This window comes from Pezoporus flaviventris, unplaced genomic scaffold, assembly GCF_033815535.1.
Source record: "Pezoporus flaviventris isolate CSIRO_AGI_PZ_B2104156 unplaced genomic scaffold, CSIRO_AGI_Pfla_v1 ptg000002l, whole genome shotgun sequence".
NCBI lineage: Eukaryota > Metazoa > Chordata > Aves > Psittaciformes > Psittacidae > Pezoporus > Pezoporus flaviventris.
The window spans coordinates 85,734,111-85,806,199 of record NW_026892550.1 but is presented as its reverse complement, the minus strand read 5'-3'; the positions used below and the strand labels follow the sequence as shown (position 1 = coordinate 85,806,199).

General features: G+C 38.6%; 1 protein-coding gene across 1 annotated transcript; it reads left to right on the top strand.

Moving 5' to 3' along the window:
* Window positions 1–27,533: 27,533 nt before the first annotated feature.
* MTPN (myotrophin) lies at window positions 27,534–63,150 on the top strand. The gene is made up of 4 exons (XM_061444887.1): window positions 27,534–27,735; window positions 50,791–50,904; window positions 52,971–53,054; window positions 61,025–63,150. Exons 1-4 carry the CDS (start codon window positions 27,664–27,666, stop codon window positions 61,109–61,111), a joined length of 357 nt encoding a protein of 118 aa, XP_061300871.1. The 5' UTR covers window positions 27,534–27,663; the 3' UTR covers window positions 61,112–63,150.
* The last annotated feature ends 8,939 nt before the right edge of the window (window positions 63,151–72,089 follow it).

Sequence of the window (72,089 nt, the reverse complement as noted above, 5' to 3'; positions counted from 1 at the left end):
TTGCATTTAAAGTAAACCATATTTTTGTTTTCTCCAAATGTACTGTTTAAGAAAGAATAATAATTCCTAGGAAAATGGAAGGACTTTTATTCCTTCAAGAGAAATAATGTACATTAAGACACTGGAGACCAGATCCACAGAGGTGCCTATGCACCAAAAGAACAGAATAGTTGGGCACCTATAACTTTTCATGAGTCTAGGCCTTTAGAGTCTGAGTTAGTATCTGCCCCCAAAAGAAATTCACCAAACTGAGTATCTTAAACCACTGTTAAATCAGTATTTTGGGGATAATTGTTGGGCATCTTAAGATTACATGCAGCTAAACCAAAGCTGATAAGGCTGAATGCTAAACTCGTTTGTTTGTTTGTTTTCTTCTAAACACAACAGAAAAGTACGTTTAACAAAGCAGACACATCCATCTTCCATTATTATATATAAAGCTTTTTCTTTCAGCTATAGAATAAAGAGTTAAAATGAGTTTCTGTCTGCCCTTTGTCATTACATTCTTATAAGAACTTACCACTGTGTGCACTATTATTTATACATGAAAGTAAAAAAAGAAAAAGTCAGCAGATTAATACAAGGCAGCATTTCTGATACTGAAGCTAAAAGGATGCTCTTCAGTTGATTAGGTCCCAAAATTGATTTACCTTTAAAGATGTTTCATGTTATAGCTCTTTACTTCCAGACTCCCAAACGTGGTTCTTTTGAAAATCAGTCTTCATTGACAAATGTCTATGACAAAGCAATAACAAATGGGGCAGGGAACTGTTCCAAGGGGTATGCTTATTGCTGTCTTCTCAGAACACCCAAAGGCACTCTTAACACCTGCTTCCTTGTCTTTGCTGACAGCGAACTCACAAGCTAAAATCCCTACTGCAGTTTGAAAAGCACCTTCTGGAGCACTCGGGACCTATATTTAAAACCATAATAGCTGGTTTAGTGCAGCTTCTGGAAACATAAAATCCTGCCAAGCATTCCCTGTCAGGCCATCCGTGAGGTAACCATTTGCGTGGGAAGTTACTGGAGGCTCCTGGAACCTCTTTTTAACAATATGGTGGATTTAACCGATTTATGAGGACCTGTAAGAGCATGAAAGATATTCAAAGGCATGAATAACAACTGTATATCATTTCCCTCCTGTTTACTTTCTATAGAGATTAAGCATGTAAATGACATCTGAGGCTTTGAAAAGCTTCACCTGCTAATTTTAAAGCATGGGATGGCAGTATGTCGTAATAAATTGGAAAGTGTCTCATTCTGAACAAAAGACACCTTGAACTACTAATCTGCTGCAGGCTTATCAAATTAAAGTGTCACTGGAAATGCATTCATTAAGTTAGTGAATATATTTAATTCCATTTTGGTGTAAAAGCTGTGGGTTTTGCTGATTGTTAAAAAAAGAAGAAATAGATCCCCTAAAACTATAGAAAAAAAAATTAGGCATAACATTTTATGTGCATAAAGGCATAATTTACAGCTGCAGTGTGAGACATCTGGGCATTTTAGAGTTTCTACAACAGGCTATTGCATTTTATGACACAGCAAAGATTTTCCCCATGATCACAGGCTTGCTTACTTCACTCTTCATCCCCATAAAGCAGGGGTGACTTGTGCTAACCATTGTAAAGCCACCTGTGAGGGTTAGCATATTACATCAGAAAGTGTTCTCTCTGCATAATCTGATGTGTGCTGGGAGAATTACAAGACAGCATGATGAATTAAGACCACGTATACTAAGAACTAGAATATATGTACGCATGGAAACCTTCAAATGAAGCTAAAATGGTAGCTGGGATCCTGCTCATCTTGACACTTACAAACCCATACTTCACCCATTTTCGAAAGGAAGGCAGCTCTAAAAGCTGAAGCTGTATACACAGTAAATTTTGAAGGCAAAATTTAAGCTCCAAAGGATAACAAAGCCGAGAGTATAGTCTGGCACATGGCTCTTAACTCAAAGATGTTATGCTTAGTTTTCAAGGTATTATATGTCGGGGCAATTAGCGTGACATTACACAGACATGATTTGATTTTCTTTGGCTGCATGGAAAGAAGCGAGAATAAGTGTAGTTGTTGTTGTGCTGAGTTTTCTAGCAATTATGTTAAATCTGAGGCCATGTTTTTGAGGCCCTGCACAAAACCACAGTCTTGAAAAGACATGACGTATGTGTCTTCCCACCTGCTCTTGCATTTCTGTGGCCAGTAAGAAAATGCAGGGTTTATGTGAAACCTGGGAACACACTTGTTTCTGGTGGAGTCCTGCATGCTGTTTTCAGAGATTTACAAGTGGTCAAATGACATGTCAATAGTGCAGAACACCTAAAGGACTTCGCAAAATAGTGACGGTGTAGAAGAATATTCTGCAGGAGTGCAGATACGTGTTTTGTAACAAAAATAAGGCAATGAACCTAGGAAAAGAATAATTTGAATCATGGTTACAAGTTTCCAAATTCAGAACTGCCAGACACAGTCCATAAAAAAGACCTCAGAGACAGCTGAGACCACTGTCATCAAATTTAAAAAAAAAAAATGTTTGACATCATTTAGAAAGGTACTGAGAACAAGACAGGGGTTTGTTTTATTGCTGTTTAAAGCCTTTGCCCACATCTTGAATGCTGCCTGAGGTTCCGGTCCCTGCAACTCAAGAAGGATGTAGTAGAGTTAGAGAAGGTACAGTGAAGTGAAGCTGAAATGATTAGGGTGATGAAGCAGCTATTTTATGAGAAGACACTAAAAAGTCTGAAAGTCTTCAAAGAACGGATGATAGAAAGTAAGATACAGATTTATGAAATAATTGAAGCAGTGCATAAAGCAAACGAAGAACTGTTATTTACTATGCCACAATACGGGAGCTAGAGGATACCCATCAAAGCTATTCAGAAATCAATTTAAAATGGATAAAAGAAAGGAATTCTTAACACAAAGGGTAATGAATGTCTGGAATTTATCTTCAAAGGAAGTTGTGGATGTAGATAGTGTATCAGCAGCTTAAAAAATGGTTAGAAAAAGTCATGGACAATAGGTCTCAAAACAGATACCTCTGACAACCCTATAACTAGAATCCTGGATGAGTGGAGTATAAGGGGAATGTACAGAAGAAAGCATCAAGACTGACATACACTGTCTAAACAACTTCTCCTAGTGCCACTGTGTGGAACACAACACTGGGCTTTATGGACTATCAGTCTGAGTTAGTAGGGCATTTCTCACATCCTTATAGTCTCATATATGGAACTTCTGGGTGATAATGTGAACCTGCTTCTCTACAGACACGGCATAAGTATTGCAGGTTACAGTAGGAATATTGTCCAGGTGGTTAATCACTATACACTTACAGTGAGGTTTCACTGCACCTTACAGGAATTTATTGATTTGGGGTTTGGGGAATGCATGCAGAAAAGCTACATAATGTATCTAGAGGAGCCCAAGGGACACACAGGACACTCTCTAGTGAGAATGTGGTGTGCAGGCTCTTAGCTTCAAGCAACCTAGCTCTGGCAGATAGCTATCACTCTCCTAACAAAGCCAGCAGGCTGCAGATCAGAAGAACTGTAACATCTTTTAAAGCACTTCTGAAAAAGCAAAGGAAGGTCATTTACCAGAACTGCCACCAGGCTGACAGGCAGAGTCTGTGGAGGGAGCATATGGATATTCAGTCTTCTTGGATCCAGGAAACAGTAAGGAAAAGAGCAAGTATACACATATATTTGGGGTTACTGGTTTTGTGATACATTTTTCTTGAAAACATTTAAGTAAATATTACGTGGCTTTTAGAAGATAGAGTGATCACTGTACGAGTTATTGCCCCAGATGTGTGATAAGTGCAAGGATCTCTGCTTGATGAGAAACAGTGTGTAAGGGGGAGGGAAGGCTAGGTCTGATTTGAGGGTTGGAGATAAACATGATCCCATGCAGAACCAGATGATGATGATAAGCCAGAGGCAGTAGGGTTGGGAAGCTTGTGCCGTTCCTGAATTGAAGGTGGCTAAGGGTGGTTTTCAGCTGGCACTGTTGACAGCCAGGCTTTGAATATAAAGCCTAATGTTTGCTACTAAGTTGTTGACTTTACCCACAACTCTGACTGTTAAAACCATCAGCTTATGCTAGACATAGTTTCTACCCATGAGGAATGCAGACAAAATAGGCATGACATGATGTAAGAAAGAGATAGACAACACCTACACAGAAGACAAAGAGAAGACAAACATGGGATGATAAAATACTAGCACAGGTGTCTCGGCCAGAACTAGGGACTTAGGCCTAGATTTCTGAATCCTTATTTGAACCTTCAAGCCCAGGACCTCTTTCCTGTTAACAGTAATAGTGTCATATTAGGCAGGCACATACCCAGCTGGACAAGTTAATACATTTCATTGGAATGACTCTATATAATCAATCAGCTGCGAGTGAGCATCTGGCATAATAATCTTCTTGCTTTCCTATCCTTCTGCTCCTTTTCTTGTTTTTCTAGCGAGTGATTTCTTCTTTTTGTAGAAAAGCTTCATCATTCTATCTCCAAGGATTAGCTGACACAGAAAACTACAACAGGAGCTTGCTAGCACTGTGATGGAATATCGTTTTACAGAGAATGCTTTTAATAAGCTAGCATCTTTCTGTGCCTTCCTCAGCTGATGCATTTATGCAGCTTTTTTATGTTACCACAAGAACCAAACAAATGAGTGAAGGAAAAATATACACTAATGTTCATTCACAATTTTGATGAAATTCAGTTCAGTAGTTTTTCTGCCTTTTCTTGTTTTTGTGTTACAGAAGGACTTTAGCCAGCCAGCCTCCTGGCATTGATGATGTGGGAGAGAGCGAATGAGAAAAAAAAAGGGAGAAAATGAGAGAGGCTGACAAACAGAAAAGATATCTTCAAAGCAGGACAATTAAATATAATTTTATATTTAAAATATAGGTAGGTGGATGGGATACCCTGAAGCTCAAATCACTTCTCTCAACAATTATCTCACCCATCCCTCTGGTAATTTTCCTGCCCACAATATTTCTCTTCATGCTTTTTCCAGGGTTTTGGAGTTTTTGTTTTGTTTTGGTTTTTTTTTGACAATCAAGCAGCAGTACTCACATTTAGTTTATTTAGTTTAAAAAGGCAGAGGATGGAAGAGGAATTGTGGGGGAGAAATCCCAAAGCTCTAGGCCCAGTGACTCCCCATCACGTTTAGAATGAGACAATGGGGGCAAAAGAGCATCCCAAAGAGTCAGAAAACACAACATCTGACTTATATGACCAATTACAACAAGTCTGTATTTAAAGCACTTCTGTCAATCACAAACTGGAAAGAGAAAAATTGAAAAATGCACTTGTCAAAAAAAATGGGCACATGTAAGGAAGCTACAATTTGCTCATGGATATTTCATGATCTAAGAAAAATGCCAAACTCATCAGATAAATTGTTTGCTGTGAATTATGCACTTGAGTCTAAATTGCTGCTCTTTCAGGCAAATACAATGGAAACCTGTGACTCCTTGTCATCAGTTTTTCTCTTCTGGAGCTGCATCACATTCACTTTTCTCACCAAAAAAAAAAAAGGCTTTGTATGACAGTTATCAATATAATAGTAACAAAAGGATTTCATTACCTTTTCCTCCTGTTTTTATATTACCTTCCTCCATATTCTTCTTAGAACGTTACCTTTCACAGACAGACCCCGATTTCGCATGATTTCAACTTTCTTGCCTGTAGTTAAACAAGGCTGAGGAAAGAACTTAACAGAAGAAAGAATTCATGGTGAAGGACGTGCTTATTTCTCCTGCTAAACTGACATACTGGCATATTTTTTTAGCTGGTCTGAACTTTACATCCCAAAGGCAAATATTCTTCTCAGTTAATCTAAGCACAGCCAGACTCTGACATAGTCCCCGTTATTGCTGCCCTTTAAACTGCAGTAACTTATCAGCCCACTAGAGTGCAGTCCTTTCTCCTTTCATATAAGTAAATATTGCTTATTACATAAAGAAATTATTAAGAAGCCTCAAAGGAATATTGCAGGCAAGCAAAACAAAAGACTAAAGAAAATAACCTTATTGCTGGAAAGAAATGTAGAGAAGCAGTAAAAAAAAAATACATTAAATGCCCACAATACATTCACTCAAAAAACTTAGATCTGAAATTTGAGCCTTCTTCTTCGCTTGACCCATCCAGAAACAAATGGCATACTGTTTTCAGTTTAACAAGTCTGACTTCCTCTCCTGCCTGTTACATCTCCATACACTCACACAAGACAGATTTTTTCCCTTCCCAGCTTACTCTATTATGGTGAATAATGAACTTATATTTCATTGCCATATCCTTGCCAATATCCTTCAGCATTTTTGAAAAGGGGTTATTTAAGTTGCAGAGTACTTAGAATAGTACTTGTATTTTTATTTTGTCCTGCTTCCATCCTTTGGCTTCAGATGGATGACTTAAACATAAATAAGTACCATAAAACAGTGTACAGATGATGGGCTATAAATCTGCACATCTAGCTGTGATTAATAAAGATAGGTGTTTTAGCCAGTGATTGTATGAGAGCTGTTGATGAAAAGGAAAGAAGAAAAAGAGATCCAAGAAACCACAGTGAAAAATAAATTCTGCTGACAAAAGTTGCAACATACATATATAAATTTTAATTATCTGCATAAGATAAATGGCAGGTGGAGGTTAAAAAATGCCATTTGTAATAGTGAAAAACAGGACAATCTTTTCTTACCAGGTAGCAAAAGCACAGTGTGTCTGGCTGAAACAGAAGTACAGAAAGTTCCTGAAAGCAGAACTTTTTTGTACTGCTTCTCCTGATAAGTACCTTACTTTTCCCAGCCCTCTGTCTCGTGACAGGCAGTAGGGTGAAGGACTAAAAGCACTTAAGGAGCAAAAGTGTTCTCGTATAAATAAATTGACAGATGTAAGTCTCTGGATACACCAAGATGTAGCTAGGGTCATATTCTGCACATGGGATCTACTCAGATTGTTACCTCCCAGGTTGTATGGAAGACTACCACTGATATATGGGCCTTTGGCTCTGGTCATACAGCATGAGTCTGCAGCTACTGGAGTCAACAGGAAAGTCCTCACTGGGTACAGTGAGGAAGAATCCCATGGAGGGACTGTCCTTTAGCTGACTTCCCCTTCCTAGCTCAGCACTGGCCCTGCAACATCTTGTCATGTCTGCTGTAAGGTCTCTGTGGTAGCTGGTTCTCTAATAAATATACATAAGGAGACTGAAAAACCTTCACTGAATTACTCTATAATATCAGATTCAACAAATTCTGCTTCTGAGCTAGTGATCCAGTATAAAGGAACATTTCTTATCGAATTTAAGAAGATTATTATTTTCAAAAACCCTGAAGTACATCATGTGATAAGCAAAGCAGCAAGCATGCAAGTTTATCTCTTTTTTTTTGACAAATTCAGCTCAAGACAAAAATCAAATGGCATGGATCACCTCAAATTTAAGAAAAAAAAATAATTAGGGTGGTTTTTAGACGTCTGGAGAGGGGATTTATATGAGTGACCTCCACATGCCAGTGAAGAGAGTACTAGACTATTTCAATGATTATTGACACAAAGTGAAACAGTTGCTGCCTCTCACATGTCCTCTCAACTGTATCCATACAGTGAAAAAGAGAAAGCTATCACTACCCCAGAGCGCCAAAGTATTCCTTCAGAAAGTTACAAAATAACATTTTTGCAAAGCATGCAATGGTAACTTAAAGAAGCTACCATAAAATTAGATAATGTTTCAAATCCATTTATCAAAAGTGGTTATATTTCTCATTTCAAGGCAAGTGACAGATAATAAACATAGATCAAAGGAAGCTAGTCAGTATATAAAAAGTATAAATTGAAAAAACTGGTTCACAAAATAGCATTAAATATCTTATAGCCTCTTCACAGCTCTTCTTATTTATAAACTGAGCTTTGTTTTCTATGTTGAACTTCAACAGCTATCATGTCATATAGCTATAACCCCTGGGGAAATAATCCCTACAGATTAAAGATCTATAGAGACTAGAGATGGTTCCAACCACAGTCCAGAAGTGAGATGTGAATCCTTTCAGGTTCTGAGGACATTGAAATGAGATCCCAGCTTGGAAGCACAAACCAATGCTTTTTAAAAGCAAATTCAGATAGAAACCAGGCTCATCAAAAGCCTTCAGCCATTCTGCTGCTGAGCTCACAAAGACCTCTCAGATTTACATTTCCGAGGCACAAGAGAGAGCGCTTCCTCTTTGCATTAGGCAAATGATTTTTCTGCTGCTTCAGGTCATGTGGCTGGGAAAAGCCACAGGTCTGGGCTGCGGCTGCAGACTGTGCCACTCTGCAGGACAGTGTTACGTGTCACATCTGACATCACTGGCCCTTGGGACAGGATAAACAGTGATGTCTATACCCTTTATACCCACCCTGCATGTCAACCCTTTGCAATCCACAAGAAGTGACAGTAGCAACACAAAGTCTTATTTTCATCGTCCCAAGCTAGTTTTAGCTAATCTAAAATCTGGTCCCATCATGCACAAAAGTCCTTTTGAACCTGACAGCAGATATGCATTTTTCTAGAGTAGAAGCCTGCATTTTAACAAAAATTTGCCCATTACTGTGGACTTCATAACGTCTCTTGTCATTGCTGGCTATTTGATCTCTTTCCATTCCTACAGTGAGAATTGAAATGTTACCTTGAAATTGTGGCAACTGTAGGAGGGATGTTGCACCCCGTAACATCTTGGGGTTGTTCGACTGTCAAATTTGCACACAGTGTATTTTTATAAGCTAGCATTTTTTAATAGACTTTTTAAAATATCAGATGTCACTTTTTCACTTAATTTTTCAAGTTAACTAACTCCTTGGGCATATGTATATTACAGAGAAAATTTTGAATATTCTCTCTTTTCAAAAGCTTATGCCTGAAGTTTTGTTAGAGTTTATTTATAATGCATGGAGTGAAATTCTAGCTTCTGATCGGGACATGAAAAATATCAAAACTGTATACAAAACTGCATACAAAACTGCATACAAAACTGCATGACAACCCTATAGCTTGTCAGATCTAAAGGGCTGAATGCAAATGCATCATTTCTACAGATTCTGACACTGTCTCCTGAAAAATAACAGAGTTTACATAGAAAATACTAATAAAGTAAAGCTGGGCAACAGGCGAAAACATACTTTTATTTACATGTGAAGTAAATGGAAATCTGCTTACTGGAATGCCTGGAGAAAAACAGGCAAAAAGAAAGAGAATCCTTTGGGAGAACTCAGTCTTTGTTCTAGCAAAACTCTTCATAAAGCCATGTTAATTTGTCTGTTGTCCTTGCAGAGGGGTGCAAGTTATCAGGTATGGCGCCTAGTTATTCAACCTACTTTTTTTGCCTATTTCTGTAGTGATCCTGACCGAGAAACCACTGCATGTTTAGGAGTCAGTGATCCACATGACAGCTAACCTGCACAAGCTCAAGCCTGTGCTGTGCTTCAAGTCCAGCATGTCACTCAGGCCTGCGTTGTGCTGCACAGCGTCCTTGGCTGCAGGATAATCTCAGCCAGATCATAGCAACTGAGGGGCCTGCAGGCAGATCCTTCTTGGTACCAGTCCTGGCACCATCTGCCTGGCCTTGCCTTTATCTAAAAGTGCAGCTAGAAGTTCTCATGAGAACACCCTGCAGGAACAGAGTCGTTTTCTTGTAAGGAAATTATATGTTAGCTTGAATGACCAAAAGGGAGAGCTTTTCTCTACAGGTAGGATTTACTCTGCCTTGTGCAGTGCACTGTGGGAAAATCCATCCAGGCTCCATCCAATGCTCTGTGAACATAGTGTGCCTAGCATCTGAAGGGGTGTAAGGTTTACTCACTATCTATATTCTTATTACTATTCTGTCTTCTTAAAGCAGTCCTCTTAATAAGCACTTTGCTGTTATGCTTTTCTCATTGTGTTTCAGACAGGAGCCTGCACTGTCCCTCTCTTCCCTCACCTTCCCACCCTCATGCAGAACAGCTTCCAGCTAAACTCAGTCTAACATCATCTTATTTAGAAAGGTACTAAATCACTATGCCAATCCCCCAAAAGATCTCCAAGCATTTCTCCTAGTGATGGCTCATCCAAAATTAACACTCCAATCTTGCATTAAGCTTGGGAGTATGAGCTAACCACTGCCTCCAACCACTCTGACAGGAAGGCAATACTGACTCTACCTATTTGAAGAAGGGGTACCAGCACAAAAACTACCATCTGCATTCCATTACAGGTTCTATGCTGACATCTGTAAATTAATTTTGTTTCCTTCAATTGGAATCAGTCTCTTAAGGACAGCAGTGGAAAACATAACTCTCAAATAAAATGACCTGCATCTTTTAGATACATAATGAATCATGGGCAGGGAATAAAATGTTTTATTTGAAATTCACTAATAAGATAAGTAATAATTCCAAAACATCAGTGGAGATTAAATCCAGTTCTTAAGATTCTTAGAAAGTGAATGTATAGCACCATTCAACTGAACTATATGGATACTTATCTCACTAGCAAGACTAAAACTAAGTTTACCTTTTTCCTGCATCTTTTTCTCAGATGAGCTGTGAATGGTGATTTTAATTAAGGCTGCCTGCTTATCATCCCAATTCCTCTTAGTTTTGCTAAATTTTAGCCACCGGTTAATAATGGTAAAGTGGACAATAAGCAGTCTGATACATCCTAATTTAGAAGTGCTTGACCTTGCAATCTTAATCTACTTTCATTAATAATGACCTTGAGCAGGTAAAGCCTACTTATCATGGCCAAAACTCTGCACAGATATTATATACTTAAATTACATAATTCCCTGATTCAGAAAATCTTGACAGAATGTGTTTAAAATTACTAGCTCAAGGCTATGAAAGTAGGTAATATCAAAACTGCCAATGGATTAAAGAAGTTTCTTTCTTCCCATCTCATGATTAATCCACTAATAATGTTTATTAAATAGTTTAAATTCAGATTCTTTTTTGTTGATATTCTATAATACTGACTTGAAATACTAATTATTGCTCTTTTCTTATGTCAGATGATCACAGAGTAAAATTCCCCTAACCATAAGCAAATGGAATAGCTACTCACTGATGGTAGTGTAGAATATGACACAGGATTTTCAGTTCAGATCCAAAACTGCAGTTTATGAAGTTACTGCTTAAAATACCATGTCTGGTTCATTGCACACAAGGTGCAATAACAGCAAATTTAATTTAAAATTTCATCTATTAAAGCAGTAATTAGGTACAACAGTGGCAGGCTCCAGAAGGAAAGAATAAATATGTTTAACTTACTCAGACAACATTCCCATACTTTCTCCTATTTGCTCTTGCCACTTGCGTGGAAAACCTTACTTCCTTTTCAGGTGTTCAGATATCAGTGCACTGAGATCTTAGAGCATTACCCTGTCTAGTGGGTCTTTTAGCCACAAACCCCTTCCCAATTACAGGAAGGCTTCTCCTACTAACAAGAGGAATTGGAGATGTGTGCACATCTACAAACAAGAGGAATTAGAGATGTGTTCACATATACGGGGGTATGATATAATAGCTATCACAGAAACATGGTGGGATGGCTCCTATGACTGGAGTGTTGGAATGGAAGGTTACAGGCTCTTTAGGAAAGACAGGCCTGGCAGGCAGAGAGGGGCAGTTGCCCTTTATGTTAGGGATAGGCTGGAGAGTATGGAACCCTGTCTGGGGACAGGTGAGCAGTCCACAGAGAGTTTGTGGGTGAGGGTTAAAGGGAATATAGCTATGGGAGACATTACTGTGGGCATCTGTTACAGACCGCCTGATCAAGGAGAACCTGCGGATGAAGCACTCCATAGACAGATAGGAAAAGCCTCACGCTCGCAGGCCCTTGTTCTCATGGGTGACCTCAACCACCCTGACATCTGTTGGAAGGACGGTACGGCCTGGCACAAGCAATCCAGGAGGTTCCTCGATTGTGTAGAAGACAACTTCCTTCTGCAAGTAACAGAGAAGCCGACAAGGAGAGGTGCCATGCTTGACCTCATGCTCACCAACAGGGAAGGGCTCGTCAGAAATGTGACGCTCCAGGGCAGCCTTGGATGCTCGAATTTGAGATCCTGAGGACAGTGAGAAGAGCATGGAGCAAGCTCACTGCCCTGGACTTCAAAAGAGCAGAGTTTGGCCTCTTCAGGAACCTGCTTAGTAAGGTCCCATGGGATACAGCCCTAGAGGGCAGGGGGGCCCAAGACTGTTGGTTGATATTCAGGGATCACCTGCTACAAGCTCAGGAGTGTTGCATCCCAACCAGAAGGAAGTGCAGCAGGAGGGCCAGAAGACCTCCTTGGATGGATAAGGAGCTGCTGAGGAAAATTCAAAGGAAAAAAAGAGGCTTATAGGAAGTGGAAACAAGGACAGGCGGCCTGGGAAGAATACAGGGATGTTGTCCAGGAAGCTAGGGACCAGGTTAGGAAAGCTAAGGCTCAGTTAGAATTAAACTTGGCTAGGGTTGTTAAAGATAACAGGAAGGGATTCTACAGGTACATAGCAAAAACAGACTAGGGAGAATGTAGGCCCCCGCAGGAAGCACTTAGGAGAACTGGCTACACAGGATTTGGAGAAGGCTGAGGTTCTGAATGACTTCTTTGCCTTGGTCTTCACTGGCAAAGGCTCTGACCAAACCACCCAAGTCTTGGAAGGCAGATGCAGGGACTGTGAGAATGAAGACCTTGGGCCCACTGTAGGAGCGGAACTGCTTCGAGACCATCTTAAAAATCTGAACGTGCACAAGTCCATGGGTCCTGATGAGATCCATCTGCGGGTCCTGAAGGATCTGGGAAATGAAGTTGCGAAGCCACTGGCCATCATATTTGAGAAATCATGGCAGTCAGGTGAAGTTCCTGATGACTGGAAAAAGGGAAATATAACCCCCATTTTCAAGAAGGGGAAAATGGATGACCCGGGGAATTACAGACCAGTCAGTCTCACCTCTGTGCCTGGCAAAATCTTGGAGCAGATTCTCCTGGAAGGCATGCTAAGGCACATGAAAAACAACAAGGTGCTTGGTGACAGCCAGCATGGCTTCACTAAGGGGAAATCCTGCCTGACCGATTTGGTGGCCTTCTACGATGGGTCTACAGAACTGATGGACAGGGGTATAGCAGTTGATGTCATCTACCTGGACTTGTGCAAAGCGCTCGACACTGTCCCACATGATATCCTTGTCTCTAAATTGGAGCAACATCAATTTGATGGATGGACCACTCGGTGGATAAAGAACTGGCTGGATGGCTGCACGCAGAGTTGTATTCAATGGCTCAATGTCCAGCTGGAGACCAGTAACGAGTGGCTTCCCTCAAGGATCGGTGTTGGGACCGGTCTTGTTCAACATCTTTGCCGGTGACATGGACAGTGGGATTAAGTGCGCCTTCAGCAAGTTTGCCGATGACACCAAGCTGTGTGGTTTGGTTGATACGTTGGAGGGAAGGAATGCCATCCAGAGGGACCTTGACACGCTTGTGAGGTGGGCTGATGCCAACTGCATGAAGTTTAACCATGCCAAGTGCAAGGTCCTACACCTGGGTCAGAGCATTCCCAGGACAGCTACAGGTTGGGCAGGGAAGAGATTCAGAGCAGCCCTGCAGAGAAGGACTTGGGGGTGTTGGTCAATGAGAAAATGAACTTGAGCTGGCTTCAGTGTGTGCTCGCAGCCCAGAAAGCCAACCATATCCTGGGCTGCATCAAAAGGAGCGTGACCAGCAGGTCAAAGGAGGTGATCCTGCCCCTCTACTCTGCTCTTGTGAGACCTCACCTGGAGTATTGTGTGCAGTTCTAGTGTCCTCAACATAAAAAGGACATGGAACTGTTGGAACAAGTCCAGAGGAGGGCCACGAGGATGATCAGGGGACTGCAGCACCTCCCGTATGAAGACAGGCTGAGGAAGTTGGGGCTGTTCAGCCTGGAGAAGAGAAGGCTGCATGGAGACCTCATAGCAGCCTTCCAGTATCTGAAGGGGGGCTATAGGGATGCTGGGGAGAGGGACTCTTCATTAGGGACTGTAGTGACAGGACAAGGAGTAATGGGTTAAAACTTAAACAGGGGAAGTTTAGATTGGATATAAGGAGGAAATTCTTTCCTGTGAGGGTGTTGAGGCACTGGAATGGGTTGCCCAGGGAGGTTGTGAATGCTCCATCCCTGGCAGTGTTCAAGACCAGGTTGGACGAAGCCTTGGGTGATATGATTTAGCGTGAGGTGTCCCTGCCCATGGCAGGGGGGTTGGAACTTGATGATCTTAAGGTCATTTCCAACCCTAACTATTCTATGATTCTACTGATTTTAGTATCTGTAATGCAGACAGGAAATATTATTATCAGGCTAAAAAAAAAATCTATAATGTCAACATTTTGCAGCAGAACTGCTTATGTTAAAATCATTAACAAGAGAAACTGGTGTATGAACTGACATTAAACATTCTAAAGACACATTCATTCCTCTAGGAGAAAAACTGTACATAATGGATCATTTTTTTAGAAATAGTTACACATTTAACAGCAAGATTGTTTTTCTATTAGCATAGTAAATGTAGCCACAAAGATTCTGGATGGAAAACTGCAGCAGAATCTGGGAATTCGTTGGAGCTGATCTGCTGAGATACAAGTCACTGTAACAGCAGTTAGTAGCCAACAGGTAACTGTTGGTTACTTCCATGTCTGTTCTGGTGATATGAATTATTTATGTTTCTTCCATAGTTTGTTACAGCAATTGTCAAGTAAGCTATGAAATGTTTAAAGACACAGATAAGAATATGAGTAATGATCAAAGGAAAAACAGGTTTTGGGAGCTCAGACTGATTTGCACCCATTGAAATAGGATTATAGCATACAGAAATCTGCATGGAGATTCAGCATGCAGAAATATGAACACACACATATCTGCATAATCTACATGTACATGCGTGCATATAGGCATGCTTTACAATTACCTGCAAAGATGTAAGATATATAATTACAATGATGTCTTTACTTGGTTTTGCAGGCAATAAAGATAACCTTTGAGTATATAGGTACTGGTATATGATGAATATGTACAGATCAATGCACTGAGAGTACACACACCCTTACATAGATCCCTAAGTCTGACTAAAGACATAGACTCATAGAATCATAGAATGGTTAGGGTTAGAAAAACCTTAAGATCATCTAGTTCCAATCCCCCTGCCATAGACAGGGGTGCGTTACCCTAGACCATCTCATCCTAGGCTCTGTCCAACCTTGGCTTGAACAATGCCAACGATATTTACCACTTATTTGAGCAACCCATTCCAGTGCCTCACCATCCTCACAGTAAAGAACTTCTTCCTTATATCTAACCTGAACTTCCCCTGTTTAAGTTTGAACCCATTACTCCTTGTCCTATCACTACAGTCCCTAATAAAGAGTCCCTCTCCAGCATTCTTGTAGGCCCCCTTCAGATACTGGAAGGCTGCTATGAGGTCTCTAAGCAGCTTTCTCTTCTCTAGGCTGAACGGCCCCAGTTTTCTCAGCCTGTCAAAAAGGTAACGAAAAACTTACACATAGGTCTCAATATAAAGAAAGAAAAAGGAAAAAACGGCACTTTATAAAGACGGCTAGGTATTTTTTCAACTTGTGCAGAAGATATTCAATGAGCTTAAGGGTTTTAAACACATGCAAGTAATCATGCCATTCTTTATTCAACAACCTGATCTGATCCTGAAATCCCGTTAGTTTCTCTTGGTGTTGCACCCTCTTAAACCTGAGGTAGTGCTCAACCTTTTCCTGACTGCTAAAGAAGTTAATTTATTCCCTCCGTAGTCGGAAGGAGACTGAATTCACGAAGATAACCACTAGAGGTCAGCCAGGGTGCAATTCATGGCCACAAGGAAACGGGAGATTTTATTAAGCTCCGTTGGCAAGAGAAATGAGGGACCAGAGTGACACAGACATAACAGGATTTAAATACTTGCTACTTTTCATGTCAGAAAGCAAAACTGTGCTCTTGAAAACTGCTATATTCAAGACAGATCACACGCACTGGTATGACGGTAACGGTGAGGAAATAGTTTTATTAGAAAACAGGTTCACAGTTAAACGTGGACATTACATATAAATAGAAAATGGTCACAGTAAGCATCTCAGTCAGCAAGTGTGCAATTCTACCCAAAGTTTGCTTGTTTACTGGATCTTCAGTTGCCTCTTGAAGCACTTTTTCTACATTGCTTTCATTACACAAAGGTGCGTGAGAGGAGGAGAATATGAAGTAGAAAACCACTGCAATACTCTATTTTTCTTGGCTGAATAAGAAATGCAGTCCCAGCCTTGGAATGCATGCAAAACATTGTCCTGAAATGTTAAAAATAATTCAGCAGCTACTTTCCTGTATCACCCACACAGTTGTGACTATCTCGATGAGCTTCTCAGGGGCATCTGTTTGTTTGATGGAAATAGAAGAGTTAAGCTCGGGGGTGCACAAATGACCACTTCTTGTCACAAAACTGGTAGCACCATCCAGTGGGACAGCTGACCTGCAGCTGCAAGCCCCTCCTTTGCCTCACAGGCTTTTCCTGTCCACAGAAGTGCTACTTCTGATCAAAATGCATCTTCCCTGCAATATACATGCTCATATTCCCTTGCAGCCTATATAAATCTGTAAGCTCAAAGGTTAGGTGCTTTGTACTTCACAGAAAATCTTTTAAAGAATTTTCTCAAACAAACATGTTTCTTTTTCCCATATGCCACCTGAGTACCTGGTGCACTCCTCATACTGCCTGCTGTCATGAGACCCCACCTGAAGTACTGTGTTTAGCTCAGGGGCTCCCAACAAAAGAGGGATGTGGACCTGTTGGACCGAGTCCAGAGGAGGCCACAGAGATGATCCGAGGGCTGCAGCACTTCTCCTATAGGGAGAGGGTGAGAGAGTTGGGCTTGTTCAGCCTGAAAAAGAGAAGACTCTGGGGAGACCTTAGATCAGCCTTCCAGTATCTAAAGGGGGCTTACAAGAAAGTGGGAGATGTACTTTTTACAAGGGCTTGTTAGTGACAGGACAAGGGGAGATGGCTTTAAAGTGAAAGAGCGGAGATTTAGATTAGATATTAGGAAGAAATTCTTTCCTGTGAGGATGGGAAGACACTAGAACATGTTGTCCAGAGGAGTTGTGGCTGCCCCATCCCTGGCAGTGTTCAAGGCCAGATTGGACAGGGCTTTGAGCAACCTGGTCTACTGGAAGGTGTCCCAGCCTATGGTAGTGGGTTGGATCTAGATAAACTTAAAGGCTGCTTCCAACCCTAACCATTCTATGATTCTCTGATTTGCAGCTGAGTGCTATAACAGTACTTCTATATTTCTTGGAAGTTCATTTTCTTGGAAGCATTTAAAATAATTCCACCAAAGCTGACATTAAGGTTGGCCCAATTATCCAAAAAAGGCTACAGTGGCTTTGGTTTGCTTACTTCCTTGCAAATACTTATGTTTTATCCAATACCATACCAAGAGTGAAGAAATTATTGAAAATTCAGTCACATTTACTAAGTTTTACATCTAATTGTACCTACTGCATTCCTAATTCATTATAGATCTGTAAATAGGTACTTAGAGATACTTGTCTCTGATAGCTTTGTTAAAAAAAAGCACATCCACCAGAAAAATCACTTTATTCAAGTTAGCCAAAATCTGTACTTGTAATCTACTGGACTGTGAGATAGTTGTCTTAAGTATACAAGTCCTTAGTGGTATTAGGCAAAAAGAGATACAAAAAATTTAGACCTACTTGCCACAATATGATAGGAAATAAAAAGGAAAAAAAGTGCCTAATATGTGTTACTAATTAAAAGAGAATCTGCTAATCTTTTAATACTTGTTGATTTCTGATAAACCTTTTCCTCCTACAACAGCTTTCCTCCTACAAACAGATATTTAAAAATAAGTGCTACATCTCTGCAGCTGCTTCCATGTCAGGACTAGCCTCACACAAAGTGGGTAAAAGTAAAAACCCTTCTGTTCTGGATTTCTATCTGAATAGACAAACAAAACTTACTGTCTAATTGCTACATGTAATAGTGCAAACTTATTTCTGCAATTGTGGCTAATGACTTGCTTTCTTATAGCAGGAGCCATCTACTTCTATAGTAGGTGAGATCTACCTCTTATCACTGTGAATAGAGACTACAGAAATAAATTGAAAGGTGGATCAAAAGTCTGTTCTGGTTCCTGTGTTCCCTATACATTTTATATATGTGACAGCATTGTTTCAATGTCTACACACTTGTGTAGGCAAATATCTACGTATCCGTTTCCTTAGATGCCTCAAAAAAAAACCCAAAACAACAGAGATGGCCAAGCACTCCTCAGTTTTTCCACGGAGAAGGACAAGAAAATATAAAGACATAGGAAAATTCACTGTTTGTCACTCTTTTTTATTTCCACCTCCACTGCAGGGCCCTGAATTTCGTGTCACATAGCAGTGAGGAATTGGAGTAACTGGTAGGTGGAGAGAAAAATACATGTCACAGCTCTGCTTAGGACAGTACAAACTTTATTGTTAGCATGTACACAAAAATCTGCATTGGGAATTGTAACAAAACACTCTAAATACTGAATAAGTGTGGTTCCACAAGCCAACAAAGACCATACCAGGAACAGAGGACAGATATGGAACGAGGCAGTAAATAGTCAGTATGTGCCAATTTATCCAGAGAGGCTATATTGACAGTGCTGCTTCTATACTCCATCCCCTTTGGCAGAAACAGAGTAGGTATCTTCACAGGAACAGTGACAAGAGTTCCCGAGCATATTGACTGACTGGAGCAAAGCATGGATTAACAAGTGGCTATGCAAACTTATGGTGAATGAGCACAAAACTTTATAAATAGCTGTAGCTGCAGAAGTATTCTCTCCCTCTCCTTTTCTGTATTATTTGCAAAGTTATAATCTCAGGAATCTGCTAGGAAAATTAAACTAAGGTTTTCATTAGCACATACAGTTAATTAAAGGTACAAATACACTGGATAGCACAGTACAGAGGCACCTGAGCTGGTTCCACTGCTACAGCAAAGCATCTCCTAGGATGAGAAAGAGCAATGCAGATGTTTATGTGTAAAGGGTGTATGCGTAACAGAAGAGCTACAGCCTATTAACAGTAATGATGGCTGTATACTATGTCACTGTACCTATAATCACAAGCATTAGAAGCTATGCTTCTGAAGTATGACATATGCAAGACATAAGCAATCCGACAGAATACACCAAGCATTATTTAGCTAACCTGTTGGACTCATTCCAGTATGACTGTTGTAAGGCTCCTGCAGTGTTTCCACCTACAGTGTTGGAATAGTGCATGTTACAGGTTTGCCAGGGCCTTCAGTAACTGCATTATTAAGGTGAAAGATATAATCTTAAACTGCTTAAGGTTAGGATGTCATTTATTCCTCCTATCACCTGATAAGAAAAAAAACATGCCTTGGGAGGATGGAAGGGGCAGCATTTCAACACAACACTGCTCCAGACTGTACTGTACTATAGGTACTCACCAAATTGAGAGCAAAATGTTTCATAATCCATACTATCCATTTAACAAGAGGACACATACACCCACTCAAGGAAGCTATTCCCTTTTGCAGAAGGAGAACCTAGCCCAAACTGTTACATAAATAGATTATGGTAAGAGTATTACCACAGTTCTGCCTCTGTTAATATGAAGCAATAGTCCATGTATTAAAAAGCAAATGCAGAAGAGAAAGAGAAAAATATGGAAGGAAAGAAAGAAATCAAGAATGAAAAGGACAAAGAAAAAATAAAAATAAAAAAAATAATTGTTGCTTGTTGCTACAAACTAAGGAAAATGTTGCTGATTAAAACTGAACACTAGGTCATATGGATATCTGAAAAACATTGAAAAAAGGTCTCAAGCACTGCATTTTTGGTTTATATATTTTGTCCATATTTTTATAAGAAAGACACAAGTGGAGACATGATTGCAATATCGATAATTATTGTGAAAGGAAAACATTTTTGTTAATAGAGAAAACAAAATATTTTCAGTGCTGTACCAGGCACAAGTACATGTAGTGCAGCCAAAGCCTTTTCTACATCTCTTTCCAAGCATATTTATTTTTACACAAATAGTCTGCAAAAGCTGGATATGCCCCATTTGGGGGGGGGGGGGGGGGGGGGGCAGGGGAAGGAAAAAAAATCTATCTTTCAACAAAATATCCTTTTTTTTAATTATTCTCCAAAGATTAATAGTAACAATCATCACTGATTCTTTACACTTATCTATCCTGAATCTGAGCATATGATTGTGAATACAACCATGTATTTATAATATCTTTTCATGGATGTAACATCCTTCATCCGTGATTCTCAAGGCTTTTCACAATTGTAGAAAAGTATTGGATTATGGATGGGAAAACAAAGGCATACGAAATGATGGTTTGGACAACAGTGTCTCCCTGTGGCACTGTGACTGTTACTGTTATTGCTTATTGTTTGTTAAACATGACTAGTGAACAACGCAAAACCCAAGAAAATAAGGAAGTTATTGTCTTCATATATTTGCAAGCAGACACTTGGTTTATCAAACACATTAGATTATACAAAACTTTCTTCGAAGTATTAGGGTGTTTAAATAAGCATAAACATACAGAACTGAGGTTTGCTATATCATTTTGAAGGTCTGTTGTTTATCCTTTGATGCTCACAGGACAAGCGCACTTGCAAAGAATCTACATGAAGCCAAAACCATACTGGTCTGAAAAGGTACACCTCACAGTGGAATTAGTGGTCCTGATTTTATTATGGTTCTGAATAGAATATTAACATATATGTTTCATCAGTGTTTTCAAATGTTCAGACACTGAATTCTCTATGTATAAATTGTATGATCAATTCTGACAACCTAAACTTGAAAACTTCTTTGATAAAGATTTATTCCATGCTTCATAATCACAACCTATGTACTTCCCAGAACAATGATAGCTTACAGTAAACACACAGAATACATACACAAAAATCTGTGTGCAATACTCAGGCAGTTGCATCTGCTTACGGCTAGATCCATAAATACTCTTCCATAAAACTTTCAAAGACCGTAAATGCAGCTTATTTCAGCTTTCTTACATGGGTATTATAAATGCTCATGTTTAAGTTTCATTTTGCAACTTGGGATGCTGATCTAAGGTTGCTAACTTCGTGTTTGGATAGGAAGTGGAGAGTCTCAAACAGCGCTTAAAGCACTAAAAAAAATACAAGACTGTTCCAAAATTAACAAGATTTAGAAGGCAGCAGTCAATGTCATCCCTGGTTGCAAAATCTTGCCACCATAAAAAAAAAGGAGTCCCAGGAATTTCTTAGTTTCTAAGTGTAAAGACACCCTAACACATGATGTAGTACAAAATCTATGAGTGGAAAATTGCAGATCTAACAACCAAATCTCCAGAGATGGCTTTCTCTGCATATAATCTCTGCATATAAACCTTTGTTCAGCAGCACCTTTGTAGGTTTTTCAATTTGAGCTGTTTTGTACTAAAAGCAGACCTATGATTATTATGCAAATAAAAAAACCTGGAAGATTTCACACAACTGTTCACTGTCTCAAGGCACTAATCTGGATGGAAATGTAAAGGGCAGCAAAGAAAGGTTTAAATATAAAATGCTTTTTTCTGGCTTACCTTGAAACTTAAATATTCTTTTGTTTGTTGTTCTACTTCTGCTGTTACCAAACCTCCACAGTAGTTCATTTACCCAACATGTAAATTACACCAGTTTACACTCACTTTTCAGACTGTGGCTTTCACAGACATCTCTGAATTAAGGTAAAAATGCATTAATAGATGTCATTTTTTTTCTCAATGGCTGTCATTTCTACAAGAGGCAGAATGTTGTGAGCTGCAATTGTTCCCTATAGAGCCAGGCAGTTTCAGTTTTCTAACTTTTTCTAAAATCCCAGAATTTCACCCACAGTATTATAATTTAGAATTATCTCTATGCAGCTGAGCAAGTTCGATACCCATCTATTTTCATTTAACTAGAAAATCACATCAGTATCACTTTTAGTAGTCAGTTGTTTATTGCTGTAACAATGAGTACTGTGAGAAAAAATGATGTTGCTTATGTTCCTCTTTGTTAGTATTGGTCTCTAATGCGCCCAACACATTTGCTTACTAGCAAAAGATTTCACCTTTGTCAGCACTGCAAAGCCCATACTGTTGTGAGAAAGCAAACTGCAACCTATTCAGACTCTTGCACTATCAGCAAAGCTTTGGGCTAAGTTCTCCCAATTGTGATGCTCAGCTGAACAGTCCCTTGCTTTGGAACAGACCCTGCTGTCACTCACGCCAGCATGAGCTCCCCAGTGTTTAACCCTTCATCACATCATGGCTCACTTGAAGGCAATTTCAGCCTTCAGAGAAATAATCACCACTTGTGAGGCTGCAGATGGGAGTAGGGCTTTCAGTTTTGGGATCTCCAGAGTAAAAAAGACATTGACATACTGGAATGAGTCTGTCAGAAGATGGACAAGGTGATAAGCCGATGTAAGCATATAATAGATGACAAAAAGCTGAGAGAAATTGGCTGTTCAGACCTGAGATGACAGAGTTAAGGGTGAGAGAGAAGGATCTTACTGCTGTCATCACATACCTCATACAAATACAGACAGCAGACAGAGCCAAACTCTTCTTGAAAAGGTAGGTATAGTATAAGAGATAACAAACACAAAGTTACAGGAGGGAAATTTTTATTAGATATGCAGATTATTTGTTCATTTCTTTTGCAAAAGCAGTCAAACACTGTAAGAAGTTGCCAGGAAAATTTGTGGTTTCATCACACTTTGAGATATTCAGAACTTGACTGGAAAAAGCCCTAAGCAACCTCATCTAAGTTAGGCCTGCTTTGAGCAAGGATTAGATCAGATGACCTCCAGAGGTTCCTTCCAACCTAAACTATTCTATTTTTATGATTTTATTATGTTAATTCAGAGAAATAACTAAGATTATCAAGAGATAACCTTTTGAACTTGCATTTCCTATGAACTACCCCTGAAAAGAGATTTACAGAAAAAAGGTATCTTCTCTGGCATGAAGCATAAAGATTTTAGCTCATTTTAGTCATGAAGACAGTAATAATGGCTTATACCCATACTCTTGCAAATAAAAGAGAAGATGAAGTACTTAAATGTGAAATAAACAAATAAAACTATACAAACCTACTGGCATCTATTAATGATACTGAAAGAGAGAAGGCCTACAGCCAAAAAGAGATTTGTACCCTGTGTTAAAAAACATGCCCAGCCTGCTTATTTATGGGTCAGACCTCCAAATTTTATTCACCTTCTGATCTTGATGAGAGTATTTGTCAACACTGGTACACTCCTTGCTTCAGTTTTCAGAGCCAGCCCCTTGTTTAGCAATTGCTAAACTGACTGTTAGATCGTGTTTACTAAATAGCATCCAAGGGAAAGACATTTCCACTCCACGGGAAGATGCATTTCTACAGAATGACACTCTTTCTCATTATCAAAGGCTGGCACTCATGTTACTGCATTATTTTCCAACATCCAGGCTCACTGGGATTCATGAACAAGTAGCACAAAACTGGAGTTGTATGTTTGACTTTGCTTCCCTTGCTATTTCAAGTACCACAAAAATTACAGTCAACAATTGTTGGGTTTCCCTGTCTGCAAGCCTTGCTTGACCTTGGGAGAGAAAAAAATAACTCTTATTTCCTTTTCCTTTCCACTCCCTTTTCCTTCAAACACTTCATATCACATACAAACCTGGCCCTGTATATATATTTACTTTTCAAATATTTACACAGATTTTCTGAAGGTTAGGAAGAAGTTTACTTGCAGTAATGTCAGCAAATACTAAACTATTTCACCAAAGATTTACACAGCTAAAGAAAGAACTCAGGGAGACAGGAGATACTTGTCTTTCATATCCTGTACAATAAGGTTTAGGACACATAAACTGAACCTAAAACTTTTTTTACTAACATAAATTAAAAACTGTTGCTGGATTAAAAAAATAAGGGGAAGATATTAGTGTTTCTTCTCCGATAATGATAGCAGACAAACTGCATCAAATAGAATAAGTATGACCAACTAATAAACAGAAAGCAGACCAAGTATCAAATTTCTACCTTTCATTCCTGGACCTCTTGTGTCAGGTCCATAACTTTATCTAGTCTGCTACTTGTTAGCTTTATTATTTTCTCCTCAATAGAATGAGTTTTATATGACAATATTTTGTGTCTGTTGCTAGGGAACTAATAGGTGTTGTGTATGAATTGTTTGGCAAAAGGAATATAGTAAATATGAGATAAAATACATGGTTTTTAAATAAAACCCACAAGGAAACCAGTGTATTCAAGTCACTTTCTTGGGTTTTTATGTTGTTGTTTGTTTTTTTTTTAAATTTGGGTACCTAAACTCATTGGATTGTCTTGTATTCTAGACTATTTTTGTTCTGCATTTGTCATTTGTACTACACAATAGTAACATTGTATAACTGAATATAACAATGAATTACAATTTATTTGTTGAAACAGATAAATGCAAAACCACATTAATATGCAAAAGCATATGAGCAAATATATGAAGATATATGCAAAAAAAAGTTTATATTCTGTGAGATTCACTTAGGGAAGTGAAGCTGTGGTCAGCAAAGCAGGATGAGTCTCTAGGACACTTTAGCAGTTACATAAGCCTTCAAAACAGGGTTTCACCAATAAGCAGATAGATGAATTTCATTTCAGCCGGAATAACTGGGCTAGAGAAAGCACAGATCTTTGATCTAGCAGTCTTCCTACACCTTTAACTTGCGTAACTCATGATGATCCCTGTCTCCTGATGAGGCAATACACCTCCTACTTCCTCTCAAATTTTCGAAGATGCTGAATAGAAATAACAGGGTTTAAGCAGAAAATGAAGCACAAATTCATAGAGAACATACAGAGATCTTCTCTGCTGATCATGATAATGTTTATTCCTGCTTATAATATGTTTGGCTTGTATCTCTATCAACACACAAATGACACTTTGCTTGGGGTCCAGAACTCTTCCAGAGCGTGACTTGCATGCTGTGTTGAAACTTGTGCTGATGGGACTAAAATACTGTTTCTAAGAGGGGAATGTCTCCTTGTGAAGGCTTATATCTGAAAGGCCAGCATAAATTCTATGACTAACAATTATGACCCCCTCTCAAAGATGGATTTGTTCTCCAAAGATCAAAATGGCAGCCAGCCTAGGGCTCTCCTAACATGGTTCAAGACAGTACAAAGAGAAGATCCTTTCCACAAATGAACACTTACAAGACAGACAAGGTAATCAGAAAGATGTGTAAAAGCAGTTCCTAGTTTAAGGATTATAATCAAGTCCAGGTCTCACAGATTTTGCTTAGTACTGCATTTCTTTTCAAGTGTCCGTAACTCTATAGTGTTTTCCAGAGAGAAAAAAATGTTTAAGAAATTACTTTGCTAAATGTTTATTCACCGCATTTCTTTCACACTTTTTTTTCTGATTAAGAACTGGTCTAAGAACCAAAATTCTTACACACAAATGGATTTCTAGGAGTTGGAACTAAGCTGGAAAATAGTAAAAGAGGATTAAGGCAGTGCATGCAGCTTTTAAGGCATGTATGACATCATTCAATAGTTAGAAAATGGTATCAGGTATGGATTTGTATTTCTCGATGCATGCCTGAGACATCCAGTGTTCGCCACGGAGGAGGCAGAATCCATGTAGAATTTGGGCCTGAAGATAACTGACGAGTGTACCTCTAGAACAGGGATGTATCAGGTAGAAGGGGAGAAATGTCTGATTCTAACATGTACTTTAGGTAACAGAACTTGTAGAGAAAGAGGGTAATGTGAAACCTTTTCTGCTTCAGTGATGAGAGGAGTAAGGATAACATAGGCAATTTTTTGGTAAAATTACAAGATCGGATTCATGGGCTAGTGACTACAAATATAGCAAGAGAATTGTTCAGCTTTTTTTTTTTTTTTTTTTTTTTTTTTAAATATGGTCTCAACTTTGCTCCTCGATGCACATTCAAATAGCTAAGTCAGTATTCAGAATTTTAAATATGTTTTCACCAGAGTTATTAACTCAGGATTATTTAGTCTCCCCCCCCCCCCAAAAAAAAAAAAATTAAAAAAATTGGATTTAGCTTACTAAAACAATCCAAACTCACTTACCATTTCTGCAGATTGAAAATTAAGTACTTAAAAGTCATATTTATGCATGTGCTGGGAGCATTTACAAAACAATGCAAGGGCATTGCGAGTTGTTTTACAGAGATTTTGGTTTCTTTTATGACATTAGGAAAAGGAACAAGGACAGTATCACACGTTCCAGAACTTCTACGTTTACAAGTGAAATCAGTAACTAATCCAGCTTGAAAGGTTATAGATTTTTATTTCCTTGCAAGGAACAGTGTAGCTATTTCAGTTAAATACCATTTAATCCCTGACAAAAATCTGCAAAGCCCTACATATTTAACATTTCTGTGGTTCAGAACTATAAAGAAAACACTGGAAAATCACGAGTTGTACAGCACCCTCCCACTTAAAAATTTTCTTGGCCTGTGCGATGGGCTGCCCCCTCCTTCTTGAAAGTAAGAGCGTTGCTGCCTTTAAACAGTTTCCATATATTTTCATGCTGTTCCCAGACTGCATACAGCCATAGAAGAGCCGCTTTAGCTCCAAGGATGTTTGGGGTGCTGCTTGCCAGACAGGGTTAGGAAGAGCGGCTGCCTGTTAGCAGTCAAGCATGACTCACACAACAGGCTGCATGTTCCGTATGCAAAACACGTGGTTTCAAAAGACAGATGCAACCACCAAGTTCCAACATACCAATTAATTATCATATACTTCCTTTTATATCTCCCCGCTCATGTTTTGCAAGCATTATGATAATTATTTACAGCATGTTCAGTGCCTCGGGGTTTGTAGAACAGCTATTTAGACGCTCGGTTCCCTCAGTGGGAAAAGATACTTAAACACGCACTTCCTCAACCGGTTTGGAGGCAGGAGCCAGCGGCTCTGCTGCTCCCCCGGAGCCCAGTGCGGCCAGCTGCTCCCCCGGCATGCCGCAGCACCCTGGGCAGAGACGCAACGTCTGGCGCAGGGTGCCGGGCGCCGGGGGAGGTGAGCGTAGGGCCGGGATCTCCCCACAGCCAGCGGCAGGCTTAACGGCCCCTCCAGGGGAGCCGGTTGGCGGCACCCAGCGTAGGCCGCGTCACCATGGCAACCCTCCGCAGCAGGGGGCGGGGCCGTCGGCAGGGCGAGGTCGCCGGAGTGCAGAGTGCATGCGCCATAGCCACGGTATCCCCGGGAACGCATGGACGCTTGGAGCCGGCGCATGCGTAAAGCGGACTCGGCGGCATCCTGCGGACCGCGCATGCGCTTCACGTCCCTTTCTCCGGTGCGCGGGCGCTTTGGTGGGGTGGGTAGGGGATCGGAATGCGAACCGGAAGTGGAAGCATTGCGCTCAAGTAAACCGCTTTTCCCGTCTTGAGGCAGTCGGACCGTTCCCGTGCTTCCCGCGCCTTGTTCAGTGACGTCCAAGCGCCGGCAGGCAGCGAGTAAGCGGCCGCCGCCCTCGCTCCCTGGAGGTGCCGCCGGACCCTAGCCGCCTCGTCCGTCCCCCTCCCCCGCCCTCGTCTCTGCCTGGCGACCGCGATGTCTGACAAGGAGTTCATGTGGGCCCTCAAAAACGGAGACTTGGATGAGGTGAAGGACTACGTGGCCAAGGTAGGAACAGGCGGCTGAAGGGCTGAGGAGCGGCGCTGTGGGCTGAGGAGGGAGGAATGTGTAGGTGGGAGTTCTCAGGGCCCTCCGCCCGGGTCCTGAGTGGATGGCCTGGGGCGTGGTGGCCCCATCCAGCCTGATTGGGGGGTAGGCAGTCTGTGAGCTTTGCACTATGGTGAGGGTCCAGGCGGTTGGGTGTGCTTCCTGTACCCCTCTTTGCGGCCCTGTCGGTTTCTGGGCTTCTTCCTTTTGGACATTTCTAAGGTTTGCCTGGACAGGGTGCTGGGATGCCTACTCTACGTCGTGTTTTGCTTAGAAAGGTTGGACCCGATGATCCTTGAGGTCCTTTCCAACCTGATATTCTGTGATTCCTTTTCTCACTCATTGCCCTGTCCCCCTCCTGCCCCCACGCCCACCCTTGTGCATGCAGGAGAAGTTGCTGTGAAATTGTCTGGATTGACAGCCCTTATCCTAGTCTGCCTCGTTGATCTTATGTGTATATGCATATGTGTGGCCTCGGTTTGGTTATCCTTCCTCTCTGTGCCTCAGGGCTCATCCTTAATAGGGTGATGCTAAGCCACTGGGTGTGTTGAGGCTTAATTCATTAACCTTCTGTGAAGTATTTTGATATCTAGTTAGGTCGAGTGCTACAGGAATAGTAGACACCTGTGTAATGGCTAAAAAGTCTTGAGGTACATTGTACGTGGAGGCTGGATTCTGTCCTCGTTTGCCTTCGGCTGTCAATGAGATTTCCAGGGAAAGTGCATGTACATAAGGCCAAGGTTCTACTTCAGTGAACTCTTAATGTTCAGGAATATTACCTAGAATCTGTTACATCAGAGCAGAGATTTCCATGTAATTTAGCTATAATTACTTTGATTTCTGAACAAGCGAATTACTGTATTTGGGAGCTTGACATGTGCTGACATCTTGCTGTGGTGACTTAAGTTCTTCCTACTCCACTTGTCAACTTTGAAAGTTACCCAAGCTTGTAGCATTCTTGGTAAAAAGAAACGTGTAAGTGCTTCCACTTCTTTAGTACAAAGTCCAACAGCTTGGCTCGAATAGTGTTCTCTGACGGTTTCAGCTAAAATACTGGACTTTGCATCACGGTGGCTGTGCACTCACATGTTCTGCTCTGTCTCTAAAGTGCTAGAAGTAACAACTGGGAATAATATAATTCAGCAGTTTAAGGGTCTTGTACCTATGTCTGTAATAAAGTTGAATGTTGCATTGATGTGTCTTGCTTCTTCTCAGCTTTGGGGGCCTCCAGAGTGTTTCAACAGCAGATTTGGATTCTTATTAGAGCTTTTACAGGAATTCCATATATATCTAGAGAACTCGCTGCACACTAGTGATTAATGGATCCTTGTGTATCTGTTGCTGAGGCAAAAATTTTGGCAGTAACCATCGAGTCAGTTTATATCTGCAAGATATAAACTGCAATGCTAATCACAAAGGTTTTTTTACTTTCTCACTCTTTCTGAGTTGTGCTGCAACTCATAGCAAATAGATTTGATCACTCTTCATCTACTTCAGTGCAAAGTCAAATACTTAGTTCCATCTGCTGCTGAAAGAAGCTTGAGCCAACCTGCATGATGCTATAGTAAAGAGGCTGAAGGGCATCATCTAACTTCACTAATGAGGTAGAAATCCTTGAAAGAGAGACACTGTGGTTAGATAATTGCAGTAAATTAAACATTAGAATCCTTGAACAACATATACATTTGAGAGCTGCTTCTAATGTAGAAAGTGAGTAAACTGTGGGAACTTTCTCCTCGTCTGTGACCTAATCTTATTCATTCTTCCCTCTCCCACTTGCAAATATGCTATCATTCTACTTGCCAGTAGTGTAAGAGCTCTAATATTTTCTTTTCAGACCAGCATATTTTCTTGACAGATTGTGGACTAGTAGACACTTAGCCTCGTTTCCTGTGGAAACAAAGCTTATGTGGGCAAGTTTTGACTGACCCTCTTCCTTCCTAATAGTTTGTTAAAATTTTTTTGGCTAATTTTTGTTAAGCTTTATGGGGGTGTGGATAGATTCTGGTGCGTTTTGCAAAAGTACTGAAGTAGAGGGAAGTACATTAAGCGAAGAAAAGAGTACCAAAGTGAACTCATGTTTTACTGCACAACAGGAAATATGCATTGAGAAGGGGCAAGTGAACTCTATAAATCCTAACTGTAGGAGAAACCTCAGAACTTGCATTCTTGGTTCCTAAATTAATAAAATATGTGAAGGCAAATCATGTTTTGGTAGTTATAGTTCTCGGAAAAGTATCTGTTCCATGCTGCATGTTCTTTTTTGACTCTCTTCCTTATCAGTTATATGGCTTCTGCTCCCTGCTGCTTTCCTGTTCTAAGTATGATTTAATGTTCAGGAATTTTACTTATATAAACTTTGCAGTAGTAGAAATTTCCTCTCCCTGTGATGTGGGAGTCTTCATCTTCATAAAATTCTTTCTTGTCTGTCTTCCTGAAACTTTTGGTTTCCAGCTTCTCATTTGTTTTGTGTCTTGTTTCCTCATTAGTTGATTGGATACAATACAGCTTTTAACCATAATCTTGCAATTTTGCTGCCAATTACTAGATAAAGGGTTTGACCTCTGATTTTGTTTTGTATCTGAATGGCAGGGCTTGAAATGCTAGCTAGATGACCTGAGGTGCTTTAACAATAATAGTATAAATGGATGTCATCAGTGAGGCTATAAATGAGTCTTTGCTTTTCTTCACTTGTGTGTAATAAGTTGTGGAGGTTCTGTCTTTGGAGTCATTATTATTTCTTTTTTTTAATCTTGGATTTAGTTCGTAGGTAACAAGAGGAAGGTATCTGTCAGACTTCGATTCAAACAGCAGGTGAAACTTAACCTATAATGTGAAAACTATGTCACTGAAAGGAAAGGATTGTTGTCCTTAAATAGGGAAAGTTTCTGCCACTTCAACAGTTCTTGGACAAAGAAGGAATACAGAGGTAGACGGAAAAGTCTCCATTTGCATTTCATACATCTCTGTGTAAAGAGATCCTTCATTCTCTTAAGATATTTTCTTCAGAAAGAGTCTTTCACAGAAACATATTTCTGAGGGGTGGCAATGAAACAGATAAATGCCAAATGATACTGCTTTGTTGGTCAGTAGAAGATTTTAGTCCTGCCAGACTGTGCATTTGGAAGATACTGTTGGTTTCTACTTGATAAAAGTGTGAAAGATTATTTTATAGTTTGAGTAGTTCTGTAAAACTTCTTAGATTTTTGTAAGAAGCATCTTGCTAGACATGATTTTAAGTAGAGAAATGGAAAGAGCACTTTTTTCTGTGTGGTAAATACTAATTTCTACAGAAGTACTGTAGTTAGTGTGTTATGCTAGCAGTTATGTATGGTGTCATCTATTTTTATGAAGACTAGATTAAAAAAGTAGCTTTTACTGTTTGTCTTTGATGTCTTCCTTTTGAACACAGCCAGCATATGTTGATTCAAAGGTGCCTTTGCAAGAATTGAAGGAATTCTGCACTCTTCCCACATACATCCACTCAAATTTTTAAAATTACCAAAGAAAGGAGAAGCTTTCAAGTGAACAGATGAATCAAATGTGCAGTTAAATGGGTGAGGAGGATCCATGTGGATTAGAGAAATTTCCTTTACTCAAGGGAGGGAATAGGGGTTGAAATGTACTAGTCGGAAGAAGATCAGGGTATATTAAGCCTAGAACTTCTTAATGCAAATGGTGTTTGCTCTTTTTCCTTTATCCTCCTCCCTCAGTGGAACAAGATAAGCTGTACAATTGCCTTAAAAGACTTTTCTATCAACATGTACATGTAATGTTTCCAGTCAGCAGTAGATTTCTCAGGCCAAGTATAATTCACATTCAGTCACTGGGTACAAAGTTTTGAGGAAGATAAACTTGGATTTGTAAGGAAGAGGTTACAGTAAATGTTTGTTCTAAAGTAACTTCATCTCCCATAGCTTAACTGGGAATTCCTTACTTAATGAGCTGCTGTATTCTCCTACACCGTTGCTTCCTAAACATACTGCTGCTTACAGTGATGTTTGGTAAATCAGCTAGCCTAATACTTTGAGAAGATAGGACAGTCAGCCAAACTGGAAGCACCGGGTTTTTCTTGCTGAGAGGACTGGGGAGTTGGAGTGATGGTAGATTGTAAGACATGTGTTTTTTAGTATATATGTGCTGTGCTTGCATAGTAAGCATTTATGGTGTGAAGTCTTGGTTTTTACATAGTAAAACAAACAGCTGAAACAAAACCAAATCCCTAGAGGACCTTTAGTAACTCGGCTACAAAACAGCATCTGTACATCCTTCACTCAATTGTAATACTACAGTCTTGCAGTTCTTTGGGATATAATGATGCTTGAATGCATGTCTTGAGAAATGCATAAAACATGACTACTGCAAAACTAATTGGAGAGGCTAACACAAGAACATTGTTTAGAAATACCTTTTTGAAATAGAGTTAGCAGTCAAGGGTATAGTGTTGTGAAAAAAAGAGAATCTTAACTCTGCAGGAAGAATTGTTGGAATGTAGAAATAAATAGCTTTTAACTTTTGAGGGGTAACCTCAGTTCTTCTGAATGGAATGACTTCTACTCCTTTAGGGACAAACTAAATGAAAACAAACACTGAAATGGTCATTGTATATGGGTAGTTTACTTGAGTTACAGATTAACCATACCTTGGATACATTGAAATTCACCTTGTCTCATTAGATTGAATGCTGAAGTACATGTCATTATTATGACTACGTTGATATCTGAATTGCCTATACTTGGGAAAGAGTTTTCTTGCTTTTAAGTGAAAGGAAACCTGAAAGCCTGCGTGGATTAAAGTGCAGTGTAAGCATGCCTCAGTAGTTTGTCCAGGGGAGTATCAGGGTTAGCAGTGACCTTGGAGATGCTGGACTGTTTTATCCCCTGTGAAGCCCCTTGCATATTTCAGTGTTACACCAGTACTTGTAGCATGTGGATATTTCCTTATCTGGAGTATTCTAGGCTTTCTGTTATTTTCCTCTTCGTTACTGTTGAGTGTGCTGGAGTGTGACTGCTAAGGACAGTTTTGTTTTACTGCTTAGTTCTACTTAAACTTGGTGTTTGATTTTGTATATATACATTTTGCATATTTTGACATGATGACCTAAGCATTTCTTTTGTGAAACAAAACAGTTGCTTGCTACTGTAACCTGCTGTTAGCACATTCCACATTCATGTTAGAGGTACTCTTAACTAAAATGCTATGAATGTGCTACAGTAACTTTCAGAAGAACACAGCAGCTACTTTTTAGTAGTGGGTACAAAAAGAAATATTAGACTAATGGAAAAACAGCATTTCAGGATAGCAAATTAATTTCCCCAGTCTGATCTGGAAGAGCCTGAGGATATGTAGCAAAGAATTGTTCAAAATATTAATAGTTTGTGCATCTTTTTTTTTAAAGTAGTTTATAGGAACAGTGTGGAGTAACAAACTTGCCTCTAATCCTTTGTGGTGGCATTGTGGTGGAGTCAGTGTCTGGCTGACTGAATGAACATCCCAGAATCCTCAAATCTGTCCTTTCTGTGAAGGCAGAGATACAACTCCTTCTGAAGGCATTTTCATCTTGAGACGTAAATAGCCTTCAGGATAAAACTGATCATGAATCTGGAACTGCTAAATGTAGTAATATCTTTGAGATATTGATGTCAGGTGTTGGGGTGTTGTTTTTTTTTGTTTTGTTTGTTGTTTTTTTTTGTGTGGGTTTTCTTTTGGTTTTGTTTTTTTTTCATTTAGTTGGCTTTTGTGCTCTGAAACTTGTCTTTAAGAGGTTGTCTAAGTATGTGACTCGTGTTTGACTTTTTATGCTTATAAAAAAAGTACTTCCTTATTTGTTTCTGTTTGGGCTGTTATTATGCTGACTTGTGTTGTGTCTAATTGGTGTTTGCTGCAAAAAGTAAAGAATAATCAGAATAAAACATTGAATTTATTTTTTTGTGGTTGCAGAAAGTCTTACTAACATATTCCATTCCCTAAACTGAAAGTAAATTTTATCTCTTCTGTGACTGTATCCAGTTTTGTCTGAGTTTGTAGTCTTTAGCACATGCATTACCAAGTATGACAAGTACAAAGTTAGGAACAGATTATGAGTAACAAGCAGGTAATTCAGTGGTGTGAAGAAAATTTTTACTTCTAGCACTGCTCCTTTTCTTCTCGCCTTCCCTTATTCTAACCTCAGTTTTCCCTCTTGTGTAAGTTTTATCTGTACTAAATCCATGTTTTTCAAGCCTAGCTCTTGTCTTCCAATTCAGTTAGTTGATTTTTATTTCAATAAGGGGGCATACAGAAGATGAGCTATGCTTTCTAAATATCTGAGAGAACAGTTCTGCAGTGGTCTGTATTGTGGTATTGTGCCTCCATTTGGAATAATAGGTGGAAAGTAGTGTTAGTTGTGAAGGTTATGCATTGAATGTTGATTGGTACTGTGGAATTGGTGAGTCATGCAGGCCACATAAGTAAAAATACTGAATGAACGGATCTTGCAGCAGCGTCAAAATTCATAAATGAGAAATTCCCTGAACAGTTCACAATGCAACAAACAATGCCTGTATGCTTGTTCTGACAGAGCATGTTCTTAGCTGTTAAAATACCAGGACTTGCAGGTCAAATACTGTGTTCAAGGTTAAGCAAAACACAGTGGACTCAAATACAGGGTTCTCAAGTCCAAATATTTTTATGAGGTTGAAAGGCATTTTAAATATGTAAATGAAAGGTCAGAAGAGAAAATTTAGGAAAGCTACAAAAAGCGAGGTGGTATATAAAATTGTATTGCTTAAGTCTTATGTTCTTAATTTTTTTTTTTAATTTATTTTTAATGGCTTGTTCGTGTTTGTTTGGACTTCTGAATATGTGTCTGGAGAAAAGGGTGAACAAAGTTACTTCTTTCTATGTAATTTGCATGCTTCTGAAGTTGAAGGTTTGCATTAAGTTGTTCTTAATTTCGCCCCCTGCAAAAGTTCCACCTTGAATGTGGCATTTATGAGCCAATACAGTTCTGTGGAAAGAGGCAGTTGTCATTTGTGTAGACAGATCTCCTATTACTAGGACAAAAGCATTAGATGGGATTAGTAAGTGCCAATAACTGACCAGTCAGTTATACAACAGTTGTTTTTCTTCCAAGTTGCGGTTTCAGCAGTTTTGAACAATTAGATGTTTTTCTGCTTTAGCTTGTTATGAGGAGGGGTAGGTAGAAATCTGCACACCTCATTAAAAAGACTTTGAAATATTTATTAGATGCTGGATATTCTACTGGCTTTTTTTTTTACTGCAGATTGATGCTGAAGCCTATGTTGATTGAGAGCACCAATGGCAAATTCTGCAATCGCATGCCATAGTCGGAGAGGGAAGCAATAGTTTCATTAAAAGCTTAAGGGACTAGTATCTGTGCTGCTTTCTGGCTTGGAAAGCAGTCAGTATTAATAAGTGCTATTGAATAAGTTAAAATTCTTGTTTTAATTCTCAGAAATATGATCTTGTATACTCATGCATATGGCTTTGGAGTAGCTTGAGGGACTTGGATTTTGCTGCTTTTCAGCACTTTGCCTGTTTTTATGGTCTGTTTTAGTCCCTTGTATGCAGTGTAATTATATAGTTCAGTGCAGATACATAATAAGCCAGGGGTTATTGCATTTCTCAAAAAATAAAAAAAAAAAAAGAATTTATATAACTTCCTTGCTGCAAAAGGAATTATTGTCTAGATTTTTGTCCTTGCTTATGTATATATTGTGGTCTTCCTCACTGGTTACAGGCCAAAAGGGAAACAGTGAAATCTTTTTACTTAGCCTTCAGCTACACTCTGAAAATCAAATAGCGTAATTGCATGCAGTGGCTAATAAGCTGAACAGACCAAAACACCGCTAGAAAGGCATATTCTGGAGATTTGTCTGTCATGCTTCTAGCAAAAGTTCAAAGAATATTCTAAAGTGTATCTAATTATGGAGTCAATATGCTCAAAGTTTCTTATGAGCTAAGATCAAATCTTGATAATTATTTTTGAATGACTGATACTTTCTTTCCCCAAATTCCAGTAATTTATGAACTTGCTTTTTAACACACTTGTGGTGTATAAATTAGAGACTAGCTTCAAGGAGAAAAGATGAGTTGGAAAGTCATTTGAGACAAAAGATAGAGAGCTGTCCATAGAACAGTTACCATCAACATGCCTCTTCTAAACTGATTTGTTAATGATGCTACGAATGCAAATACCATAGGCAATAAATGTTTAAAAAGGATTTTTGTTTGTTCAAAACACTTCCAATACTTGATTCAGGTAGTGCAATTGGGAGGAGGTGGTTTCAAGTCCTTACATAAAAAGAATGATCAGTAGAGTTCCTCCTGTGCAGTGAGATCTGCACTTTTGTGTTATGTCCCTGTATAAAATTTCACAGGAACCTTTGTATTCATGTGAAGCATTTGGGAGAATCTCTATTTCTTGGATTGCTGACTCAGTAACTCCAATAACAGTATTATCCATCTATTTAGCCAAAGAAGAGCTACTTATAATGGTTTAAAAAACTTGAATTTGGCCTTTCTTGAAGCATTTATTATCCATTGCTTAAACTTATCTTGGAGATAGTAATAGTCTTTAGTTCTCTTCTTGTATTAAATTTACATTATAAATTTATATTATAAATACATTTAATACATTAAATGTGTTAAATAAAGCATAAAAAATAATTCCTGGTAAACTGGAGAAAATAACATAACTTTTGTAGATTATTTAAGTGGTAAAAGTGCAGTATCAATATTGGCAAGTTTTAATGGAAGTAGTACAGTGAAGCTGAATACTGCAAGTGTATATAATTGGTTTACAGAGCCATTCTGTGGATGTTAATGTGTCTTTTTAGGTAAGTAGAAAGCAGCATTTATTTGATTAACTTAACTTCTGATCAAGTTTTTGTTTTTGCATGATTCTGATAATGAACTGCTTCAGCATGTTATCAGAAATCTGTGTTAAGGCACAAAACTTCTAGAACTCATACTGATTTTGGTACTTCTTTTTATGCATTACTGTATGAAGGTGATGTAAACTCAATGTGCACTGGAAAATAATGCCTATTAATCTTATATGAAAACTTATTTAGAAGTTAAGCTTCACTGCTTTGGGTTTGACAGAACACTTAACTTGATCTTGCCTAGGACAATATCCCATGTTCACATTGTAGAGAAGTCAGTTATGCTTATGATGTTGAGCCTCACTTATTTAAATTTCAGTGGGGTTTTTTTTGTGTTTTTTGGTGGTGGTGGTTGTTTGGGTTTTGTTGTTTGTTTGTTTTTAACTAGAGCAGTATTTTTTTTTGGAAGATGTACTCATCTTCCTGTTTTCCCCTCCTGTCTTCATGACAGAGTACAACCTTAACTTTGAGAATTACTATTTATTATTGTGAGGGGTGTTTTCTATTATCACAGACCTTTAGATCCTGTGTAGAAGTAAAACTATCAAGCCGGCATCTATTGGACTGAAATGCAATAGCTGGTGCTTTACTGCTCCAGAAGGAAAACAGTCACTTCCTGCTCATTCTTTGGACAACATGTCCTGAGAATTTTAATACAAATGTTGGTGTTGGAGCTCTTGCAGTAATTGAAAATGCTTTAACTCAGAGCTGGTAACTAAGTGCAGATTGGATGGTAATGGTTTTTATTCTTTGCTCAGCTGGTTATCTTTTGGAGCAATGATCTAATGATGGAAATAGCCTGAATCCTATTACTAAACCTTTGGATTGCTTTATCCTTGGACTTAATATTTTACTCTAATACAAACTTAGTGGCACCAGCGATGTGAAGCATGTTACAGGGCATTTTTATCTGTCCAAACTTGCTTTCAGAATTCCATGACTAGATGATCCAACATGTTAAGCTTGAGTTTGTGTGAAGCTACATGAACAGGAAGATTTTACTTTTTAGTGTCATGTGTTGTCAGTCTGCTGATGGTATAGAACTGAATTACTGAGATGTCGCCTGATTTCTGATTTAAATACGGTTGATATCTGTTCAGCAATCATTTAGCACCCATGTAGGCTGGAATATTTTCTGCTTAGTATGCTTTTAGAGTATATAATCCAAATTGGATCAAAATACAGCAGTATTAAAACATGGAGTCTGGCCAATAACTTCTGGAGGAAAAAGCCTTTAGGCTAGCTCAGTGCTGCCTGTGAAGATGGACGCTGCTCTGTGTTCAGTGGATACAGTATTCAGCATAGCTGTCGGGAGTGAATACTAGGTTCATGTCAAATTAAGGTATAAAGGCATTAGATCTGGCTGTGATTCCTTAAGAATTAGTGGTTAACTGATTTTGCTTCTGGTAGTGTCCCCTGTATCATGTCTGATAGGCAAACCCTGGTGCTGTAAAAACATTTTTTCCTTTAATTACAAATCCTAACAATACTTCTAAGCAAAGGTAGCTTAGAAAGTGTGTCTGATCATTGGCTGTTTCAGTTCATGATCTGGAATATTTAATGCACTAACATAATCAGTTAAAGCAGTACTCTGGACAGAGAGTCTCTTGGTAGAAGTAATAATACCTATGTCTGCAACAGCTTATTCTGTCAGAACTAGTTGTTGCTGTTAATCTGAGCTGTTACCTAACTAAGAGACAGCGCTTTTGGTCAAAAATTTTAAATAGGAATTTTTAAAAGGTAAGAGAACCTACAAAACTGGTCTCTTAATTCCTGTTTCATCACTTAACTAATGCAAGGAGGGACTCTTCGTTAGGGACAGTAGTGGTAACAAGGGGTAACGGGTTCAAACTTAAACAGGGGAAATTTAGATTGGATATGAGGAAGAAGTTCTTTACTGTAAGAGTGGTGAGGCACTGGAGTGGGTTACCCAAGGAAGTTGTGAATGCTCCATCCCTGGTGGTGTTCCAAGGCCAGGCTGGACAGAGCCTTGGGTGATATGGTTTAGTGTGAGGTGTCCCTGCCCATGGCAGGGAGGTTGGAACTCGATGATCTTAAGGTCCTTCCTAACCCTAACTGTTCTATGATTCTGTGAAATAATGAGTGGTTTCCACTATTTCTCATTCAGGACTTAGTTAGGTTAAGGATTTAGGGAGGGGAGCAACTGTTTTCAATAATGCACATATTTGACACATCTCTGAGGCTGGGATTGTAGCACGTGTTTCCAGAAGCTGTAGCTAGGAAATGGTATGTTCATTACTGTTCTACAGAGCAACTCATATGTCAGGTTTGTCTCTAAAAATGCTGATACAACAATTGAAGCACAGATGGCTCAGTAGTTCAGTCTATTTAACAGTTGTTTCTGGAATTGTATTCTTCTGACAAAGGACTTCAGATTACAGTTGATGACGGTGGATAAGATGGATACTATTTTACCACTAACAAAACCTGAGAAGTATGCTTGTTAAGCACCTTTTTGTTGGCTTAAGCCAAAGTAAGTGTAGGGCTGCTTATATAAGCTTTTCAGCATACTTCAAGTGCCACCTCAAGACAGGCAAAATCCAACATCAGGTTCCTAACTAATTCCCTTAACTTGTGTAGACCAAGTGGTAATGTTATCATTAGCAGCTAGGGCTTCTGTCAAAGTAGAGAACTGCAAAGTAGATACCCTTTTTAAACATACATGGACATCTATGTTTCTCTGCTCTGGTTTTAGAACTTGCTGCAAAATGCCAACTGGTGAGACTTATGCTGTCACTGGAACAGATACCTGTTTCTGATTAAACCAGTGTGCGTTTTTTTAGTGGGAATGTAACTTTCTGTATTCAAGAAGTTCCCTTCTCAACATCTATTAACTTGATTTTTCTTTTTTATCATAATCTATGGAATTTCTTGTGGAAGTTTTTGCAATTTGTTTTTGTTTCAGTAAGACGCGATAAGAGGAATGGATGAAGATGTCTTGTCCCATATATTCCCCAAAGCATACAGGGTAGAAAAGACAGCAGGGACAAAATGCCTTTTTGCTCCAGGTTGTGAAACTTGGACAGGAAAAACCCTGGTAGTGTCAAAAAGGTGTTACTATTTCGTTTACCATGAACACAAAGATAATCAGTCGAAAGGTTTAGCTAATACAGTTGCTCTCTGCTGTTAAAAAAAAAAACCCAGAGAACTTCTAGATCTTCTGTAATTATCCAAGTGGAAAGCAGTTATTGCATACAATAAATCTAGGGCATTTGCTTCTGTTCAGACAACTGTGGTCCACTCGGGCTGCAGTTAGAAAACTACTAGAATGGTCAGAATTTGCTGAACCGCTGATCAATAGCAGCAGTAGTCTCCCTGTTGCAGGCTGAATGAGACAGGGTTATGTTAATTTATTTAGTTAACTGGAAGTAAGTAATTTTTAAAAATATAGTGGAAACTTGAATGATTCAAGTGGAAACTTGAATCCTGCACAAAACTCTTGCAGTAGCCATGGGAAATTGCTTACTTGCAATTACAATTAATTGGTTTCTCAGTTTTGACAGGAACTTACTGCTGGTTTTAACTGAAGAAGCCTGCTTCAAAATCGTAAACAATTCACAAGGTAAACACTCAGTCTTCTTCCTTCCCTTTCTATTCTTTGGACTTAACCCAGCCTTTGAGGTATTAGTTATTTCACCGTGTTCTACTCTTGTTTTTAGGCTTGACTGCTGACCAGGGCAGCAGGGTCAATAACTTTTCGACATCTTGCTTCTGAATCAGAAGATAAGGACAAGAAAACTTGAGACTCAATAATCTTGCCAAGTAGAATATATATACATGTTTCTGCTTCTTAGGCCTCCTGTGTTGTTTGAATAGTTGTTTCAGTGCATCAGGATGAGTGGAAATGTGGAATTTGTTTTTCATTTACTGGACCAAATTACTAGTTCTGCAATCCTGGAATGTTGACTTTTTTTTCCTCTTGCAGGGAGAAAAAAAATAGAAAAGTTTAAATAATATGTGGGAAGTTGTGTTACAAGCTGGTCATTTGAACTCTTCTTGTTTCTGTTTAATGACAACACAAAGAACTGTTGTGATTTAAGCCCAGCCAGCAACCCAGAACCATACAGCCGCTTGCTCACTCCCCCCCACCTTTCTCCCCTGGAGGGATGGGAAGGAGAATCGAAAGAATGTAACTCCCACAGGTTGAGATAAGAACAGTCCAGTAACTAAGGTATAACACAAGATACTGCTGCTACCACCAATAATAATAAGGGAAATAACAAGGGAAGAGAATACAACCGCTCACCACCTGCCAACTGATACCCAGCTCTACCCAAGTGGCAATCTCTTGCCACAGTGCAGCAGCCCAGATGAATTTACCTCTGCATTGTCAGTTGCTCTGCTTCCATTGCTGCAACCACCACCACAGGGCATTTGCCATCATTCATGAGTCAGTATAAAGTACTGGTCAGTTTTCTCGTTTGGTAATGTCCAAGGCCAGCTGGATGGCTTTCACCTTGGCAAACTTACTTGATCCACCCTCTCCTTCAGCAGGTTCTCCAGCTTGTCGGCAGGGACTCCATACAGTTGTCTTCCATCTATGATGCTTTCCCACAATATGGCAGGACCCATCAGTAAACAATACATATTGCTTTTCACTTTCTGACAGTTTATTATGTGGTGGGGCCTCTTCATGCATCACCTCCTCCTCTGGTGACATTCCAAAATCTTTGCCCTCTGGCCAGTCCGTGATGACTTTTAGAATTCCTGGATGACTGGAATTTCCTATTCTTGTTTCTATTTAATGAAAACAGACTGCAACGTCAAAATTGCATGTTAGTCTGCAGTTATGATGGAATACCTAGAAGCTTACAAAAATGGTTTCCTTGTCTAAAGTACTAGACTAGTGGTTCAGTTATCTTAATATTTGTATTCAGATATTGAGGGTAAGCAGATATTGAGGGTAAGTCTACTGTAGCAGTTTGAAACTGAGTCAGTTTCAGTAACGGATGCAGATATTTACCCTCTCTGCTCTTCCCAACAGGAACCGCTTCAGGCTAGCGCTCCATTTTGGTTACCATAACAAAATTTCTAGAGAAGATTGTATAACCAACTTGGGAGAAGGGAATAATTTATTGTTGCTGCTACTTGAAGGTATTTTGAGTTGTGTTAATTTTAACACTTGAAAAGTAGAAATAGTTTTTTTACAAAGAGCCATCAGGACTGAATTACTGGTTTTGTTTTAAGGGTGTTTGGAGAAGAGGAGACTGAGGGGTGACCTTACTAGTGTATATAAATCTGTAAAGGGGGAGTGTCATGAGGATGGAGCCAGGCTCTACTCAGTGGCAAAAAATGATAGGACAAGGGGTAATGAGTACAAACTGGAACACAAGAGGTTCCACTTAAACTTGAGAAGAAACTTCTTCTCAATGAGGGTGACAGAACACTGGAACAGGCTGCCCAGGGAGGTTGTGGAGTCTCCTTCTCTGGAGACATTCAAAACTCGCCTGGACACATTCCAGGTGTTCCTGCTCCGGCAGGGGGATTGGACTAGATGATCTTTTGAGGTCCCTTCCAATCTCTAGCATACTGTGATACTGTGTTTCTGTCAGTAACCTCCAAGGACCTGTGAAAGTGCTAGATTAGTTTATATCTAGGCAGGAATTAAAACTCCTTCAAAGTCAGTGCTGCTTTTTAGATGCTGGGACTATTCTGTAGGGGGGAAAAACTCAATTGAACTAAATCATTACTTCAGAAGAGTTAGAACATTGTGGGATTGTTGAACTGAAGGCCTAAAGTGCACACCAGGTGAATACTTTCATACAGTGAGCTCTGTTAAGAAGTGGTGTTCTATAATCCTGTTGATTTTTTTCCAGCATTTTACAGAAATACATATACTGGAAGAAGGCAACTACAAATCCAGCTTGGAGTTAAGGTTAGCAGTATGTGAATCGGCTCTTTGGCGATCATAAGGTGAGAACTAGGGTGATGGAATGGAATACATATGGAACCACTCCAGAAGCAGACTGAGGAGGATGAAAGCACTCTGTCAGGTCACTGTAAGGAATCTAGGCTGTCAGCACATAAGCCTGAGGAATATTTCAACAGTGGAAAAATTTCAATAGTAAGAAAACTGAGATAGTAGCACTTGAGTTTTCAGTGGTAAACCTCCACTTCTTTTGTTTTTGTGCTGTCAAAAGTGAAAAATGAGAGCTTCTTGAACTCTTAGCATGCAATTTTAGTTCTTCTCAAGCCTTCAAAGAAAATTAATTGTAGAATTTGAGGCTCCAGTTCTGTGCTTAAGCAACTGATTAGTGGAAAAAGAATTAAAGGGAGGTGAGGTATAAAATTCTGTTTCTGTGGTGGAAGATCAGATTTTTGTTTATATGTTTTTCTTTGTTTGAATACAGATGAAGTGATAGCGCAGCTCATTTAAAGTGAAGGTTAAGATGCTTTGAGGGCTTTTGCATTCTGGGACTCGCTCACGACAATGTGAGAAATGTTGGGTCGAGAGTGTTTTTCAAGGCTGTTATTTGGACATAGAACTTTCTTGCCTGGTCACAGATTTTTCAGCAATCTAATCAATACACAGAGTTACACATAAGGTGAAAGCAAAATGGTCAACTGAAGAGAATGTAGAAGTTGCAGAAGTGTTGGGGCGGCAGTATGACAGCTGAGTTCAGTTGAGGTTCAAAACTAGCAGTTTTCTCACTACTGAAATTTTCTCACTGTTGAAACATTCCTTGGGCTTATGTGCAAAGAGCCCAGGTTCCTCATATGACCTGATTAGTCACATGGCTAAGTAGGAGCTTTTCAGAAAAGGACTTCAGTGTCCTGGTGTAACCATCAAATGCAGATGAGTTTGCAGCGTAGCCTTACATTATTGAAGGCCAGCAGCACATTGGTCTGTAATAGCAAGAAAACAGCCAGCATGTTGAAAGAGATTTTTCCCTTCTTACTACTTCTGAGGCTGCATATGAGTACTGTGACCAGTTCTGGGCTTCCTAGTTCAAGAAAGGCATTGATATACTGGAACATGTTCAGAGTGGAGTTTGGGGGCCATCAGGATTGCTGAGGACCTACAAGTGTTCTCAAGGCTCAGGTTATCTATATTCCACCAAAACCAAAAAAGCTTACTCTTTCAGGTGTGAAAAAATATACTTTAAAGTGAAGAATATTGCGTAAAGGAATATTACATGTGATCCATCTGATGCAAAGGCCATGCACTGTGATGTGACAATGAAACAATAAGGTACAATACCCAAATTTTACTTTTATCTGCACATATTTGTCTATTGTTCCTACACTTGAGGAATATAAGTGCTTGAAGCCTGAGATGCTCTTGCTTTCCACGAACAGAATTCTTAACATCTTTTGCTATGGATATGTACAATAAGCTTGATTGGAAATATCTGTGATGAATTATCTCATGTAATCTCTTTTGTTGAAATTTTAAAAATAAATGCAACCAGTATGAACAAAGGCTGGTGTAGAAGATAGTAAAATATGAGGAATTTGGAAGTATGCAGTAAGATAGTTGGAATATCTCATCTATAGGACTTTTCTTTATAGAAGGAGGATTTTTTTTCACTCTTCCTCCTTCACACTGACAGCAGCAGTAAAGTTACTGCTATATTTAAAATGTCAGTTACCTAATACTCTATAAGAATAGACATCCTTTGTATGTGAAGAGATGGAAGTAATGCAACAGAGTGTACAGTGAATTAATCTTTTTCCAGAATAAGAGACAGAAATTATCTAGTACCCTGTAGGATGCTTCCCTGCACTTTAAGGACATCTGACTGCACGGGATATGGTGTCTTTCATTAAAACTGGAATAAAAGGGTTGCAGGAAATGGGGAAATTAAGTTATATCTGCATGACAGAATAAGTACATATGGGGATATGAAGTAGTTTCTATATCTGAAAAAGCATTTTAATGCCACCAGTATTACAGATGCTGCTCTACTAATACAGTTAACCTATGCAATAGGATTTAATGAGGTCACAATTTTCAGTTTCTATTCCTGTGGTAGAACTGCAGTGTAAATCCCAGCTACTTATTTCTGGTGTGATCAGGTGCCAAGTGGTAAATAAGATGAAAGGACAGATTCAACTGGAAAGAAGAAAATGATCAATTTGTTTCTCTGACTTACTAGTTCCCACAGTGGATTCATCATTCAGCCACTAATTCTGATGCATGGGAACAAAGGATCAAACTGTGGTTAGGAGTACTACTGTAAATAGCTTCTAAACTGATCAGTAAGCTGTGACATTAATCACATGTCAGTAATGTTCTAGAGCAATACTACTGGCAAACCACAATGCCTGAGTGAATGGATACATGGTTCAGATTTGGTTTCAGTTGGTGTGCTACAGTAAAATAAGCCTGCGATTGAAACACACAGAGTATGCTGTAGGGATACTAGAGTGACACTAAATAAGTTTAGTTTAGCTCATTTGACTAAATGCTTTTGAAACTGGCAGGAACTGGGGAAGGGGTGAGTTAGCAGATAAAGCTAGACCAAATGAGCCATGGACTACAGTCTGTGTATTAAAGTCTACGGAAAAGGTAAGGGCTGTTCAGGGACAGGATTGGTTTTGTGTGGTTAAATAATCTGCCTGGAAAATAATGAGCTTGTAATTTATGACTAAACTTATGACTATGTTCATTCAACATTTTCAAAGAGCTGATGCTGTAATGTTCATTAGGGGCAAAGTCAGTGAAATCATTCATTCTTTTAACTAGGGCTGCGAAAGAACAAGAAATTAAATTGGGCAGACTTATTCAAGGTAGCTGTTAAGGTGCAGAATATTCCAGATAACTCTGGGATACTCCAGCTGTTCTGACAGAAGGGTAGTTTGGCTGTTAGGGGACTCCTCTCTGAGCTTAGATATAAAGAGGGGGAGCATGATAAGTGAAATTAAGGGTAGGTTTCCAAAAAGAATGTAGATGTTTTCCCAGGGTGTGCAGGAGTGGAACTAAAAAAGCCACACCTTGAGTGAACTTAAACTGGAAAAGGAGATGAGATACTACCAGGGGTTTTGTGTAGGTAGGTTGGCAAGAAGAGGTAGAGCAAGGAAAATGTGCGAAATAGAGGGTAGTAGAAGAATTAAGTTCAAGAGTAATTAATTTTGACAGTACTCACTGAAGAAATTAGAACAGCTGTTTTTATGGATTGAACTGTTCCATTACAGAAAGTGGGTGATAGTTGCTTTTAGATGATGCTACTATTAGTTATTTAAAAAGCAGAGAAAATTCTGAAAGTGTTTTCACTTTCTTCAGTGAAAATTTGGTAGCCCACTTTTGCTTAAAGTCCTTCTAATTGAATATTGTACTGTTATCCATGTGTGTGACATCTCTAAATAGGACATAACATCAACATGCTATAAAAATCTTTCATGCTGTCTTGTTTAGTAATTGGAGATTACACAGGGAGACTTTACCTATAAACAGATCTTGATAGAGGGGATTAAAGCAGATACCAGCTAACTGCTGTTTCTGATATTTTATGTGTTGAACTGGATTTTAATGTTACATAGCTGGTCTTTGACCTGCAAAGAAAAACATTACTGATGAGGTTTATGCCAGACTTAGCCTTAAATGTCTAAGTAAACTCAATGTATTCTGGAAGGTCATTAATGAGGTGGTTATGTCTTTCCTTTTGCAAAGACAAATTATTTTTTGAGGTTTTGCATAAACATTCTTACAGTTGTTAGTGAATTGGTAGGTTCACTGTGGAAAGTGAAACTAAATAATCTTCTTTCAGAAGAGGTGTAGCCTTTGGCTAAGGTTATGTTTTATTTTGAAGTTAATATGATTCTTTGGTTCTGGTTACATTATGCCTCCTTGTATCCTCATAATGACTGACCTCATTGTTGCTGTGTTAGACTCCAGAAGATGGCAAACATCCCATCAAACTTCCTGGGAGAATTATTCTGTCAATTTTTTTTATTTTTTTTTTAATATTTGTAAGATTTTGTTTCTGGAGATGTAAAAGAAAAATCGTGCTCTTTGGCAATTCATGTGGGTTTTGACCATATGCCTGAGCTGAGTATGGTCTTTTCTAAAATAAACCTTTACCAGTGATTTGGTACAGTCTTAGCTTCAGCCTACCAAGATACTGGTTGCTTAGCTGTCTTGGATGTCAGTATGAAGAATCATCATCTGATGAGATTGCTGATACCCAAGCTCTTAACATTCAGTATGATGTCTTTGGCTGATAGGATTCAGAACCACAATAATTTCAAAAAACTTTACATAGCGATAACTCTTTTCCTGCCTCAGCCTGTTACAGGACTTTAGACACCACTTTGTCTTGTTCTGTGGACATAATTAGCTACACCTTCACCAGAGCTGCTTTATCTGAGAGGGGACTCAAATCTTGACCTTAGGCTTAGATTTTCTCTTTATGATATGAACTGGTATTTGATGCTTGTTGCTATAACTACAAAATAAAATTTCTTTGATAATGTGAACTCTTAAATTCCGTATTGCGTAGTCAATCACTTTTTAGATGTCTCGTTACAGAAAAGATGCATTTCCTATACAAAATGTGGTCTGTCATGGCTGGTCAGTCTGTCAAAACTGGGTACCCAACTGTCTTAAGTCAACATCTCTCACTGGTGTAGCTGAACAGAATATTGTGGAAAATCAAGAGAATCCAACTTGGAGTGTTCATGCAGTGAAGACAAAAGTCAACACCCACAGGACTGTAAATCCAGTGCTTAAAGGAGAACAGCAGCTTGTTTAGATAATCTTTGACAACCTTACCTAGGATGTTAGATGTATTTCTCATCACTGTCTAGCAAACTGAAAGGCTTATTGTTGCAGTTTTAGTAGCTACTGTCTTTGGCACCAGTGTACTGACAATTTGGATTATGAGGGTTCTAGCAGTTTTCAGACTTTCTCATTTTATAGGTGATTTTATATGGAACTTGTATCTTGGAGACTTATTTAAGCACATAAATAGCAGCTGGTGTAGACAAAGATTGAGACATTTAGTAGAATTTCAAATAAAGATACAAAGTCAGTATTTTCATGTCTAAAGACACCTTTTCTTTCCAAAGTAGAACTGTAAGGATATTCTTACGAGTTTTATAACAGTTGGTCTTTAATCTGATTAATTTGTGTTTAGAGGTAAGGTTTAGGGTTATTTTTAGTTGACCTATAAAATTTCCACTGAAACTTTTTAGTCCTCCAGAATTAAACTCTCTCTGAAAAAGAATTCACTTGTTGTTTCTGTAGTTACCAATAGAGCTATAGACAAATGGTCTCCAAATCTTTTTGATCATGCACTCCATCTGGAGGAAAAAAAACACCAAAAACCCACAAAAGCCCCAGAAAACAAAACAAACTACTGAGCATACACCACCCATATCTGCATATTTATTTATAAATTACATCCATAGAATCATGAAATGGTTTCGGTTGGAAGGCATCTTTTAGAAAATAATCTAGTTTCAACCCCCCTGCCATGGGCAGAGACACCTTCTACTACACCAGGTTGCTAAAAGCCCCATCCAACCTGGCCCTGGAAATGTTCAAGGCCAGGTTTGATCCTTGTACATTAAATTGATTTATCTTCCTTCCTACTTCTATATGTCTTGGATTAGGAGTAGGAAAGGCCAAATGAAGTTTTATAATGGTCAGTGGTCTGTTTTACAGTGCCTTTTTCACACCCATGAAACAACTGGTTATTTTACTTTGTTTATTACAGAGCCTAGGAGGGCTTGCTTTATTTTTGTAACTTATTGGATATCTTGTTTCTGTTAATTTGGACTAAGATATTCTTAGATTTGACTTTGAATGCTGCTGGCACATTTTCTCAGTGCTAGTATTCAAATCCATGTGATCTGCACTTGAGACATCTTTCTTTGCGGAGTTTTTGCTAGGTACTTCCCTATAAACAGGCTTTCATCATCTTTAAGGGAAACTTAGAAAATTTGGTGCTTAGGTGTTGTTTTATCCTTCTGAAAGTTTGTCTTGTCTAGCTTGAATTTATTCCACAACCAGTTTAGGAGAGAATGAGGAGATCAGTAGTAAGTGTAAGCCAATGAGCCAAATAATGTTTATAAGCTTAAGGAAGGGGGAGCTTTGCTGGACTTTCTTAGTCTTAAGGTATGACTCTAAGTTTCTTTCTGAGTGTGAACTTTATAGTTTTATGGGGTGCTGTACCAGGGGTTAACTTGCTTGTCCTTCTCCATTACTGCCTTACTTACTGTGTCGTAGTATGCATCAGAGTATTTTAGAGCCCGTTTTGGGATAGTGATTGCATGGCTTCTACATGGTTGGCTTCCTAAGCATATGCAACCCAGTCCTTAATGTGTCTCTTAACATCATGTGTTATTTGAATACCATCTGTGTTAAAATTGATGGGAAGTGTCAAGATGCAAGTAAGAATATGGATAGAGCTTAACTTTCTAGATGAGTTAAGTATATGCTGCTTCTTTCTGTACTTTTCAATAATGTGGCTGTTGGTGTGCTGTTAGTGTCGTGTGATCTGGGCAATTTTTTTTTTTTTTTTTTTTTTTTAAATTGGGACACAGTTGTTAACATAATTCCCACCAACTTTTTATACTGAAATTCAGCAAGAGAAGTTACATCACAAAGCTATCTGCAACAACTTTACTAGTAAGCAAAGAATTAGACCTTCGGTTACTCTCACTGGAAATTTACATTTTACATTATGAACTGTTGTATGGTGTTTATAATCCACGTATCTACAACTGTGGTAGACTTTGTTTAGAAGTATAATTTGTTGCTTTTCTGCAAATCATAGATAAAAATAAAACATAGATAAAATAAGAGGTTGTGTTTTTTTTTTTTTTTCCCAACATCCAACATGTGTCAGAAGCCATAGCTGTGTTTCAGGGTCACTAGCAGTGGTGGCAGAGGGTTTTTTTTTTTAATTGTGCTACTTGCTGCCACTTCATGCTTTTTTGAAGCCAGAACCTTCAATAGTGTGAAGTGCTGACCTCAAACCACAGAATGTGCAGTGTTTCAGTTTAACAACTGAAAACAACAGTTAAACACTGCTGTATTGCTTTGACTTTCAGCGTGGTATATTATGAGAAGAATTGAATAGCCTATTGATACGAGAAATCTAGAGTCATCTTGTTAGTTGGCTGGTAATACAGAATATCAAATGCAGAACAGGATTTCCTTCTGACAATATTCTCTTCCATTCTTAAAGGGAGGTAGTGTCTGAAAGATACATGTCAAGCCTTCTATTCTGTGCTCTTCCTAGAGATTTGGGGTAGGAATAAGGGAAGTGTAGGGGCTCTGTAGAGAAGTATGAGTGGTGCTGCAACTGAAATTCTTGTTTTTCTGTGGAGGTGCAGGGCTTGATGTACGGTGCTAAATTTAGCCACTCCCTAAAATACTAACATTACTTGCAGATATGAGCAAGAAGTTACCACACAGCTTGTCAGTATTTGGTTTCCAGTAACTTCTTGTCATCACAGAAGTGCAGCAAATCAGTTTATCCTAGTTGCACAACCCAAGGTGAGGAACCAAAGCTGCTTAAGCACTCACTAAATTAAATTTTGTTTACGCCTTACGAGATGTCTCAATTCACTAGTATGAGTGGCATTAGAATTCAGCTTCCTGTGTCCTGATTTGACTGTCTTCAGACTTTGTGTCATGTAGAATTGGCAGGTGCTATTTATAAAAGCGTCCAGTTTCATGATTGGGTTTGAAGTTATGGATGGACTGTACTTATTTGCCAGTAGTTGTGACGCTGACTTCTCTACGCATCTGGTTTTTCAGTATGCAAAGCATCAATATGTATAGAAGCAGGTAAAGTAACTTAGCCAGATAACTAGAATCCTAGCTGGGGTGAAGGAAAAGCAAAATGAGCCAATGGGAGCATGTTTTACAGGCTCTAATGATATTTTAATTTTTCTTTAATCATAAGCTACCTAGTGCACTTGCATACTTAGTACACTTAGGGTGCAGTGTGGCAGGAGGGACCAAGATTGTATTACAGTCTTAAATGTATAGATGGGGAAAGGAAATTAAGCAGCTCGATTTTTGTTTTTCTTGTGGCAATGACTTAAATATTTGGATCATTCTTCAGCATATTTGAAGGTGTTGCATTTTTTCAAGCTGGTCTTGGTGTGTTAGCTCTAAAATTTTGCTTATTAGATTACATTTACATTGAAGGGTGAAGATGTCAACCGGACACTTGAAGGTGGGAGGAAGCCTCTTCACTATGCAGCAGACTGTGGACAGCTTGAGATTCTGGAATTTCTGCTATTGAAAGGAGCCGATATTAATGTATGTACATCAATTTGCAAACAGATGTTGGAGTGTTAGGATCTTCCTTCTCCTGCCCCTCCCTCCGCCTCCCCAAGGGATTGGTATAAGTACCTAAATGGTTACTGAAAGACTTGAATCCAACTAAGCAATTTGCTGTGTTTAAAAATATTTGAGAGGCAGTTTCCTGCAGGTCAGAAGCTTAAGATTACATGTATTAAAAGTTTTTGTTCTTTTTGGACACACTAGGAAAAGTTGTTTATAGTTATAAAAACTTTGATTTAACCATTATTAGAAAAATAAATCCAGGGATCACATCTAAATAAAGTTTGCATGAAATGCATATTAGATTTGTTGGAAGTGACTTCAGAAGGCAGTACAATGCATGCTTGTCCAGGGCAGGATCAACTGTGTTTAAGTTGGTGTGCTTTGCTCTTTTTTGAGACATTCTTTCTTTTACAAACTTAGTCATTTTACTGTAACTTGATATGCATGGCCTTTTGACATGAAAAAATTTGGCTGGGCTGGGCTGTGTTGGCACTTGAAAACAGCGAAGTTCTCCATGAAGTGAAGTTTCTAAATGTTTTAACCATGCACCCCAAATGCTGTGCTTTGGAATAATCCCATTGATATGCTGGAGGGAAGGGGTGCCATCCAGAGGGACCTAAACACGCTTGTGAGGTGGGCTGATGCCAACCGCATGAAGTTTAACTGTGCCAAGTGCAGGATCCTACACCTGGGTTGGAGCAATCCCAGGCACAGCTATAGGTTGGGCACAGAAGAGATTCAGAGCAGCCCTGCGGAGAAGGACTTGGGGGTGTTGGTTGATGAGAAAATGAACATGAGCCAGCTTCAGTGTGCGCTCACAGTCCAGAAAGCCAACCGTATCCTGGGCCGCATCAAAAGGAGCGTGACCAGCAGGTCAAAGGAGGTGATCCTGCCCCTCTATTCTGCTCTTGTGAGACCTCACTTGGAGTATTGTGTAGAGTTCTACTGTCCTCAACAGAAAAAGGACATGGAACTGTTGGGAAAAAGTACAGAGGAGGGCCACAAGGATGATCAGGGGACTGTACACCTCCCGTATGAAGATAGGCTGAGAAAGTTGTGGCTGTTCAGCCTGGAGAAGAGAAGGCTGTGTGGGGACCTCATAGCAACCTTCCAGTATCTGAAGGGGACCTATAAGGATGCTGGGGAGGGACTCTTCATTAGGGACTGTAGTGACAGGACAAGGGGTAACGAGTTCAAACTTAAACAGGGAAGTTTAAATTGGATATAAGGAGGAAGTTCTTCACTGTGAGGGTGGTGAGGCACTGGAATGGGTTGCCCAGGGAAGCTGTGAATGCTCCATCCCTTCAAGTCCAGGTTGAACAGAGCCTTGGGTGATATGGTTTAGTGTGAGGTGTCCCTGCCCATGGCAGGGGGGTTGGAACTTGATGATCTTAAGGTCCTTTCCAACCCTAACGGTTGGAACTTGATGATCTTAAGGTCCTTTCCAACCCTAACTATTCTATGGTTCTGTAATTCTCTGAAAGTTAATGTATAGGAAGACATCTTAGCTTTGGTCCTTAACAACAAAATGGCTTGGATTTTTTTTCCTTGGTGTCTGGAAATACTGTCTCTTCCTCAGTTCCCCTAATTGGAGAGGAGGTAAAAGTGGAGGGAAAAATATGAGTATTTTGGTTGCTCCATTTCTTATTCTTTCCAGGACTTTAGATTAGAGAGGAGAAGACAGCTTAAACTGTTTCAGCCAAAACTGGTTTCCTGAGTAAGGCTGGCTGGCAAATGTGAGAATTAGGAATAGTGGTTTTAAATTGGGAAAAAGTTGTCAGCTGACACCCTGCAATGTCTGTCATTGGCCTAAAAAATTAAACAAACCTTAGAATACCTTAAAAGTGTTACAGAAGAAATATCTTGCTGTTACCTGTTTTTTAAACAATGGCTTTTCTTTTTAAAAGGAGAGTAAAAAATTCTGGATAATATTCTTCTTAATTCTGTTTTGCCAACAGTAGTGTGAAGGTAGGGATTTAAGTGAAACCTTTTAATGCTGTCTGAAATTGTGTTTCAAATAACTTTGTCTCCATTTACAGGCTCCAGACAAACACAATATCACACCACTCCTATCAGCAGTCTATGAGGGCCATGTTTCCTGTGTGAAATTGCTTCTGTCAAAGGTGAGGCAAATGTTTAGAAAAAATTATTCATTAGCAAAGTATGTTGCTGTGATTTTTTTATTTTTTATTTTTTCCCAGTAAGATTATGATGCTCCAGATAAGTTCAGAAAATCAGCCAAATGCTGTTTATGTTGCTAAACCAGAAAGGGTAATCTGCTCATGAAGAAAATAGTTGGAGGAGAAAGTTCCAGGACTTTTTCAGTGTGGAAAAAGTAATAGTGACAATTCAGTATTGTAATCTCCAGCTAGAGAACAATTAACAGCAAATCGGGCAAGAAAAATGTGTGCTCCTTTAGCAGACAGGGAGGAGTGGGATTTAGCTTTAGCAGCTGCTAAAGTGTTTTATGTGATGGAATCTCCACTGTGAAGCTGCTCAGAGGTGTGGTTTCCCTCTGCTTTTGCCAGATGACTGAAAACCCATGTGGGCTGGCAGAGTTAAGGGAAGTAAATGTACGAAGACAAGCTTTGTATGTTATGGAGCTTGTAAATTTTGTCCAGGGGAGAATAAGCTTGTTCTGTTTCTCTTCTGCCTTTGATTCGTATTATGAAGGAGATCCAGTTAAATCAAGCAGTGCTTTGTCTCCATATGTGCTTGTCCTTGTTATATCTTACTTTGAAAAGAGGAGGTTAACAGTATGTTTTCAGAATATGAATCCACTTAAATCATTTCGCCAAAGGATTTCATGCTGTGTAATGTTTTCATATGGCACTTCCAAGGTAAAGGTTTTACTTAAATTCATGCAGCATTGAGGCAGTTAACTTTTCTTCCCTTCTGAGATGCTGTCTTATGTTAGTTATACCTTCCTGTGAAGAAATGCTGTGACTGTTAATTTAGGATTCAGATGGTGCATCCAAATTGCTTAAATTTGTCATAAGGAATGATCCTTTATTTAGGATCATTATATACATGTCACAAAAAAGGTATTTTTTTATCCCATGTTGTATTTCTTTCTTTTTTTGTTTTGAATTCTAAGCAAGTTGCTCAAATAATAAATGCAATGCCTCGAAACTTCATAAGTTGTCTAGTTGTCATAGGTTGACTAGTAAAGGTTGCGTATTAATTGTAGTCTCTGTCAGCAGGGGCATTAACATCGTGAGCCATCTAGTTTTCATGCAGCTTGTAAGAATGTATTGATCTCTATACTTGGTATGATTTGAATGGCAGCAATTTGTTTCATGGAATTTCAGCTAACTTTCAACAAGGGTTTCCTATGATAAAGCACTGTCTGTTACACTTGTTATTGCTCAGAAAGGACTATTTTGGAGTTCTTAGCTAATGCTTATCACATGTGGAAGTTGAATTCTGTGGTGACAGTGTGTCTAAAATACAAATGACACTTTGGAATAGTGAAGGCTGGTGGTTTATCTGGGAATCACTGGCAGCCTATATACAGCTGAACTGACAGAACTGTAGAATTATTTAGAGAAGACCCCTAAGGTTATCAAGCCCAGCTGTTAATCTAACACTACCAAGTCCATCACTAAATCTTGTCTTCCTCGTGAACCTCCGTTGGTGCCATTTTCCATTGTGCTGGTGTTCAGGTCTCTGAATATAACTGTACATTGTTTGTCAAGTTGTATCATCACCACCATTATGGAAGTATTACCTGTGGCTAGGTTTGGTCAGCTTATGAATAAAATTACTGTTGCAGGAAGAGTTGTTGGGTTGCATAGCTTATGTCTAAATCTTGTGGCTGTCAGGGGCTTGAATGTAAATAAAATTATATAAATAAGCTCCTTTCTGAAAATCTAGAAGGTTTTACCTTAACTCTTAACCTTAACTCTTAACTTGAATAGCTTTGTTTTGGTCATTCATAACTATAATAGGGAGATAGAATTTAACTTGCTGCTTTCTAAAGAAACAAAGAAGTGTGGGTTTTGATCTATAAATGGACCTTTCCTTGGGCATTTTGAAATACTCCAGCATTAAAGCAGATTTTGGGGCAGTAGCTTTTGACAAGACAAAACGTTCAATGGCATAAGGAGTCTCAGTTCCCTAAAATGGATTTTGTGTGGCAGCATTTGGAAATGGATGAGGAATACAGCAAGGATTTGCAAAAAATAACCTTGTTGGTAGGCTTGTTGGGATTGATAAGGGTCTGTGGACGTTGGGAGCGACCTAACTAAGCAAGTTTTGCCACTGGATGCTTTTTAACAAAACGCCAGTGTGCAGTTATGTTTAAATTTGCCCAGCAGATACTTGAGTTGTCCTCAGAAACTTGATTTATGGTGTTCTGCAGCAGTTTTAATGTCACGTGTGAAGGAGTGCTTGTACAGAAGTTTTCTTGCCATACTGTTCCTTCAGCGTGAGACAAGCATGCTGTCTAGCAACATCAAACTGCAGCTACATGTTGCAGCTAAGCCACTGCAAAGGTTAGTTTGACAGGAGATTCTGGTCAACCTTTTAGTACTCTTACCTGCATATTACTACTGCTTCCTTGCAATAGGCTTGGCATTTACCTTTTTCATTTGTCCCTACTGCAAGTTAATTTGTCTAGTTAGTTTCCTGCCAATTGAGGACTCCAAATTAAAATTCTGTTGCAGATTTTGTTGCAGATTTAGTTGGAATTGAAGAAACACTGCTGCCAAATCAAGAGACAGAACTGAGGTATCTTCGGTTTCACTTCAGCTGCTGCCATGGGAGTTTTTTCAGTCCTTTTGCAGTGTGATGTCCCTGTTCCAAAGTGTGGTCTCCCGGGTTTGATTCGTTTTTGTAGATGTGTACAGTAGAACCCGATTTCTCTGTTTTACTGCTTAACCTAGTCTCTGTGGTGTTCTTTGTAAATGACAGATGGTGTTTGCTTGTTGCCACATACTGAATGCTTGCTCAGCTGTCTCTGTTGTGGCACTGCTTTTGTAGGGATAGATGAATTGTGGAAGAAGTTTGGGAATAAGAGATGTGAAACAGATGGAAACGAAAAAGCTGAAGTCTTTTTAGCTAGCCCTCTAGTGTCCCTTGTATCCACACATGCCTTACATTATTAGTTGCAAAGGCACAAGTGGTATCTTTTTCTCCATTACCATACTTCATGTTTATTCTTGAAGAACTGTGAGGAAAGTATTTTTTTGCAAGCCTACTTATCATCATTTTGAAGACCTGGTTTGATTTTATTAGTTTTGATAAGCTAAAGGAACACCAGCTGTTATCATTTAACAGCAGGTACCTGGGATAAGGATTAATGCATTTTTATGCCTTTCTTGTGCAGCTTCAGGGAATTGGAATGTACTAATTCTGGAAAAGCTTAGATTTTAATAGACCTCATTTTCTGCTTCTACCGTCCCACTGTCCCCCTTAGAATGCACTGAATTGTCTTGAGTCAACCACAGCTCCAAATTATGACATAGTTAACATTTTATAAACTACTTGGTGGTCCCATAGTGTTTGGCTACATAATAATACTGGAGTGATTAAAAAAAAAAACCAAACAAAAAACCAGCTGCAAGAGAACACCTTCCTTAACACACAGGATTTTAGTTTGGCATTGGAAAATACATTGGTCAAAAATGGTGAATTAAGCACTGTGAATAATCACTTTTATGTGAGTGGTGTTTTTTTCCTGGTGGGTTTTACAGCCCAGGGGGGTTGTGGAGTCTCCTACATTGGAGATATTCAAGGCCCACCTGGGCGAGTTCCTGTGTGATGTACTCTAGGTTACCCTGCTCTTGTAGGGGGGTTGGACTAGATGATCTTTTGAGGTCCCTTCCAACCCTTGGGATTCTGTGAGTTTAATGTTCGTTAGTGGTAGCAAATGAGCACTCCAGCAGATTTAGGCAGTAATTTTGCAGCTTCAGAAAGCAAACAGTGCTGTGTTTGCTCTTTGGTAATTCCTTTGATTGGTATTGAAGTTGCTGACAATGTTTTAAGGGTTTTTTCCCAAGTTTTCATCTATTTTAATGGTTGCATAGATTTAACCCCCAATATTTTATGTTTTTTTCTATTCATAAAGCATAGCAAAAAAACACTTTGAATTATGGATTTACAGTAAGAATAAGGTTTTACTTTGAACTGTAGCTTTACATATTACCATATTTTTTATCAGTATTTAAGTTTAAACATACACCCAGATATAACCAACATAATTATTTTTCAGAAATAAAATAATTTTAATTGTTTACAGCTAAATGAAACAGTTATTTGTCTTTGCTCTCATAAGTACTGATAGACACCTAACATAACTTAAAGGGTATATATTATGTTGTTCCAAAGAGTTTCTCAAAAGGGCCTTTGATGCACACTTTCTTCCGAATTTAACATTTCATTGAGGATTTCCTGATTCGCTGATTGGATGTTTTAGTTTTGGAACCAACAGTGCTCAGTTTGATTTATTGCTCTAGAAGAAGCGTGAATGCAGTTTGAAAGCTTCAGAAGTTGAGAATACAAATGCTTGATTTCAGGCACTGCTGTTGTGCTAAAAATAATAGTGATCAGCCATAATCTGTTACTGCCATGATTCTGCTAGGTTAGATTCATTAAATGGCTTTAAACATACTAGAATTGTAGTCTGATGGGCTGCAGACTGCAGTTGGGCAGGTCTGCACCACTCTGATGGTGCAGGCCTGCCCAATATGGACTTAAAACATTGATAATGTGGCAATTTAAATTTTGAGATCAAAACCAAGGTTTTTGTTGGCATGTTTAAAATGTTCAAGTAGTGTCATTCCTTCCAGACCTATAGGGATTAAAGCTCAAATGTTAGTCTGAAATTGTCAATTTGTTATAAAACTGTAAAACTTACTTAAGTGGGGAGGAATTAAAATATGAAGTTCTGTATTTGAAACTTTTCTATACATTAAAAAAGACTTTACCTTCCATTTGTGCGCAAGATTTTGATGTTTAGGTTAACAAACAGCTGCTACATGTATGCCAGATCAGCTTCCAAAAAGCTTAATTAACCTGCTCTTGCCAATAGGTAATAATACAGTATGATATTAATTCTCAAAAATTGAAAGGCTCTAAGTCATGAAACAGAAAATGGATGAAGATGGTTTTTACTGCCCTCAACAAAGGATAGGTGAATTTACCAAAGTAGCACGAGTGTAATCTTAATATGTTACAACTGCCACAAGTAGTGCAAACCCTTTAGGTCAGAGCTGATATGTGATTTTCTAATAAACACTTTTTGGTCAGGCTAGAGGTCAAAATATTGTATCCTTAAAACAGTTCTTCTGAAGAATTCATTTTGCCTGTTCCTACAATACTGCCCTTTTTAAATAATCCTTCCTTTTTAAACTATCTAAGCTTAGTTATATAGTATATAACCTAGAAATAGTTTTCGGATTTCTTAGTATATCTTTCAAGTTTATGAAAATACGTGGAATATCATACTGTAGACATCCCAAAGAGTAGACCTATGGAGGCTTGCAGAGTGATACCTAAAACTGCTCTATCAGCATCTTTCAGTTGCAAATGTTGTTTTGCTCTGATTTACTGTAATACATGAAAGTAATTAGCTTTGGTCTAAAGAGCACTTCCTGCTTAAAGTTCAAAGGTAGGTCTTCTTGTCTTGCTAGTATGTTAACTGTATAGTCCTTTTTATTAATCTTAAAATATTTTTCTAGGAATTTGTAATTTTAAACAGTAAAGCTGTTTGCAGCATGTTCTGACCTCAGAATGAAACAGAAGTGTGTTAATTTTCTTCTGCCTTTTCAGTACTCTTATTAATGTTAAGTAATGTATTGGGAGATATTCTGTTATTACAGGGAAATTAACTTTTAGTAGCTTTTGTCCGAGAACTGTTTTCTAAAATACCAGAGTTTTATTTTGCTCATGTTATGTACCAGCCTTCTACAAAACAAAGTAACAGATATCTAATGAACACTGAGCCGGGCTGAAGCAACATCAGTTGCTGTATTTCAGTTTGGTTTTATTCTTTTTAGGGATAGTGGACTTAAGAGATACCTATTTGAAAAGAAGAAATATATATTAAATTCAAATTGTTCCTTTTTTTCCTTTGAGAATGTTATTTGATCTTGTAATGTAAAAAGGCACTTGCTTTGGGTGTAATGTAGGAAAAAACAATATAGTGTTACAATGGACGACTGAACTGATTTTTGAATTCTTTTAATGGAGGATGAGGTTGGTAGTGAAAGATGGAACAAATCCATTTGTTCAGCCTTCAAAATAGTTCTGCTTTTTCAAAAATATCCAGTGTAATTTGATCTCTGATTTCTACAAAAAATGTGTTAGAAGAAATACCCAGTTGCATTAGGCAATTTAGCACCTTTCTTCTCCTCTGGTGGCAGAAAGGATGCCATTGAGGCACAGTTTGAGTATGACCACTTATGCTTACGTATTCCCTTTATTCATGTGTACCTCTAAAATCCCCAATATGACGACTACGTCTGTCCTCTTTAAGAAATGTTTATAAGTTTGTTGTCCATGAGCTCATTCACATCTGTTTTGAGCAAGCTGTCATCTGCCTCTGTAACTTCATATGCCAACTTGTTCTGGAAGTTTTCTGCTTGATGCTTGAAATCAGTCTTCTGCCAGCTTCAGTAAGTGCCCCCCCCAACACCACTTTCACAGGGCTCTGCATTGCTTCCCCGTGCTGCCCCCCTCCAGAGTATGTTTAACATTTGTGCTTTGCCCAGTGGCTTGCTTGAGGGAGATGATTCTTCTTTGTTATTACCCTGCCAAAGAAAGAGAGTTTATGTATGTGTTTGTGTGTATTTTAAGAAATAAACATAACACAAACATAAAATTTTAGTAGCTTTTTACATTGGGTTAGTAGAGAATACTGTGCAATCATTGTACTTTAATAAACTCTTCATTCAACTTGCTCCCAGGCAGCATTGTACTTCTGAAAATTAGTCCTGTTGACCTGAACTTTATTATTTCCTTCTCGTTTTATACAATGCAGGTAAGAATCTTTCTGCCCAGCTAAGGGGCTGTTCTCCTAACTTATTAACACCGAGTTTATTAAATGGTGTCCTCCCTTAGGTAGTCATGAATCTCTCATCCTACGTTCAGAAAAGCTGTTTCAGAAATTCAAGTCTTTATCTTGTAACTATTCTGAAGGACAAATGTGCATAAGGGTGGAAAGCAGTCCTGTCTAAATTAGCAGTTCTCATGTAATGTAACTGTTAACTGAAGTAATTTTAAATATTTTACACCCTAAATGCTGATACAGTGATGGAGAGTTTTATAAGTTAAAGCTCTTTAAACTGTGATTCAAGATGAATACTGACAAGCCATTTAGTGTATGGTTCCATTTTTCTCCTAATCTAAATTCCTTCAGGTTTTCTGAGTTGAATTTCAAAGAATAGCATTGAAGCCCTTCTGATTTCCACACAGATTGTCATCTGAGAGTGCTATCTAAACAGTAGAGATAATCAACACCTGCAGAATTAAGCTTTTACTACTTTTATTGTTGCCTTTCTTCTCCCAGGATAACGAAGATTATAGCTGTATAGAGAGGGAGGTGGGGGGTGTTTTTTTTTGGTTTTGTGTTTTCGAAATGGGAGAGAAGCACAATCCTACAAGGAGCTAGTCTCTTATGATATAGAAAGAAAATAGTATGCTTTGTTAGTAAGTAAGCTCTTCCAGACTTTGTCTAATCTAGCATGTGAGAAAACATAGATTTCATAGCAGTGTGTAACACTGAATTCTTCATAAGAGTAGTTGCTGGAAACAAATAAAGAAAAATCCTTCTATCTCCATCCAAGACTGATAACTTTTTGATCTTGTAACTTGCTGTGTGACACATTACATGATTTTCTTTTCTAGTTCTATAAATTTTATAGGCGTATATATTATAAATTCTATAAATTTCTATAAATTTTGAGGCTTAGATGAGCTGCGTGCTGAATAGTTTTGTACATAAATCTTGTCTGCTTGGTTTCTAAATGAAAACTGAACTAAAAAGCTGTATGTAATCGATATAATTATCCAAGGTAAGTAGCTGTTGTGACACACTTAATACATACAGCCTGGCTTTATGAATTGACAGTCCTTCTTAATGTCTTCACAGGGTGCTGATAAGACTGTGAAAGGCCCAGATGGACTAACTGCCTTTGAAGCCACTGACAACCAGGCAATCAAAACTCTTCTTCAGTGACGGATGGACTGATACCTTAACTGTCTCTCCTGTGGCCTCACACTGCTGCCTGTCTGTCACTCTTTTGCATCTTCAAGCTTCTTCAGCTAAATACTTTGGGGGGAGGGAAATTATTTCTGAATCAGACTAGTTAGGGGCTTGTATTGAAGATAATCTCTTTGGGGAGGGTTAAAAAACTATTATGAACAGTGTCCCTCTAGGACTTCTTTTCAGTGCACAATCTCTTCCTGTTTCTAGTGAAAATGGAAGAAGGAAGACAGACCATGATCTTGAATTTTATGCTTGTAAACCTCCTAGTTAGTACTAAGATTTTTTTGAAAGATTCCTTTAGATGGAAGTACTGTGCTATGTTCCTAAAACTAATTGTGAAGGAGACAATAGTCCCATGCTATTAGTGTCTGCTATAATCTGAAGTGTAGTGATGTAGGTGGCTGGGTTGCTTTTCTCTCTGTGGTTAGCTTTATTATCCTTCTGCCTAAAGCTTATGTTGCAGTTTTGAGGACTTTTGATACTAGTTATTGGACCTGTTCTTTATATTGACTAATTGGATGTCACACTAATATTTTTCTGACCTATTGAATAAACCAGGAAAGATCAGTTGAGGCATGGTGATGTTACACTCCAGAATATCTGCTAAGGTACTTTTGGATGCTTGAATCTGAAGTTTTTCTTTCCCATGTTTATTCTGGTCCAGGACAGATGTTTTAAGCAACTGGTTTTGAGAGAGTTCGAAGTGTCACTGTAGTTATTTCCAAAAGGATTCTAAGATGGAATTACTTTACTCACCATGTCAGCATAAAATTTATAGACGCATGTGAAAGCTACAAGCTCTTTGGTACACATGGATAATCAAGTCAAAAGTGGAAAATGAACAATATCTAGACATTCATATCAGGTGAAATTGTTGCTAAATATTTCTGGTAAACTTTTAAAATACATCTAAGCTTTCTAAGTTCAGGTGTTAGGAACAGGAAGACGTACAAGTAGAAGTCTTAACTTGCTCTAACTACTGGAGGAAAAAAAACCAATTTTTAATTGTGCATATCTTTGAATCAGTATTTCATTGTTGGCCGAATGAAGCCCTTAAATTTTTAATGAAGTTAAGGCGTGGGGCTGAAAAGTTCTCAGTGCAACCCACATTAACCATCAACTTTTAGATAAGATTTACTATACCGGTAATTATGACAGTACTGTGACAGCCTTGATAATTCATGGGAAGGTATTTAATGATGTTCTAGGTATTCCCATCACATTTTATGGTCCTCAGGAACGTCTGAGCTTCTTTCTGGCTTTCATTTTGAAAATTTTCATTACATTGCTAGTTCACCCAGAACTGCATAACAGTTTTTGTAACAGAAAAGTGTATACCACAAACTATACATCTTCCTCTTTTTTGGAATACAGATTTCAGACTTTCTGATAACATACAAAATACAGAAACGAGTGTATATAATGTCTCGTGCTGAATTCTTAAACAAAAGTAGCTGATATTATTTTGATATTACTGTTGAAATTGAGAGGATATGTAGAAGTAGGCTGGTGACTACCACCCATATTTAATGGAGACTTAGTTTTACTTGAATAATGTTGCATATTACGATTTAATGTCCCAGCTATAAAAAGCCTTGTGTTGACTGTAAAGTGAGAGCAGAAACTGATTTACATGTCCACATCCCATAAGAGATGGAGAAAACAATCAACTCTGGCCATAAACTGTACAGTGCAATTACTCTTTGCTTCTTTGAGATGGGTGGCAAGGAAGAGCAGAAGGGTTGGAAATCAGCGATAAATCAATTGATGAGCTGCTGATAAAAGAACAAGCATGTTTGGTGAACAATGCTTTTAGTGCTATTTAAAGAGAACTCTTTAATCTTATCTCTGATCAGTGCTGGATTGTCTTGTTGTTGTAATAGTGTGAACACAGACTATAGATTTAACTCTTTATTCAGCTATGAAAGTAAGCATCTTTGGTATAAATTTGCCTCCATATTATGCTATTAAATACTTAGCTATTAAAATACTAGTCTAGAAAACTGCAATCTGTTTTTATGTGGAAACTTGATTATTCAAGTTTTTTGTGTTGATCAGTGTCGTCTGGCCATAGAGGTTTTTTTTGTTTTGTTTTTTTTAGGTCAGGGTTGGGGTTTTTGTTTGTTTGTTTGTTTGTTTTCTGGGTTTGTTTTTTTGTGTGTTTTTTTTTTTCTCTCTGTATCCTTTCCTATTCTTCCCTTCAACTCTCACTTAGGTGAGCATTTTCATAGTAAAGAAACATCATCTTTCTACTAACTCTTCTACTAACGGGTGATTCACTGAGGCAATTTTGCCTTCCTTTTTCTACAGTTATGTGGACACCTAATTATTTCTTACTTCACTTGAGGGGGAGGGAGGGGGGGAGGAAAAGGGGGCAATGCAAACAAACTTCAGTGAGACAAGTGTTAATTTGGCTATAATATATACCCAAGCTGCCTTTCAATATAGTTAAAAGATGGTTTTTAATGTTTGGCTCATACAAAAGAAATACTTTTTTGCATTTTGCACTACATAAGAGGTGATTGATCATTTTGCCCAAGATTAAAAATAAAAATAAAAGCTTGTGCTTTTGTCATTGACTAGAAACAGGGCTTTGTTCATTTGTCCCCTTCTTGCTAGTTGTATTGAGGAAAAAAAAATGGATGGCTGCCTCTGTCTTTGAGTAGGTCCTAACTAGATGAAAATACAAAACTGTAAATTATTTTACATTCTATAAAAAGAATTTAAATATTTTGTCATACTGGAATAGCATATACTTGGAAGTCCACTCTGTTCTTAAACCTTTTCCTTTTGAAATTTGTGCTGAATAAGTTATAACATTAAGTATACTTTGGATTTCGTACCCTCTGCTCCTTCTTCTTAAGGGAGAGCAAATGGGAAAAGGAGTATGATAGTTAAATAGAACTTTATCCTTGAATATTCATTGAATTATTTGTAGAAGAGGCTGGTAAGAAAGGAGCGTCCTAGGTCAAGCAATTGCAGTGTTGCATGCAAGATTTCAAAATGAACTCGTCTTAATTATATTTTGTAAATGGATAAACAATCATCTTTCTGCACAGTGATGGAAGAAGATTAGTGCTCTGTGCATTTTGATATTCAACTTTCTCTTTTCATTATTGTTAACTTTTGACACAGGTTCATCATTATCATGGTTCATAGGCATCAGAATGCTAAATGATACTGTATTTTTCAGTTTGTGTTGCAAGAATGAATGGAATAAACTTGAATTGTGCGATATGAGAATGTAGAGTTTTATTTCCCTTTCTGCTCTTGTTTTCATTGGTCTCTGGCTACAACTTTTTATTTGCCTGGAAGGCATTTAAGCTCCAGCTTACATGTTACATTAATTAAAATGTTCTTGTGCTTATAAGAATTAAATGTGGAATGAAAGCCAGTTTGAGAACTAAATATATAAAGTTGTTTTTAAATTTTACCAATTTAAAAGAGATTTTGATTCTGTGGGCTTGTGGTCTGCATTTCCCGCTTAAACGGTAATGCGTAATGTTGAAGATCTCATATTCATGTTAAATTCTAAAAGACAGTCTGTAGATAAAGGGATGTTCCTCCCATTATCTGTGAAGACTAAAGTAATTTATTCTCTCCTTTACTTTTTCAAAGAAATTTGAATGGTTATTTACGGAAAGCACAGTTGAAGAATAAGTAAAATTGAATAAAAATGTATAATTATTATTCTTGTTGCATCTCTGTGGTAACTTTTTCAGACTTTCCCTTTTTAACTTGCTTGTAAGTATAGATTTAAGTCTTAATTGCTTGAATTGTTTAATATGTCCTTTCCAACCCTAACTATTGTATGATTTTATTATTTTATATTATTTAAGTATACACTTTTAAAGCAAAAGTACAGGGAGGCATTGTGTAAAAGTGGGGAAACTAGAAATATAGAAAAATATTTCACAAGAAACTTAATTTGTCTTTTGTGCTAAACTGAGAACAGGGACTTCTGCACAACCTTTCAGTGAAATACTGGCCATGCTCATTGTAAAGACCAAAGCAGCTCAAATAGTCTGATGGCCAGTGGCAGCTGATGTGTATGCCTCGTTCCTGGGTGCATGTTATTGGGCTTTTTAGTTGTTTGTGTGTTTTTTTTGTTTGTTTTATGGACAGTTTTTCCATAGGAGGAAATACTAGCTAAGGTTCAGAGTGCAGATGTCTTTCACTGTCTGTGTTCTTATCTAAGAACAGTTGTGTTGAAGGATACTTCCCAGCTATACAAGCTGCTATGAAAAGCTAGTTCTACATCTGATACCAGTATTTAGATGTAGACAAATCCTGAACAGTAGGCATAAATAGAATATGGAAGAAATGTTAAAGTTTTTTTGAGGCATTGGATGAAATTGTTAGAACTGGGATCAATACAAAACAACAATTTTGGTGTTTTTTTGTCTATGCACAAAGCTTGCTGGATTTCACTTCTCAACAGGAAAACCTAATTCCTTTCCTTTCCTTTTTGTGCACTGATCCTGTGAGCTGTTTGAAGGATTATTTTTCAGGACCTGACACACCTTAAAGGTTTTCTGTGTGTTTTGCAGTCAGTGTCAATAATCTTCCCAAAAGCACAGAAGAGCTTATGTAAAGAGAAATGAAACAGATGGGAAGCACACCAATTTCTAGTGTCAGAGGCTTAAAATGTAAGAACAAGCCCCTAGCTTTTATAACTTAATGACATTTCTGAAGGTAGTTATAAACTTAAATATTTACAAGCCATATTAAGCAATAACTTGAAAGAAAAAGACCCAACCTACAGCAGTAAAGCTTCATAACCTGCATACTTAAGGAGGTGCTTCTAAGGCTGTGTTCTCAGGATAAACAGCTGAATATATATTGGTCATTCTTTCTTTTCTGTTCAAAGGGGGAAAAAAAAAAAAGGAAATTGGTACTTCCTTAGCAGATGGTTGCCTTGGGGGAAGAGGTTGAGGGGGAACGGAAATTCCCTTGTTTCCAATTTGCAAAACTCAGAGGTTGGTATTGAAGGGGATTTTTTGCTGTCAAAGGTGAGATGGAGAGATGCACAAAGAGTGAGATGTACTATAATGTCACAGTCTCCCTGAGTGGTTTCTAAAGATCACATTCTGTCAACTGCATTTATTCTCCACATACTAGAACTGACCTGTGATGTGTGCTCCAATTCTCTCATCTTTTATCTGCCCTTCCTGAATGGACAGGTTTCTCTTTTTAATAGGTGCCTAGAAAGTAGGCAGAGAACTTACTTGTAGATGCTGCTAGAAAATACTCCAAGACTGTCTATCATCTATAACGGGAAAGGATGAATTAAAATCACAGGACAAAATACTGAAGAAATCCAGTAAATGAAAGACTTCTTCTGTCCTATCTCCCTGCTACTGCAGGCTTGTTCTGCACTTTAAATGTTATATTCCTGTGTGGTGACACAGATTCTTTGTGCTACCCTGGAATATCATGGATGTAACACGACTTACAACCATCATGTTGCATGAGGAGATGCCCTTTTGACTTCTTTCAATGCTACAGGTCAGTAGGAAGAATGTAAATGACTGTATTGTGTGAAACTTTGGAGCAAGGTAATTTCAACCTGCAAGGTATTTAGTTTACCTACTGAACTGTTGATGGTTAGAACATCATACTTCTGGCAGAAATAGAAGTTATCGTGTTTGTTATTCTGCAGCTTTTTACAGTGTACTTGGCCTTGCAACTCCAGTTTTCTTGTTAGTTGTGATACAGCATAATTCAAAATATACCTGAGTAAATGCAGTCTTCCAAGATTAAACATTTTAATAGCAGGATGACTTGGCAGCAGACATTCTTAATTACCTAGACAAGCTGTTATAGTAAATATCAGGATTTAAAAGACAAGCTGTAATGCAGAAAAGGATAGACCTAGCAGCCAGGGAAGAGCTGGAGTAGGCCTTGTAGTATTCTAGAATTTTGCACCAACAAACAAGTGAAGGTTATAGAAATAAGATCCCATAGTGACTGAGTAGTTTTTCATGGACCATGTTCTATTTTGACCACTTCTTCACAATTTCCATTGGAGACAAGCTGCTTTTCAATAACAACTACAAGCCAAGTTCATGAACATCTGAGCTTCAGCCTGGTGATCTAGAGGGCAATAGCTGAGGTGATAAGACAAAAAAAGGTATTACCAGCCTGTTTTCCCAAGCGTTTGGTATTTTAATTGATTTGTGTACATGTTTCTGAGATAGAATTTATAATCCCACTGACTGAATCCTGTTGGCTTTTCTTATCAATAATATTTTGACTTACAGTGTTAATACTTTTCTGTATTCATAAATGCTGCTGTATTGAACTAGCATTTTGCTATGAAGTGGAGGCCCATCTCAGTGCTGCAAACACAAGCATTTTTGCTGCAGAGAGCAGCTGCGACACATTGTGGGCATCCAAGTGCATTTTTCCCACTGCTGGCTACAAAAACATGTCAATAATTTCATGGCCATCTAGGGCAGAAAACTGTCACCTATTAAAACAGGTTTCAACCAGATTATTGTTCTTCTCCTGTAGTGACAACTTACCTGGGTGATGAAGTGATGATTTGGAAAGAGATGAGTTTGACCTGTTTAGTGTCAACCTTATACAGAAAAAAAGTGTATTCTACTGGATCCCATCCCAAGATGATGTTCAAACAATCGCCAGTTAGCAAGTATGTGTGCTAGGATGCACCCACCAGTCAGTCATCTCATTTACTGATGATTTAGATTCTGGATGCATGCTGAGAGGGTAGCAAGTTTCTTTTTAAGTTTTATTTAGTGTAAGCAGCAGTGATAAAGGCTATTAGCTTTATTAGGGAGTTGACCTGCTAAAGCTTGCCTTACAGAGATTTTGAAATTACACTAAACTTGTTTTTTGACAGATTAAGAGTAATAAACAAATGCAGGCTGTGTGGAAACTGGATTGAGAGTAGCCCTGAGTTGAAGGACTTGGGGGTGTTGTTTGAAAAGAAGGTCAACATGGCCCAGCTATGTGCGCTTGCAGCCCAGAAAGCCAACCATATACTGGGCTGCATCAAAAGATGTGTGACCAGCAAGTGACCAGAGGTGATTCTTCCCCCCTGCTCTGCTCTTGTGAGACCCCACCTCCAGTCCTGTGTTCTGCTCTGGGGCCCCCAGCACAAGGGGGACATGGAACTATTGGACCAAGGCTAGAGGAGGCCACAAAGATGCTTGGTGGGCTGGACTTTCCTGTGAAGACAGGCTGAGAGAGTTTTTCTTCAGCCTGAAGAATAGAAGGCTCTGGTGAGACCTTAGAGCAGCCTTTCAGTACCTAAAGGGGGCTACAAGAAGTATGGAGAGGGACTTTTTACAAGGGCATGTAGTGATAGGAGAAGTGGGAATCAGTTTAAGTCAAAAGGGATTTAGATTAGGTATTAGGAAGAAATTCTTCCCTGTCAGGGTGCTGAGACACTGGCATGGGTTGCCCAGAGAAGCTGTGACTGCCTCATCCCTGGCAGTGTTCAAGGCCAGATTAGAAGGGTCTTTGAGTAACCTGGTCTAAGTGGAGGGTGGCCCTGCCCATGGCAGGGGGTTGGAACTGGATGATCTTTAAAGTCCCTTTCAACCCAAACCATTCTACAATTTTGTAAAACATTGTCATTTTATAAAGTTATTGGCAGTTAGTTTTTTTCAGGATTTCTTTTGTCATAATGAGAAATTCAGTCAACTTTTTCCTTGTGTTCCCAAATCCATATATGCCTATAATTATAGATCAATTGATTATTCTCCCTATTCTGTTTTTTAAAGTTGGGATGTCTGCTTTATATGTTCTTAGATTAAAATAGAATAATCCCTCGTAGCCTGAGGGAAACTTCTGTGTGAGTAAATAGGCACAGTAACAGCTAGCATAAAGTTGAATTTTTATTTTTATTTTTTTTGTTAGTTACTTTGCTTTATTTCAGAGAGAGATAAAGAAAGAGGGTAACTTATTTTACATGTGGGTCTGTGATCGCCAGTTAATAAGTGGTAAGACTTTCTCTGTTTCTGGACTTTGATACTAATATATAAGAATTTCCTCTTGAAAATTGAAAAATTCAGTGCAGTTTGATCCAAACACTTTCTTTATAACAAGGAGTTAAATGAATGTACTTTGGCTTTGAGTGGCAGGTGAAGAGGAGGTATGGAAAGAGCCATAGGAATCTTCCACTTCCTTTGCAAAGGTAAAACAAAAATCCACAAACAAAACTACAGATAACATCCCTCTCCAAGTAAAGCAAAACAAAACAAAAAAACAGCAGCAAAAATGAGCTCTATGTTCCTGCCTAAGACATTTGGGAGATTAATGTCTTGTCCACCAAGCTGAGAATTGCAATTTAGTCAACCTCTTATCTGTGTTTTGATAAAGTAGTATACAGAAGGTCTCGTTTCCAGACCTGTGCCAGTACTGGTAGCATCTGAAAACCAGTTTCCCCAAAGTTATGTGACTACACCAGAGAAACATGAAATATTAGGCCTCAAAGATGTTTGTGTTAGCAATCTGCTCTCTGTTTTGCACAGTGTCTTCAGGCAAATGTTTCCATATGGCATTTGTTTCACTTGATAGCCAGGCCATGTGTCTACAGGAGGCCAGGTCTGCTCAGAGACATTGATCTTTTCTGTAGTGCTTCCCTTTCTTCAGGAATATTAGGGGAAAATATTAGGGAGAGTGTTGAATAGTTCCACTGTTTTAACCTGCGGTGTTCCACTTTTGTAAAATCGAAGTTGAGCTTTGAGTGTTGTTTCTACAAGAAGTTATTTTTGCAGTAAAGGAACTTGGGTTGATACAACATAGCTAAGTATATAAGGGAATAAGAAGAATTCTCTTTATATTTTTTTTTTTTTTATTCTCCAACATATAAATAAGCCCCCAGAAAATTTGTGCTTCCTTCCTTTTCGTGGTTATTTAGTAAATTACTCATTGGAAACATTATGATTTGCCTCTGGAAAGAGAAGATCAAAAGTAGGAAATACTCATACATTTAAGAAGTGTTAATCTGTGTAGTACAGCTGCCCAAGAATATTGCTACCAAACTGGAGAATCCTGAATTTCTCCTGCTTGCATGCCAAGAAATGTTAAACAGTGGAGCCAGTGGCAGAGAGGAATTTTCAACAGACACGAGCCAGGAAGCTGAAGAAGCGTGCAGGATCGCATGCAGTGTGTGTGACTGTATCATCAAAGCAGATGCACTTTGTAGGTCGTGGTTAGACTGAATGCCACTTTTTCATGACTTGTGACTCTTTATCACTGGGAGTAAATGTCCTTCCAGAACTAAGGATTGTAGCGGGACTGCAGTCATTTAGCTGTATTCATTGTACATGCTAATCGAGGAAGGAAAATGTAGGATTGAATGAAACTGAGTCACTCATACTAGTGAGAACTGGGAACACAGAAATAATCATATTCATCCTATCTTAGGGAAAGGGTCCAAACCATTTATTTCTCTTTGATTATGAATTGGTGTTTGGTGGGTTTTTTTTAGGAAATAACATTGGAAAGTGACAGCTGCAGAGAAGATCTCTAAAGGTACTACATGAGGGGCAAAGCAGGAAATTTTTTGTGTTATTGGGGAATGCAGGAAATTATCAGGCAACATAAGGAGCAAAAATAATGTAAAGCACGTACTGCAATAGCATTTGGGTAGGGAAAAAAAATAGAGTGACAAAATATGGCCAGCATTCATATCCATGATTCCTACAGCAGAGTGTTCTTGATGGTGTGGGCAGCTAGTCTATAGGAAGGGAAAGCAATGAGTATCTGTTGCAATGCATTTGCTAATAAACTTCAGGCTTGCACAGCCCAGTAGTTTCTGCTCCTGAAAGCGTTAGTTCCGTGTAGTAAGATGAGAGTTGAAAAAGGTGAATTATTCTATTAGTGCGTTTTGTTTTATTTTAGTTGTGATTTTAAACACACGAAAGCCAAAATGTTGCAGCTTTGAAGCTCTTTGGCTTAATATTTGCTTTCTAAATAGTGCTATTATTTAATCTTGAACTGTAAAACCACTGTATTCTGCAGGGTTGAAATAGCATTGTGAAATACAGTGTTGCAAAAAGCACAGGAAAGCAGTTGTAATGTTTATTCCTGAAATAGACATACACAGCAGCCCTTCTAAAATGCAAAGGAGTGTTTAAAATTGGCAGCTGATAAAGGAGCAACAATTACTAAGCGCTACTTTCCACAGGCTTTCTACACTTCAAGGTTCTATTTCTCATCTTATTGGGAATGACCAAGTTCCATTTGTTTATTTATAGCTGTTTGAAAGTTGTGAAACTCTCTTCTGTTTTGATCTAGAGTCCTTATACAGAAACATTTGAGAACCAGTCACCCAATCCAGTAATCCTTAATAACAGAAGTAACAAAGATAATTGTACATTTCAACAAAATAAACAAGTTCTAAACTCTTTCCACTTTGCAATAAGCAGTCACAACAGACGTGAAGTACAAATCTGTCTGAAGGTCAGCTAATCTGGTGTGACAAAGCTTCGGGTTCTCCTGCAAGGGTCCTGTCCTTGAGGCAGCTCCCTGTCTTCTAGCTAGCAGTGGCAGGACTGCCTATGTGGGTTGGCTGCAAATAAGTTCATTTTTCACAGCTGTCACTGCTAGCTTTGCTTTAAGCACTGTTAAACATCTTTTTAGTATATAGTCTTGGAGGCCTGGGTTGATGAGCTTCTATGAACTGCAGTGGAGGAGGAAGAAAATCTCTTCAAAGGGAATGTGTTTGGGTCTGGTGTAAAGGATCCTTATGCAACTGATATGAGAAACAGTGGTGTAAGCTGTCATGGCTTTTACAAGTGTGTTGCTGTCATTGCAGCAGTAGCGGGAGAATTACAGATGCAGTACAGAAAGACACAGTGGACAGCCAGTAGATTATTGGTGTTCATTGCTTTCCTGTGCTGAGAAGGACGTTCCAAGTGATTCAGTGACTGTCTCCAGATTTAGGAGAGCTGATTTCCTAATGTGACAGGTA

Excerpts from the sequence above, each read along its gene's own strand:
- MTPN (XM_061444887.1), top strand. The coding sequence starts at position 27,664 with ATGTCTGACAAGGAGTTCATGTGGGCCCTCAAAAACGGAGACTTGGAT. Across the intron at positions 27,736-50,790 it reads TGAAGGACTACGTGGCCAAG|GGTGAAGATGTCAACCGGAC; the intron begins GTAGGAACAGGC and ends TTTACATTGAAG. Across the intron at positions 53,055-61,024 it reads TGAAATTGCTTCTGTCAAAG|GGTGCTGATAAGACTGTGAA; the intron begins GTGAGGCAAATG and ends ATGTCTTCACAG.